The 71,119-nt window shown below is 40.5% G+C and overlaps 3 protein-coding genes across 5 annotated transcripts; 2 read left to right on the forward strand and 1 right to left on the reverse strand.

Annotated features, from left to right (window-relative positions):
* Positions 1-9,333: 9,333 nt before the first annotated feature.
* On the forward strand, positions 9,334-32,745 carry LOC147346986 (butyrophilin-like protein 2). Of its 2 annotated transcripts, XM_086370793.1 has the most exons (8): positions 9,334-9,913; positions 20,408-20,491; positions 22,479-22,826; positions 24,787-25,068; positions 26,516-26,536; positions 30,002-30,349; positions 31,436-31,717; positions 32,378-32,745. In XM_086370793.1, exons 2-8 carry the CDS (start codon positions 20,413-20,415, stop codon positions 32,578-32,580), a joined length of 1,563 nt encoding a protein of 520 aa, XP_086226919.1. In that variant the 5' UTR covers positions 9,334-9,913; positions 20,408-20,412; the 3' UTR covers positions 32,581-32,745. The 2 variants fall into 2 exon arrangements, with proteins under 2 accessions (XP_086226919.1, XP_086226920.1); XM_086370794.1 differs by lacking the exon at positions 32,378-32,745 and having other exon boundaries at positions 31,436-31,722.
* A 1,249-nt stretch (positions 32,746-33,994) lies between these two features.
* Positions 33,995-45,014, reverse strand: LOC147346987 (butyrophilin subfamily 3 member A2-like). The gene is made up of 10 exons (XM_086370792.1): positions 44,876-45,014; positions 44,270-44,397; positions 43,369-43,716; positions 41,128-41,409; positions 40,605-40,772; positions 40,216-40,236; positions 40,095-40,121; positions 39,036-39,062; positions 38,785-38,811; positions 33,995-37,350 (listed from the first exon to the last, which is right to left on the reverse strand). The coding sequence occupies exons 2-10, from the start codon at positions 44,346-44,348 to the stop codon at positions 36,698-36,700; spliced, it is 1,632 nt and encodes a 543-aa protein (XP_086226918.1). The 5' UTR covers positions 44,349-44,397; positions 44,876-45,014; the 3' UTR covers positions 33,995-36,697.
* A 5,692-nt stretch (positions 45,015-50,706) lies between these two features.
* LOC147346988 (butyrophilin-like protein 1) lies at positions 50,707-58,580 on the forward strand. Of its 2 annotated transcripts, none has more exons than XM_086370770.1 (10): positions 50,707-50,991; positions 51,591-51,696; positions 52,358-52,708; positions 53,555-53,836; positions 53,975-54,175; positions 54,734-54,754; positions 54,845-54,871; positions 55,054-55,080; positions 57,032-57,058; positions 57,771-58,580. In XM_086370770.1, exons 1-10 carry the CDS (start codon positions 50,881-50,883, stop codon positions 58,268-58,270), a joined length of 1,653 nt encoding a protein of 550 aa, XP_086226896.1. In that variant the 5' UTR covers positions 50,707-50,880; the 3' UTR covers positions 58,271-58,580. The 2 variants fall into 2 exon arrangements, with proteins under 2 accessions (XP_086226896.1, XP_086226897.1); XM_086370771.1 differs by having other exon boundaries at positions 50,858-50,991; positions 51,524-51,696.
* The last annotated feature ends 12,539 nt before the right edge of the window (positions 58,581-71,119 follow it).

A 71,119-nucleotide genomic window follows, 5' to 3' on the forward strand; every position in this document is an offset into this window, starting at 1 on the left:
GACAACATTCTGTTTTGCCATTCCTCTTCTCTGTTTAGATTTATTGCTCCTCCGTCCCTACCAGTCTTACTCTTCCCTAGGGAAAACTGCGCAAGGGACATGTGAGTCTATTTATTTAAAATTACATGCAATAGGAAAGACAGTCCAGGAAACAGGCCAGGTGTCCATTACAAGTGACAGGTGGAAAAAATAAAGTACAGCCTCACCACGCAGTGCAGTGAAGCTGTTAAAAGTAATCATGAGGCTGCAGGGGGTGGGGGGGTGGCGGGGGACAAGCAGAGAGGCCCTAGAATAAGGGACTTTTGGCCTGGGATTTGCAGGTACCAGTAACTGGAGCAACAGAAGCTATAACTGAAAGGCAGAAGCTGAAATTAGTTCCCAGAAGAAATAATGTCACTGGACCCTAGAGCCAAACACACAGCTTTCCATGGAGAGCTGTCTAATTGCACCAACCATTCTTGGATTTCCCCTCCCTCTTCTCCTCTGTTGAGGTAGCTGTTTCTTCATGATAAAAAGATAAGAATGGTTTCTCACACCTTATTTAGCAGGGTCAGAGGAAAAAAAAAAAACCTAACCATCTGAGCAGCTGTAGACAGTGTTCTCCCCACATGGACATGATCCTCCTTGGTGATGTTTCCTGCTTTTATATCTTCTGATTATATCAGCTACACACCAGTCATCATGCGCCAGAAATTAATTTCAAGCTGATTTTATTTAGGCAAGAAGTGAGGACTGTGGGACTGCTGAGTTCTTCCGAGAGCTGGTCACCTCCATCAGGGGATTATGGTTATCGTGCTGCTCACAGGGCCTGGTCAGCAGAGAACACTGTCAGAAAGTGACTGGTTACAACATGAGAGTGGCTCTAACGTCCTCCACAGTGGCCAGCAAGAGAAAGACAGCGCTGAATATGCCTCACTCCAAAAATCTAGGTGAGGGCCAAAAGGGCACGTACGTTTGTGAATTTAGCTATACTTTATATTAAGATATATAAAGGTATTTATCCATTCAATGGTTAGCAAATGTTTTGCTCTTATGAATAATGTTATTATGAACTTGCAGCAGTTTTGTTAGGTGTGTATTTAAGAGTAGAATGCAGAATTATAATGCATGTACATATTTTCAATGTTACAATGTAATTTTGACTCTGAAATGACTGTAACAACTTATACTCCTATCAGTTGTATATTGGCAGAAACATTGTTCCACACCCTTGCTTATGACTGCTATGTTTTAACATTTTTATTATTTTTTCAGGATGTTTTGGTTTGCATTCCTCTGATTAGTACTGAGGAAGTTGAATGACTTCTCATATTTATATATAATTTAGATGTGTCTGTAGAATGTTTCTTCTTGCCTTTGCCACTTTGTTTTTCTTGCACATTATAAATTTTACAATTGTCTATTTCTACAGAGCAAACCCGCTAGGAGCATTGATGAGGATTGTGTTGAAGAGAATTGGTGTTTCAACAACACCCCATTTATCCAAAACCAAGCATCTTCTATCTCTCCATGTATTTGAGATTTCACTAGTCTCTGGCATCAGATAGGCTTCAAAATCACTGCAGATGGTGATTGCAACCATGAAATTAAAAGACACTTACTCCTTGGAAGGAAAGTTATGACCAACCTAGACAGCATATTAAAAAGCAGAGACATTACTTTGTCAACAAAGGTCCGTCTAGTCAAGGTTATGGTTTTTCCAGTGGTCATGTATGGATGTGAGAGTTGGACTGTGAAGAAAGCTGAGCGTCAAAGAATTGATGCTTTTGAACTGTGGTGTTGGAGAAAACTCTTTTTTTTTTTAAAATATGTTTTTATTATTTTTCTTTTTTTTTTAAATTTTTTATTCCTTTATTTCTCATGTGTTCCCCATCCTGAACCCTCCTCCCTCCTCCCTCCCCATACCATCCCTCTGGGTCGTCCCAGTGCACCAGCCCCAAGCATCCAGCATCGTGCATTGAACCTGGACTGGCATCTCGTTTCATACATGACATTTCACATGTTTCAATGCCATTTTCCCAAATCTTCCCACCCTCTCCCTCTCCCACAGAGTCCATAAGCCTGTTCTATACATCAGTGTCTCTTTTGCTGTCTCGTATACAGGGTTATTGTTACCATCTTTCTAAATTCCATATATATGCGTTAGTATACTGTATTGGTGTTTTTCCTTCTGGCTTACTTCACTCTGTATAATAGGCTCCAGTTTCACCCACCTCATTAGAACTGATTCAAATGTATTCTTTTTAATGGCTGAGTAATGCTCCATTGTGTATATGTACCACAGCTTTCTTATCCATTCATCTGCTGATGGACATCTAGGTTGCTTCCATGTCCTGGCTATTATAAACAGTGCTGCGATGAACATTGGGGTACACGTGTCTCTTTCCCTTCTGGTTTCCTCAGTGTGTATGCCCAGCAGTGGGATTGCTGGATCATAAGGCAGTTCTATTTCCAGTTTTTTAAGGAATCTCCACACTGTTCTCCATAGTGGCTGTACTAGTTTGCATTCCCACCAACAGTGTAAGAGGGTTCCCTTTTCTCCACACCCTCTCCAGCATTTATTATTTGTAGACTTTTGGATCGCAGCCATTCTGACTGGTGTGAAATGGTATCTCATAGTGGTTTTGATTTGCATGGAGAAAACTCTTGAGAGTCCCTTGGACTGCAAGGAGATCCAACCAGTCCATCCTAAAGGAGATCAGTCCTGGGTGTTCATTGGAAGGACTGATGTTGAAGCTGAAACTCCCAATACTTTGGCCACCTGATGTGAAGAGTTGATTAATTGGAAAAGACCCTGCTGCTGGGAAAGACTGACGGCAAGAGGAGAAGGGGACGACAGAGGATGAGATGGTTGGATGACATCACCGACTCAGTGGACGTGGGTTCAGGTGGACTCTGGGAGTTGGTGATGGACAGGGAGGCCTGGCGTGCTGCGGTTCATGGGAACACAAAGAGTCAGACATGACTGAGCAAGTGAACTGAACTGAACTGGCATCAGAACTTTGTAGTTTTCCCTGTTGAGACATCATATATATTTTGGTTAAACTCATAACTATTTTATGCTTTTATTGCTATCGGAATTACTTTTAAATTTTATATGCAGTGTTCTTCTGCTAGCATAGCAGATCACAATTGTTTTTTCTTTTTATATTGCCATCACTAAACTCATTTTAGACATTTTAATAACTTTCTTAGGGTTTTCTATGAAGGTGTATAAAATGCTTCCCAGGTTGCAATGTTCATTATTTGTCAAAAAGAGTTTGAAATGAGGACTTCCTTAGCAGTCCAGTGGTTAAGACTCCATACTTATACTTCAGCATCAAACCAGGTTTGATCCCTGGTTGGGGAACTAAGATCCTGCATGCCATGTGGCATGGCCAAAAATAAATAAAAATAAAAACTGATGCAAAAAAATCCATGCTGAACATAAAATCAAAATAAAAAAGTCTGAAATTATGTGAAATCTGCTTGGCTCATATTAATTTGTAAAGTAATATTATTTTAAACATAAAGCCTGATTGATTTTTAAAATTGAAGAATATTTGAAAGATAGCTTTGGATACCCAACTTTATGTTAAATTACAGTCAGATATAGTCAATTAAATATCTTGGACATGATCGTGGAACTAGTCACCAACTGTGTCCCTGTTCCGGTTTAAATCATTTTCATGGCCTTCAGGGTGTAGGTTTCCTTTCTCTGCCAATATCTAGAATACTCTTCATTCTCACATGTGTCCACAAGTAGATATTTCCCTGGTATTGAAAGCTCCATGTGCCTATTAGACGCTCAGCCTCCACCAACTCCTGCACTGGTGGCTCACAGCACCCAGTGAAGTATGAATCGTTCCATCAGTTTTTATTTCATGAAGCATCTTCTCCATAAAAGATTTTCCTAACTCCCTCATACACTGGACTACCATAATTTAGTGCCTGTGTTCTCTTCTTTTAAAGCTGTAAATGGCCTTGAGAGCTGGATTTATAATTTTTTCAGTGTTGCTTCTTTAATAGTGCTTGATAATAAAACATAGTAACAATGAATGTAAGATAAAGGAAGCAGCCTCTCTCTCAAGGAACCTTCCCTTTTTTCTTTCGCTTCTCCTTCACTCTCTCTCTCCTCTTCTGTTCCCATCCCATCCATGTTTCCAGGGTGGTCCAGTTAAGAAATTCTAGAGCCCCAGAAGACGGGAGCAGGTTCAGCAGCAGCAATTTTCCTAGCTCTGCTCCCATTTCGTACAATTTATGAAAGGAAGAGATTGGAAGTTGAGATCTGGGCCATTTTAGGACCAGCTGTCTCAGCCTTTCCCACCTCACGCGGAAGACTTCACGCATGCTCAGTCCTTTCAGTCATCTCCGACTCGTGACGCTGTGGACTGTAGTTCACCAGGCTCCTGGGTCCATGGGATTCTTCAGGCAAAAATACTTGAGTAGGTTGCCATTTCTTCCCCGCCTCGATATCTTCCCGACCCAGGGTTGGAACCCACGTTTTGTCACCATTTCCTGCATTGCCGGCGATTTTTACCTACTGAGCCACCTGGGAAAGCCCCTGAAATCTGGTGCATATTCTTGGACAAACATGCCATCTACTGGTCGTACGCGGAACTGCAGTAGCCTGGGTGGACGCTAGGAGAAGAACCCAGTGTTTCAAGGACTGATGCTCAAGTTGAAGCTCCAATACTTTGGCCACCTGATGGGTAGATTCGACTCATTGGGAAAACCCCTGATGCTGGGAAATATTGAAGTCAAAATGAGAAGGGGGTGGCAGAGGATGAGATGGTTAGGTAGCGTCATCGACTCAATGAATACCAATTTCGGCAAACTCCGGGAGATAGTGAAGGACAGGGGAAACCTGGTGTGCTGCAGTCCATGGAGGTCATAAAAAGTCGGACACAACTTAATGACTGAACAACAGCAACATGTGAAAGAAAGAAGTATGGCAGGATACAAGGGTGCAGAGGCAGGAAGCTTGCTCAATTAGTATGCTTTTCTTTAAACGCCGCCCCCCCGCCCCCTCCCCAGCCCTCCAACATTCAGAAGATTCTCTTATTTCCAGTTTGAGATGTCTGGCTATCTCTGTGAGTGCATTCTCTGGGATCCTGGGAAGAGTCTACAAGTATTGACACGCATCCTGTGGTCCTTTTAATTCCTGGACTGCGTCATCCACGCTAGTTTGCTAGTCAGTTTGAATAAGCTTCACCAACTCTTCCCATGAGTTTTATCACTGCAAGATAAAACCTGCAGCAGAGTCAACTGCATATGATTTCATCGCTTTCAAAAAACCACGGATGGCAGTTTGTGATTCCTTTAACACTTCTGTAACTTTTTCACAAAAGTAAATTTTGAAGTAAAAATTTAAATATAAAAGTACATTTTAAAATGTAAACACTTCAGAGGAGTTGGTTTGTCAGACACTCTTTGGATTCTAAGACAGGGATGGCTCTAACAACACAAGAAGCTCTTCAGCTTGGACTGTAGGACCCTCAGAACTAGGATTTATCTCAGCTCCCATTCCTAAATGTTTGGTATTTTAAGCACCATGATGCAGAAGTTCCACTGCTTTTTAATTTTTATACTGACTTCTGGAGGAAAATCTGTAAGAAGGAGAGATTTTTGTTAAGAAAGCTGAATCTGAATGAGAGTCTTTGGGGCCAAGTGCAGTGTTACAGTTACTCTATTTTTGTGGCATGGACTTTAGAAATCACCATATTCTTCCTCCCCTTTAAATGATTCCTCTGTAGGATCTCACTTTGTCACTGATTCTTTTTCCTCCTGGGTTTTGGCCATGTGGTAATGCAATGCTTCCCTTTGATTTGAAGGAGCACAGTCATGGCCCTAAGCCCTGGAGGTCTTGGGAAGGGAAGTCCAACGCCATGTCCATTGTGTCTCCTGCTGAGGCCAAGGTGACATGGATCGGGTGGAGTAGGAGGAGGATTCATACATACCGAGGAGCTTTTAGAGCTGTTTCCCAAGCATTTATAACCACATCACCTCCATCTCTATGGACCTGAGATATCACAGAGGGGCCTCCAATGCAGTCACAGATACAGAATAACTTGCCTCTGTCCCCTCAGAATTTGGACTAATCTTCAGACTTTTTATCCCCTTTTGTGTTTCCAAAAAAGGAACACAAGACCCTTTTTTGGGGGCACAGCCTTCCAAGAGGTCAGGGTTGCTGACTTGCTTCTGTTTAGTCAACTTCCTCCTGCACACGAAGCCCCCTGGTGGGTTCACTTCCAGCCCCTACTGTCCCTGTAACAGGCAGATTGAACCCCTTATTTTAGGCTCAAATATTACCTTAACGGGAAGGAATCATTCCCCTCTCTCAAATCTAATGATCTTTTAAATTGTGTCAAAAAAAAAAAAAAAAAAAGAGGGCACATTTGCAAGTGGAACAAATCCAAGAAATACTATTTTAAACAGTATTTCAAAGCTTCAAGTTCCTTCCAAATAGCAGTGAGAGTCAGATGTTCTTGTCTGTAGTTTGTTCCAGAGCATCAAGGCTGATGGAGGAAGAAGGAATAGAAGGACTAAGTTAGCCTTCCTTAGGTGCCAACTGCACCGTGGTCATACTTATGAAGAAAGGTCATCATCCAGCTCTGAGCGTTTGGGGAACATTAGACCCATGATTCAGCATTTGGGTGGGCATCTCAGAACTCTATCAGTGCTTTAAGTCAGAAAACAAACCAAGCAGACAGTAGAATGACAGACAGACAGTTCAGCCACCAGGATATGAGAGTTGACTTTTTTTTTTTTTTCCTTTTGCTGGAGAGAACTCTACATTTTAAGACCCATTGCTAAGGGATTCCATGAAATAATTATTATCTTTCTGGCGAGTTCACCTGACAACTCTCGACATAGATTTCTTACCAGGTCCCCTGAATAGAAACTGGCACTGATCACCTGAATTTCTCTGAATTCATAGCAAGACTGATGTCCTCTCACAATAATCCTTTTCCTTTTTCCTGATTTTCATTTATCTCCTTTATTGCTTTAGTCGCCCTTCTTTCCAAGACTCCATACTCCCAGTAATGAAGCCTAAGACCTAAATAGGAATTTTTTTTCACAGTTATATTCTCATCCTACACTTTTAGGATTATTTTAATGTGAGTAGTGTATAACTAAAGAAGCTTGCCCTACTTTATAGCAAACCTAGAATTTAAATCTCAGGCATCCTAAGCTCAGGGTTCCTTTTGTTATCTACTAGCTGAGAAAGTCATGAATGTGTATCATACAAGACAGCAGCATCTGGGGGAGAAAGGGTCTGGAGTGAGTCAGATTTTGAACAGAAGCCCTTGGAGGCGGACAGTGAACAGGTTTCTGCTGCCCTCTCGTGGTCATATTCATGAATTACACCATTTCCTTGTATTCTTCCGCCTTCTCTGAATCCTCACTTTTCCTGCTTTCCTTAGTGTTATGAGCAGTTTGTCATGCCCTTCTCTTTCAAATACCAGCATGTCCCTACACAAAATGAACAACATAATCACAGCATAATTGACGGCACAGTTCTTATTTCAAAACTGGTTTCCCCTTGAGAAAGCATACGTAAGGGTTTTTTGTGAAGAGATGCATACAATTTTAAGCAGAGTTTATTTTAAGTGGTCAGTGGGTACTAATGTGTCTGATCTCTAACACAATGCAAAGACAAGTCCTAAAGTCCTGGGAAAGTCCCAGCACTTTACATACCATCAAGATGATACAGAATGTGTGTAACAAATAGCTTTTGATACCGCAAAATTGACTGTGAAAAAATAAAGTTCTGTTTTCCTATTACCGATCCGAATTTTTGTGTCAAGCCCTATCATGTCTTAGAGCAAAGGGGTCAATCTAGTAATTTCCAGAATACTCCATTACTTTCTTGACCATTAATAATTTAAAAGCAGCCCTCTCTGCCCAGGCTTATTTCTAAGTCCCCAGGCAGGAGGTGGTGCAGGACTGCTGGAGAAGGCAGTCCTCATATTTACATGATGACTCCAACTGTATGTCATGGTCACACTGCCCCTGGTTGTCCCTGTCCTTCCCGAATGGGTGACGATGACTGTTATATCCATACCATCACTCTCCTCTTCCTGTATCATCCATGCCAACATTCGAGGCAGTGATCTTTCGTTCTAAGAGTTGAATCTTCCAGGGTCCACCTCTTCTTGCTTCGAGTAGCTTTCCCTTTGCTGCTGCTCTTTGGGGCTGTTGTTGCAGAGACACGCCTATGGCATCACTGCCATTCTGGGAACCAGAGGTGAAGTGGGGCAGCGTCCCCTCCACCCTCATCGAGAGAGAGAAATGGGGTAAAGGAGTTTTCACCAAGGTTTAATTACTTTTTTTCTCCTCTTCAAACCCATCATTCACCACGAGAAAGGTCGTTATCTGCACTAAAGATTGCAGGGGAAAAATTCTTCATTAAGAATAGCAATCTCAAGTTAGCTAGCCCAAATGTGGGCAGACCTTATCAGGGGAGAGGGAGAAACTTCAGGAAAAAAATTCGTTTAAATGCTTTCACATAGTAATGTTGCATATGCTTACATTTTATATTGAAATGAATATTTACAGTTGAATTGTCTTGGAGAGCTTTTTAATTCTTGAGAAGCCATACCTCAGGGATACTGTGGGTGTGGTTCCAGACCACCACAATAAAGCGAATATGGCAACAAAGTGAGTCACACAAAGTTTTTGGCTTCCCAGAACTTATAAAAATTAACATTTATATTCTGCTGTAGTGTATTCAGTGTGCAATAGCATTATGTCTAAAAAGCTATATATCTTAATTAAAAATACTTTATTACTAAAAAATGCTAACTATCACCTGTGCCTTCTGTGAGTGGTAGGAGTACCATCAAGGCTCACTGACCACAGATCACCACCCAAATATAATAATAATTAAAAAGAAATACTGGAAGAATTGCCAAGCTGTGACATGGAGACATGAAGTGAGCAAACGCTGTTGGGAAAATGGCGCCATTAGACTTGTTTGGCTTATGGTTGCCACAAACCTTCAATTAGTTTAAAAAATGCAACACCTGGGAAGCACGATTAAAGCAAGTACGCAGATCCCAGCGATACTTGCCCTCTGATTCAAGGAATGGATTTAAGGGGAACTTAAAGGAAAATCTAAGTTAAACCAATGTGCGTGTACACGTGCGCGCACGCACACACACACACACACAATGAATGTGATATAGTTCCCTCATTATAATTTTTGTGCCTAAACATAGTATTGAAAAGGTTTTTAAATTTCTTTGGTTCAGTGTCTGTAATAATTAAGCTCTTTATTACCCATCAAAGGGAGATAAAGAACCAACGTTAAAAGAGCAATAAACTAGCAGGGAGAGACCTTGGCCTGGCGCTCTGTTCCTGGAGAAGGTAGCTCCTATCTCTGGGCCTCGGGCTTCTCATCATTAGAAGAGGGGAAGGATACTTGATACTCAGTCTTGCGTCCAACTTTAAGCCCCGTGGAGACCTGACAATACGCGGGAGTCCTTAACGTGTGGGGAGGTAGTGGGGCTGTTTAGACAGGCGGCCAGCCTGAGGTGCTGTGAGGATCTGCCAAGGCGCCCCAGGCCGGATGTGAGGTGGGGCCTGGCTTTCTGGGAAGAGATGAAAGTGTAAACGTTACCTTTTGGTCTGCAGGTCTGAAGAACTCATACTAAACCCAGTCAAAGTTCACTTGCCACCCGCGTTTCACTTTTCAAAGGATTACAGCTAGGAGGTGAAGATGTGATTCTGACTGCAGTTTCATCTTCAGGGATTTGGCTTTTCCTTCAGTTTGGGGGAGGCGGCTTGACACCTCCTTCACCCACAGCCCAGGGGACCTGGGGGGCCTCCCCCGCTTTGACTGTGCCTCCATTCTTGCTCCAGGCAGCACTTCAGGCTCTGACCTGTCGGTGGAACCTGCTCTGTGGACGAAGGGTACACCGGGGACCAGGTGAGGAGAAACCCCAGCAGCCCCCTGCCTTCACCCTGAGGGAAAGAGGGAGACGTGAGTGGACTGGAGAGTCCCTGGTGAGGGAGGATGAGGACGGGGGAGTTGACTAAGATGAGGAAGCGGGGCGCAGAGACACCTGGCAGGGAAGCTCTGCCGCTTGTTGTAACACCCCTACTGGTATTTCGTACTCACTCCACCCTGTGTTTTTCAAAGTGCTGCCGTAGCGTATTTGAGCCTCACAATATTGCAATGAAGCAGGCTGGATGAAGAAGGGGCTCTAGATTAAGCCTTAGAAAACCAGGATCATATTACTCATTTGTCTTGTCTGAAGCTGTGCTTGGGCCCTGAGCCTTGCTTCCTTGTCTGTCAAGTGGTGATGATACAGCCAGAAAAATCTTTTTTATTTTTATTTTTATTTTTTTTTAAATTTAATTTTATTTTTTAACTTTACAATATTGTATTGGTTTTGCTAAATATCGAAATGAATCTGCCACAGGTATACATGTGTTCCCCACCCTGAACCCTCCTCCCTCCCCATACCATCCCTCTGGGTCGTCCCAGTGCACCAGCCCCAAGCATCCAGTATCGTGCATTGAACCTGGACTGGCGACTCGTTCCATATATGATATTATACATGTTTCAATGCCATTCTCCCAAATCATCCCACCGTCTCCCTCTCCCACAGAGTCCAAAAGACTGTTCTATACATCAGCATCACTTTTGCCAGTACCATACTGTCTTGATAACTGTGGCTTTGTAGTAGAGCCTGAAGTCAGATAGGTTGATTCCTCCAGTTCCATTCTTCTTTCTCAAGATAGCTTTGGCTAGTCAAGGTTTTTTGTATTTCCATACAAATTGTGAAATTATTTGTTCTAGCTCTGTGAAGAATACCCTTGGTAGCTTGATAGGGATTGCATTGAATCTATACATTGTTTGGGTAATATACTCATTTTCACTATATTGATTCTTCCAATCCATGAACATGGTATATTTCTCCATCTTTTAGTGTCCTTTTTGATTTCTTTCACCAGTGTTTTATAGTTTTCTATATATAGGTCTTTAGTTTCTTTAGGTAGATATATTCCTATGTTATTCTTTCCATTGCAATGGTGAATGGAATTGTTTCCTTAATTTCTCTTTCTGTTTTCTCATTATTAGTGTATAGGAATGCAAAGGATTTCTGTGTGTTGATTTTATATCCTGCAACTTTACTATATTCATTGATTAGCTCTGGTAATTTTCTGGTGGAGTCTTTAGGGTTTTCTATGTAGAGGATCATGTGATCTGCAAACAGTGAGAGTTTTACTTCTTTTCCAATTTGGATTCCTTTTATTTCTTTTTCTGCTCTGATTGCTGTGGCCAAAACTTCCAAAACTATGTTGAATAGTAATGGTGAAAGTGGGCACCCTTGTCTTGTTCCTAACTTTAGGGGAAATGCTTTCAATTTTTCCCCATTGAGGATAATGTTTGCTGTGGGTTTGTCATATATAGCTTTTATTATGTTGAGGTATGTTCCCTCTATTCCTGCTCTGGAGAGTTTTTTTTTTTTTTTATCATAAATGGATGTTGAATTTTGTCAAAGGCTTTCTCTGCATCTATTGAGATAATCATATGGTTTTTACTTTTCAATTTGTTAATGTGGTGTATTACATTGATTGATTTGCGGATATTGAAGAATCCTTGCATCCCTGGGATAAAGCCCACTTGGTCATGGTGTATGATCTTTTTAATGTGTTGTTGGATTCTCATTGCTAGAATTTTGTTAAGGATTTTTACATCTATGTTCATCAGTGATACTGGCCTGTAGTTTTCTTTTTTTGTGGCATCTTTGTCAGGTTTTGGTATTAGGGTGATGGTGGCCTCATAGAATGAGTTTGGAAGTTTACCTTCCTCTGCAATTTTCTGGAAGAGTTTGAGTAGGATAGGTGTTAGCTCTTCTCTAAATTTTTGGTAGAATTCAGCTGTGAAGCCGTCTGGACCTGGGCTTTTGTTTGCTGGAAGATTTCTGATTACAGTTTCAATTTCTGTGCTTGTGATGGGTCTGTTAAGATTTTCTATTTCTTCCTGGTCCAGTTTTGGAAAGTTGTACTTTTCTAAGAATTTGTCCATTTCTTCCACGTTGTCCATTTTATTGGCATATAATTTTTGATAGTAGTCTCTTATGATCCTTTGTATTTCTGTGTTGTCTGTTGTGATCTCTCCATTTTCATTTCTAATTTTATGGATTTGATTTTTCTCCCTTTGTTCTTGATGAGTCTGGCTAATGGTTTGTCAATTTTATTTATCCTTTCAAAGAACCAGCTTTTGGCTTTGTTGATTTTTGCTATGGTCTCTTTTGTTCCTTTTGCATTTATTTCTGCCCTAATTTTTAAGATTTCTTTCCTTCTACTAACCCTGGGGTTCTTCATTTCTTCCTTTTCTAGTTACTTTAGGTGTAGAGTTAGGTTATTTATTTGACTTTTTTCTTGTTTCTTGAGGTATGCCTGTATTGCTATGAACTTTCCCCTGAGGACTGCTTTTACAGTGTCCCACAGGTTTTGGGTTGTTGTGTTTTCATTTTCATTCGTTTCTATGCAAATTTTGATTTCTTTTTTAATCTGTGATTTGTTGGTTATTCAGCAGCGTGTTGTTCAGCCTCCATATTTTGGAATTTATAATAGTTTTTCTCCTGTAATTGAGATCTAATCTTACTGCATTGTGGTCAGAAAAGATGCTTGGAATGATTTCATTTTTTTTGAATTTACCAAGGCTAGATTTATGGCCCAGGATGTGATCTGTCCTGGAGAAGGTTCCATGTGCACTTGAGAAAAAGGTGAAATTCATTCTTTTGGGATGAAATGTCCTATAGATATCAATTATGTCTAACTGGTCTATTGTATCATTTAAAGTTTGTGTTTCCTTGTTAATTTTCTGTTTAGTTGATCTATCCATAGGTGTGAGTGGGGTATTAAAGTCTCCCACTATTATTGTGTTATTGTTAATTTCTCCTTTGATACTTGTCGGCATTGTCTTACATATTGCGGTGCTCCCGTGTTGGGTGCATATATATTTATAATTGTTATATCTTCTTCTTGGATTGATCCTTTTATCATTATGTAGTGACCTTCTTTGTCTCTTTTCAGAGCCTTTGTTTTAAAGTCTATTTTATCTGATATGAGTATTGCTACTCCTGCTTTCTTTTGGTCCCTATTTGCATGGAAAATCTTTTTCTAGCCCTTCACTTTCAGTCTGTATGTGTCCCCTGTTTTGAGGTGGGTCTCTTGTAGGCAGCATATGTAGGGGTCTTGTTTTTGTATCCATTCAGCCAGTCTTTGTCTTTTGGTTGGGTCATTCAACTCATTTACATTTAAGGTAATTATTGATAAGTATGATCCCGTTGCCATTTACTTTATTGTTTTGGGTTTGAATTTATACACCGTTTTTGTGTTTCCTGTCTAGAGAATATCCTTTAGTATTTGTTGGAGAGCTGGTTTGTTGGTGCTGAATTCTCTCAGCTTTTGCTTGTCTGTAAAGCTTTTGATTTCTCCTTCATATTTGAATGAGGTCCTTGCTAGGTACAATAATCTGGGCTGTAGGTTATTTTCTTTCATTACTTTAAGTATGTCTTGCCATTCCCTCCTGGCTTGAAGAGTTTCTATTGAAAGATCACCTGTTATCCTTATGGGAATTTGCTTGTGCGTTATTTGTTGTTTTTCCCTTGCTGCTTTTAATATTTGTTCTTTGTGTTTGATCTTTGTTAATTTGATTAATATGTGTCTTGGGGTGTTTTGCCTTGGGTTTATCCTGTTTGGGACTCTCTGGGTTTCTTGGACTTGAGTGATTATTTCCTTCGCCATTTTAGGGAAGTTTTCAACTATTATCTCGTCAAGTATTTTCTCATGGTCTTTCTTTTTGTCTTCTTCTTCTGGAACTCCTATGATTCGAACGTTGTAGTGTTTAATATTGTTCTGGAAGTCTCTGAGATTGTCCTCATTTCTTTTAATTAGTTTTTCTTTTTTCCTCTCTGATTCATTTATTTCTACCATTCTATCTTCTAATTCACTAATCCTATCTTCTGCCTCTGTTATTCTACTATTTTTTGCCTCCGGAGTGTTTTTGATTTCATTTATTGCATTATTCATTATATATTGACTCTTTTTATTTCTTCTAGGTCCTTGTTAAACCTTTCTTGCATCTTCTCAATCCTTGTCTCCAGGCTATTTATCTGTGATTCCATTTTGATTTCAAGATTTTGGGTCAATTTCACTATCATTATTCGGAATTCTTTATCAGGTAGATTCCCTATCTCTTCCTCTTTTGTTTGGTTTGGTGGGCATTTATCCTGTTCTTTACCTGCTGGGTATTCCTCTGTCTCTTCAACTTGTTTAAATTGCTGAGTTTGGGGTGTCCTTTCTGTATTCTGGCAGTTTGTGGAGTTCTCTTTATTGTGGAGTTTGCTTGCTGTGTGTGGGTTTGTACAGGTGGCTTGTCAAGGTTTCTTGGTTAGGGAAGCTTGTGTCGGTGTTCTGGTGGGTGGAGCTGGATTTCTTCTCTTGGGAGTGGAATGAAGTGTCCAGTAATGAGTTATGAGATGTCTATGGTTTTGGGGTGACTTTGGGCAACCTGTATATTGGAGCTCAGGGCTGTGTTCCTGTGTTGCTGGAGAATTTGCTTGGTATGTCTTGCCCTGGAACTTGTTGGCCCTTGTGTGGTGCTTGGTTTCAGTGTAGGTATGGAGGCGTTTGATGAACTCGTGTCAATTAATGGTCCCTGGAGTCAGGAGTTCCCTGGAGTCAGGGTTTGGACTTAAGCCTCCTGCTTCCAGTTATTGGTCTTATTTTTACAGTAGTTTCAAAACTTCTCCTTCTATACAGCACCACTGATAAAACATCTATGTTAAAGATGAAAAGTTTCTCCACCGTGAGGGTCAACCAGAGAAGTTCACAGCGTTACATGGAGAAGAGAAGAGGGAGGAGGGAGTTAGAGGTGACCCAAATGAGATGAGGTGGAATCAATAGAGGAGAGAGTGGGCTAGCCAGTAATCACTTCCTTATGTGCACTCCACAACTGGACCACTCAGAGATGTTCACGGAGTTATACAGAGAAGAGAAGGAGGAGGAAGGAGACAGAGGTGGCCAGGAGGATAAAAGAGGGAAATGAAAAGGAGGGAGACAGATCCAGCCAGTAATCAGTTCCCTAAGTATTTTCCACCATCTGGAACACACAGAAATTCACAGAGTTGGGTAGAGTAGAGAGGGGTTAGGGAGGAGACACAGGCGACCTGGTGGAGAAAAAGGAGAGTCCAAAGGGAGAGAGAGCAGTCAAGCCAGTAATCTCGCTCCCTAGTGAAAAATGGGTACTGAAGATTGGGTTCTTAAAGGTACAAAATTGGTAACAAGTACCTAAAAGCAAAAATTAAAAATCTAGAGTAGAGTTTGGAATTTCAAAAATATAATGTTAAAGAAAAGAAGAAGGAAAAGAAAGAGAGAAAAAAAACAAACAAAAACAAAGTTGCAAAAATTATAAAGAAAATATAGGTACAAAATTGATAACAAATACCAAAAAGCAAAAGTTAAAAATCTAGAGTAGAGTTTGGAATTTCAAAAATACAATTTAAAAAAAAAGAAAGAGAGAAAAACAAACAAACAAAAACAAATAAAGTCGCAAAAATTATAAAGAAAATATAGGTACAAAATTGATAACAAATACCAAAAAGCATAAATTAAAAATCTAGAGTAGAGTTTGGAATTTCAGATATACAATGTTATATAAAAGAAGAAGAGAAAGAAAGAGAGAGGAAAAAAAAGTCACAAAAATTATAAGAAAAATATAGGTACAAAATTGATAACAAATACCAAAAAGCTAAAATTAAAAATCTAAGATTGGAATTTCAAAAATACAATGCTAAAGAAAAGAAGAAAAAATAAAAAACAAGGTCACAAAAATTATAAAAAATATATATATGAAGTTTGCTTTTAAAAAATAGGGTCTTTTTTTTTTTTGCAAAGTAATAGCAGGTTATAAAAGTGAAAATTAAAGGAATAATAGAGGACTTAAAATTTTTTAAAAAATTAAAAAAGAAAGAAAGAAAGAATGATCATAAAAATAGTAAAAATATATCTAGGACTTTCTCTGGTTTTGTTGTGGGTATTGTGGGGTCAGTTCATTTTCGGCTAGTTCCTTCGTCCGACTTATATTTCTCATGATCTATAGGCCCCTTCCTATGTAGTCAGTACTAACCACAGGGTTTTAATCTATTGCCTGTAGCTTCCAAGGCGGTTCCCTCTGTTATAGCTACTTCTGTTTGCTGGTCTCTTCAGTGTCTGTTTTCTGCCCTGACAAAAAGGGGACGGTGGAGGACACTTTTTTTTTTTTTTAAGGCTCACTTGTTCAGTTGCGCTGTGGGGAGGGAGGGACGCTGCAAACAAATAACACTGGCATGTGCTTGCAGTGCCTCAGCCACACTGGGCCTGCCCCCGCTCACAGTGCATGTAGCCTCCCTGCCCGCACTGCTCAGGCTCTAGGTTGCTCCACTGGGAACCATCTGTGGCTGGCCCTGGGCTGCTTGCATCTCCCGGGTCCAAGCTGCTCAGGTTCAGGCACTCGGGTAGTCCTCAGAGGCGCAGACTCTGTTGGACCTGCTTTTTGTGCCCTTCCCAGGTCCCAGCAGCTCAGGTGATGAGGTGTTTGGCGAGCGCAATTGCTGCGACTTATTGCCTCCCCACCGCTTGGTTATCTAGGTGTACAACCGGCGCACCTTCTCAGGTGGATGTTGACCGTCCAGACCCCCAAGAAGTTTTAGTTAGCAAAAAAGCCTGCTTACAGTTTTATAGATAATGTCTCTCTGGGGCTGCGATTGCCCCTTTCCGGTTCTGGGTGCCTGTCACCAGAGGGGGAAGGTCTGCAGCCCGCTATCTCTGTTCAGTCCTTTGTTCCATGTGCGGGCCTGGTGGTGTCTTAGGTTAGGGCTGGCTTTTCGCGTGGTAGATATCCCACAGTCTGCTTTGCTAGCCCAAATTATTTCGCTCAGATAGTGCTCGGGGTATTCAGGCCAGATCCTTACTCTAAGCAATGCAGCCCGCGCCGCGCCTCCCTGTCCAGCCCCCGCTTGCTAGTGGTGTGTGCAGGCGTCTGCGCTGCTTCTCCGCTGGGACAGTTACCGTAGGGCTCGCAATCTGCGGGTTTTAATTGTTTATTTATTTTTCCTCCCTGTTATGTTGCCCTCTGTGCTTCCAAGGCTTGGCACAGATTTGGCAGTGAGATGGTTTCCTGGTGTTTGGAAACTTCTCTCTTTTTAAGACTCCCTTCCTGGGATGGAACTCCATCCCTCCCTCTTTTGTCTCTTTTTTTGTCTTTTATATTTTTTCCTACTTCCTTTTCAAGACTTGGGTTGCTTTTCTGGGTGCCTGATGTCCTCTGCTAGCATTTAGAAGTTGTTTTGTGGAATTTGCTTGGCGTTTAAATGTTATTTTGATGAATTTGTGGGGGAGAAAGTATTCTCCCCGTCCTACTCCTCCACCATCTTAGCTCCTCCTTCACTCCTCTGCCATCTTAGCTCCTCCTTCTGGAAAAATCTTATGAATGATTGTCCCCTTCAGAGCAGAGAAAGGAGAGGTTCAAGGAGTAAAGTAAGATTCTCAAGGTCATGGAGGTAAACACAAAGTCACCTTGTTTCCGAGAAATCTCATGTTACTTTACTTTATAAAAAGTCACTGTATTTAAGTTTGTGTAGATAAATAGGCTTCAAACTTCATGAACTGATTTAATTCATTATTACCAGTTGATTACTATGGTTACATGGCATTTTGAGAATTTAACTTTTGAGGCTTTTTACTGAAAAAAGAAAATCTTCTAACAACCCCTACTGTGTGGCAATTTGTAATTTTGTTTGGCACGAATTTGAACAGTGCATATGTAGATCTTGAAATTTGGAATTGCTATTTACCCATCGCCTAAGTACAAACTACCACTTATCATCTCATCCTAATAGTTGCACTTTATCCAGAAAATGAAATGAAATATGGAATTTTAAGAATTTGATGAAACACATGCATACCCTATCATATCACTTGACAATATCCAAGTTTACCACATTTAATATCAATGGTGGTTTCAGAAGAATCTTGGCTTACATTCAAATGGTAATACAGAGATGTCAAAAGCTTACAATTAAAATGCTTTGATTTAAAGCTTACAATGTAAGTCCAGTTATTCATTTACAAAAAACAAAAAAAAAATGTGTCAAATATTTTCAGCATGCTGATAGCAGATGGTCTATGGCAGCTCTTTTCCTTGCCACTAGGATTTCCTGGTAGCTCAGCTGATGAAGAATCCACCTGCAATGAAGGAGACCCTGGTTGGATTGCTGGGTCAGGAAGATCCCCTGGAGAAGGGATAGGCTACCCACTCCAGTATCCTTAGGCTTCCCTGGTGGTTCAGCTGGTAAAAAATCTGCCTGCAATGTGGGAAACCTTGGTTTGATCTCTGGGTTGGGAAGATCCCTTGGAGAAGAGAAAGGCTACCCACTCCAGTATTCTTGCCTGGAGAATCCCATGGACTGTAAAGAGTTGGACATGACTGAGCAGCTTTCACTCTTTTTTCGTTGACATTTGGGACTGGGTGATTCTGTAGGGGTTTTCCTGTGCATGGTAGGATGTTTAGCAGCAGTGGTGGCTGGTACTCATTATATGTCCCCCTCCCCTTAGGTGTGACAACCAAAAATATCTGCAGACATTGTCGAATGTCTTCCAAGGGCAAACCCTCCTCCCTCCCCACCGAGAACCCTGGCTTAAGGCATTTATTCTCCCTGTTTATACTCTCTCACCAATCTCTTTCTGAGCCTCATTGAAGGTTAATATGCATTTTCACAGCTTTCTTTGAAAGCTTCCTGGTTTGGACAGCCTTTTCCTAGAGTACTTTTGCCAGTTTTCTCTCTGCTTTCCATAAAGAGTCTAAAGGAACATAAACTTACCAACTGATTTGTAGCAAGTGTGGGTCCTTCTTAGTCTGCCTCAGTGAGTGATGGTACTTTGGCATGGACTTTGCAGGTTTTCTTAGCTTTTACTTGCTGGAACAACATGTTTCTGAGAAGGAGTTAAGAAGTCAAGATAGTAATTTCCTTCCAGCTGAGGGGACGTGACTGATCCTTTTCAAGCAGCAAACTACTACTGTTCCATGCTGTCTTCTAACCCTCAGGCTCATTTTCCGAAAATATTTGACCACTCTTTCAGGTATTGTGGTTTTGTGGCTGGGCTTGAATCACATTTTCTGGAGATATTTTAGATGAAAGGGGATTCCCTGAAAGTTCAGGGATAAAGAATCCACCTGCAATGGAGGAGACGCAGAAGACACATGTTCAAATCCCTGGGTTGGGGAGATCCCCTGGAAAAACAAATGGTAACCCACTCCAGTACTTTTGTCTGGAAAATCCCATGGACAGAGGAGCCTGGCAGGCTACAGTCCATGGGGTCACAAAAGAGTTGGATACAACAACAAACAACAACAGTGTATCACTTTAGAACATAAACAGTCATAATACAGAAAACACAATCTCCTGGACCATTTGGTTCATCATCTCCATTTCAGATGAGTGTTGATTTTCCCTCCTGCCCTGTAAAATCGTATTGGTGTTAGTTTTGGCGGACGGGGTGGGGGTGGGGGGAAGCAATAACTTATTGCCCTTGTGCAAGTTCTTATATTTGGTGTGAAGTTTTTCTTTCCATAAGATTCTTAACACAGCTGATGGACTAAAATCTTAGATACCTTTCAGCCTGAGTGTTTCATTTTCCAAAACTAAATCTAGCATTTTAATCTTGGTAGTTTTAAAATATTTTAACTGTGTGGAAGTATTTTTATGTTGTTGGTTACAATGGGCATGTTGAGTTTGCCCATCTCTACCAATTAGGCTTTTTCTTTTATTCACTTCTATGTGTCTTCAGTATGATACAGAAAGATGATACTGAAAGGTTGTTGAAGGTCATTTCCTTGGTCATCTTCTTCTGTATCACCGTTTCCACTATTATTTTCTTTACTTTACAAGGCATCCCCTTGCCCCTGTGTTCTCCTGGTGAGAGTCCTGCTTATGATGCCTTCTTGCTCTTTCCTTTACACCCAGGAGACTGTAGAGATGAAGGACTTTGCAGGACAAACTGAAAGGGGAGGGGTGAGAAAAAGTAATTGAATGCTCTCTAATTCTGCATGCTCAGAATAGATGGACCTAAGGAGACTTTTTGTAATCAAAGCATCGTTGTCCCTTTAGCCCCAAAGATCTTTTCATTTCAATCAGAAGTCTACCTTAAGTGCCCCAAATAGCATAAAGTACAACAGTGTAAGTAAGAGGTTGGAAATGATGGATAAAAGCAGAGAAAGGGAGCCAAGCCCATTTCATCATTTGATTGTGGAAGATGTTGATGTTGCTTCCCTGTTACGTCTCCATAACCACTAGAAACCACAGAAGCGCTTGTGTATTACAGCCACACTTAGGTACAGTTGTATTTTCTCTTGTGTTTACCCCAGGGAGGATGGTGGAGCTTCCTGGATACAGCCTGTCTGGTGTGTTTGCCTCCTTCTTCTTTATGCTTCTTAGCATGAAGCAATCAGGTAGGATGCTCTTCTTCCCTTTACCATATATTCCAGCGTCTCAGAGGTCCAGTCTGGGTGATGACTTCCAAATTCAAAAGAGCTAGTATAATATTAAGAGTGGGGATCCAGGGGTCAAAGCCCTTGTGTTCCACAAAGACCTCTTTCTCCTCCAGCTGTGTTATGTTTGGAAAGTTACTTGAATACCTTCTGCCTTAGTTTTCTCATCCTTAAGATAAGAATAACAACCTAACTGTATCTCATAGGCTCACATGGGCTTTAAGATTAAATGAGGCTGTACATGAAAAACACTTGAATCAGCACCTGGAACATGGTGAGTCATTCATTCTCCTGCTTCTATTCAGGATAACTCTTGCAGGGCAAGAAAGGGGGCTGCTTCTTACCATAAATTAAACAGTGTGAAAATACATGGAAATAAACTTGAAGGAGAGTTTCATGAAATGGGCTTGGAAATCTCGGTAGCTGAATTTTCTTGGTTGAAATATTGTAACTTGAAAACAGATTGTGAAAAGTCAAAGTCAGTGGGTAGCATCAGAACCCCCAATAAAATGCAGGATGACAAGGTGGGAAAAAATCATGGCACAGGACATCAGAATCACTTTTCACTTTCATGATTGGAGAAGGAAATGGCAACCCACTCCAGTGTTCTTGCCTGGAGAATCCCAGGGACAGAGGAGCCTGTTGGGCTGCTGTCTATGGGGTCGCACAGAGTCGGACACGACTGATGCGACTTAGCAGCAGCAGCAGACAGAGGCTGCCAGGAGCTATATGATGTGGTGAGGCTGCCCTCCTCTCTAGTGATGCACTTTCCTAAGCTGTAAAATTCACCCAGATGGCACAACTTGCATTCTAGTGTTATGTTCAGATTTCATCAACACAGAATACCAGCAGATATCCACCTGTGTTCCATAGTGAGCACCATCAACTTGATGCTGAACAACAACTCAACAAGATGAAGTTCCTTCTTAGGAGTTTTGGATCTGCACAGAGAAAGTGCAACTGGCCCTGGAATATTTTAGGATGAGAAAAAAACATAATATACATGACATGAAATTAGGAAGTATAGGAACATGCAGAATTATGAAACATCTCTTCAATTTGTAGATAACAAAGAAGTCAAACATGACTTAAAATTTTATCAAAAGGCTCGAACTCTTTATACTAATCACTGCCTTAAATCTGCCAAAAATATCCTTGCAAAAGCTGCATTTTACATAGCCCTAGTAATTGGAATCTTGCCTATTTCAGAGAAAAACAAAACAAAACAAATCCAGTTCATTACTTAGGACAAGACAAGAACAATTCTGAAAAGCCTAAAAATCTATTGAATAAATCTATTACCTAAAATTTAGGAAAAGTGATTACAATGTCAGTCACTGAAGTGAAATTGTTATTGTTCAGTCACTAAGTCATGTCTGACTCTTTACATCCTCCTGAACTGCAACATGCCAGGCTTCCCTGTCCTCCACTATCTCCCTGAGTTTGCTCAAACTCATGTCCATTGAGTCAGTGATACCATCCAACTGTCTCATCCTCTGTGAAATTACTAACTATAAAATAAATCACTGTAAAATATAAAATAAGCCACTAACTAATAAAGTTTTCAACTAGAAAATCAGTTTACACTTTAACTTATTTGAGAATAAAAGCAGTGTAGAGGTGGTAATTGTTAATCTTAAAGATGAAGAAATTGAGATTGCAAATCAATTTCTCGAGAACAATGGGTTTCTCTCCAAATCACACATCTGGTAAGTGATTGATTCAGCACTCATACTCAGGTTTTTTAATTACATGCTATTTTCAGTACACAAGATTGTCTCTGTAACCACCAAACATACATATCATAATGGCTGGATTTCTTTAAAACATTGAAAATAAAACCTCCCCTCCTCCAGGTGCCTCTGTTTTGATACAGGAGACATCCCAAAGCAATCGTATTGCTCCTTCAGGTGACATCTCCCGATTCCTCTGTGTCACTCTTTTGTAGATGACTTCAGAGTGACGGGTTCTGCCCATCCTATCCTGGCCATGGTCGGGGAAGATGCCCTCCTCACTTGTCAACTCCTTCCCAAGAGGACTGCAATGCACATGGAGGTGAGGTGGTACCGCTCGGAGCCTAGCACTCCTGTGTTTTTGTATCGGGATGGAGATGAAGTAACGGAGATACAGATGGAGGAGTACAGAGGCCGGGTAGAGTGGATAGAAGACGGCATCACTGAGGGAAGCGTGTCTCTGAAGATTCACAGCCTCCAGCCATCTGATCATGGGCAGTACTGGTGTCGTGTCAAAGATGACAACTACCTTGCAGAAACAAGCCTGCTACTCCAAGTAGCCAGTGAGTATCTGGGGAAAGACACAGGCTCTCAGAAGGCGAGGTATATTAACTTGCATTAAGCTCATTTCCAGTTGAACAATTCTCTTTTAATCATGGAGGCAATTGCTGATGTCCAGTCTTCTGAGTCTTTTGGAGGCAAGTGGTTCTGTAGGCTTTAAAGTGAGCTCAGTTATAAACAATTTCCCCAAGTTTAACTTAGACAATTTTGGCTATTCTTGAGGATTATTTAAAATTGATGACACGTAGTCATTAGCAATTTTGCTGAGGCAAGAATTCATGCCATACGGGTTAGTGTGCAAAGGCAAGTCAGCTGCTGTGTGAGCGAGTCTAGTTGACAAGCCCTGCATCTCTGTTCTCTGCTACTGCTGCTAAGTCGCTTCAGTCGTGTCCGACTCTGTGCTCAGCCTCAAATACACAGTCACTGAGATGTGAACTCACTGTCTGAGTAACGCTGCCTTCAGTTAAAAAGCTAATGATGAGACAGCAGAGGTTAAGAACATTGTGCTTTTATGGAGATTATGGATACTAGTGTTCAGTGAAATTGGGGCTCACAGACGGTTTGGAGACATACCCATTGTGAGTGGCAAGGACCTGCATGATGCTTTTGTGTTAGCAAAGCAGGAAGGGGTTGGAAGAAATAAATCGCACTGAAGAAAGGATCACTCTGTGGAAAAACAAATATCTGAAAGTAATGGATCATTTGGCTCCCTGGCAGGAGTAACTACTTCATGTGCTAAAGAGAAAATTGCTGTTGTCGTTTAGTTACTAAGTCGTGTCTGACTCTTTTGTGACCCCGTGGACTGTAGCCTGCCGGGTTCCTCTATCCATGGGATTTCCCAGACAAGAATACTGGAGTGGGTTGCCATTTCCTTCTCCAGGGGATCTTCCCAGCCTAGGGATTGAACCCACATCTCCTGTATTGGCAGGCAGATTTACCTTTACCACTGAGCCGCCAGGGAAGCCCAGAAGAAAAAATTAGGCAAATCCATTTACCTTATCAGGAAAATTGTTCTAAGGAGAATTTAACCTCTCTAACTGATGCTGCTCTCTTCTTTGCTCCCCTACGAGGTTGATCTCCAACACCTTCTTTTTCTCAACACCTATGTGTGATTATTACTGTTATTAAGTTCAAGTTGACTCAAGATAGATGAAAAGAATCCACAAACTTCTGAGATATGGAGTGGGGAGGGCCCGTACCAAGGCATTTCACTTTCAGGTACATCTGAAAAGAAGCTATGCATTTTCTAAGGCTCTGGGTGAAGAAAATGGGTCTCTGTTCTGAATAAGTGGTAGAAACAAAATTGTCATCTATGGAAAATAGAATCCCCTTTGTTTGGGTTTGAGAGTTGTGTTGAATAGAGAAAGAACTTCATGATTATATAAAACTTGGATTCTCAAAAACATTTCCCATGGAACGGAATGCTTAGATACAGAAAGTCCTCATGAGACTTCCCATTTTGCATACCCCAGGTTATCTGTTTTCTCCCCCACCAACAAAAGGAATGGGAAGAATATTCTCTCTGGAGAAGAGTTCTCACTTTACAGTAAATATTCTATTTAAATTGGAGTCAAGATATCATCCAACATGTCCAAGTGCCTGACATAATAATATTAAGATGAAAAAGGCAAAGTCTGTCTCACAAGGGAGTTCATGAGTAAATTGTAACAAATCTTAGTTTGCAGTGCTAGAGACAGAAGCAAAATGTCATTATGTAACTCTTATTTTCCTGTCTGAGTCTGAATGAAAATACTGCTCATATGCTAGAATTTAAAGATCCAGACTAAGGTATAAAGTGTATGTGAGTTCCAGTTTGAATGGGAGGAGGACTTTGGGCCACCTTTTGCTCAGCAGAGCCTTGAAGTTCTGCTCTCTCCCTATGAGCAAGGTCACTGGACTCCCAGCTCTGTGATTTGTGCCTCCATGGGCTCAGGGACTCAGGGCTGTGTCTTTCTACCGCAGGTCTGGGGTCTGACCCTTACATCCACATGGACGGATCTGTGGAAAGTGGACTCCAGCTTGTGTGCACTGCAAAGGGCTGGTTCCCGGAACCTCAGGTTTCCTGGCAAGACATCAAGGGAGAAAAGTTGCTGACTTTCTCTAATTATAACTTCCAAGATGAAGATGGCTTGTTTTATGTAGAAAGCACTCTTGTGGTCAGGGATGCCTCTACAGAAGCTGTGTCCTGCTTCATCCACAACCCCTCACTCACCGAGGAGAAGGGCTCAGACGTCTCCATCCCAGGTCAGTGCTCTGCATCTAGGATCAAGATGCTCCCATTAGTAGGAAAGGTTGAAGGGACTGTTCTGTAGCACCTAATATTTTTTAGTCAAGAAGAATATCTAATATTTAGTAATATGCATTGTGTGTGTGTTAGTTGCTCAGTCATGTCTGACTCTTTGCAACCCCATGGACTGTAGCCCTCCAAGCTCCTCTGTCCATGGAATTCTCCAGACAAGAATACTGGAGTGGGTTGCCATTTTCCTTCTTCAGGAGATCTTCCTGACCCCGAGTCTCCTGCATTGCAGGTGGATTCTTTACCATCTGAGCCACCAGGGAAGCACCAATATGCATTAAAAACTATAAAACATTTATGGCTGGAGATATACATACGCTATATAGCTATATTGTTAATGGCATTCCATTTATTTTTGGATTCTGCCTTTTCTTCTTTATTAATTTTCTTTTCTCACAAGTATGTGTTACACTGTGAAGGAAATACAACTATTCATTCAACTGAAATGTTTTCTTGTGCTGTATTTTTGCCAGTTACATCTAGGAACTTATCATCTAAAGATAATCAGAGATGGAGACAACTATTTACACAGTAATGCATCTTTATTATAGCCTCATTTATAAATAGCAGCAAAAATAGCAGCCAGAAACCCAATACAACAGTGGAGTGTTAAGTGTCTTATGTTACTATACATTATAGCATTGATGAAAAACAGTATTTAAAAGATTATTGGCTTTAAATAACTTAAAATTGCACTAAGACTTTTGGGACACCCTCTACATTTAGATATAAAGATGTAAGTACATAGCTATTTACATAAATGGTTATAGGGAAAAAGTTAAATGTTATATGTTGCTGTTAAAAGGAGTCAAATATATATACATATGTATATATAATTACAAAGCATATATTAATATACCTCTCAGTTTGTAATTATGGGTGATAATTGTCTTTGTCCACATATGATAAAGGTATAAAAATACACTTTTCATATATATGAAATGGAGAGGGAGTATCTAGGGGAAGGCACAGGACAGCTAGTGTGAGTTTCTAGTGTGAGTAAGCAGTGCCATCGTGATAACTGGCCTCACCCACCAGCTGCACCCTCTCACCCTGCTATGATTTCTGCACCTGCTCTTTGTCCCAAGGGGCCTGCATTTATTAAAAATAATATTATTGTTTCAATACAATAGTTAAACATGTTAAAGATAAGCAGAAACAAGCAGAACCATGGGGTGGTAGAATTGAGAACATTCTTGTGCAGAGAAAGGGAAAAATAGCTGGACCACCAGGCGAAAAAAAAATGTCATTATTTTTCTACATTTTATTTCTTTCTTATGAATCAACTGTTTTGAGAAAATGTAGACCTTGCGTTTTTTGGGAGGGGGAGGAAATATTTTCTCTCCTTTCTCTTAGAACAAATTCCTTGATATGTTATTCTCATTCTTTTTCCAGAAAAACTCCAAACAGAGATGGGTAAGCAGAGATGGTTGGTGTGCATGAGTGTACACGAGCCTCTGCCCTCCCTCCACCCCTGAGGAAGGCGATGCTCCCTGGACAAAGCACACACAGCGAAGGCGACACCTCGTGACCCAGATGAGAACCTGGGGCATGGTCTTCCCAAGTCTCACCTTAGTACTGGGGGGACCAGCAAAGAGCAGTCTCACGCAGGCACCTTTACACTGCGTAACCTGCCACCTTCCATGTCCGTGGGGACCCCCGTGAGCCCCAGACGGATGCCTAAAATGGGTGCAGACGGAAGCTCTGCCCCACTGGGCGGGAGGAGGGGGAGTGTGTAGGGGACGGCACGGGACCGCTGGTGTGAGTTTCTGGCGTGAGTAAGCAGTGCTGTCGTGATACTGGAGGTCCTCACCCCCCCACGCCTGCACCCTCTCGCCCTGCTATGGTTTCTGCACCTGCTCTTCACCCCTGGGGGCCTGACCTCATCACTGTTGGGAGGAAGCTGTGACTTTCCTGGATGCAGCCTGGGACCCTGTGCTCCAGGTGGTCATTTTCCTCTTTTTCTTTACTTACTAGGTGGACTGCAGGTATTTTATGGTACCTAAGATAAGTGGTTTAAACAATAACCAATGGATTTTTAAGCCTCTTTCAGTTTCTCCTTTGATGTCTTGTATCTTCCCCCCTCTCCTCCTTTCTGTGACTTCTTCTCTGAGCCCATAAAAACCAGTCTGCTACCCACCTGCTCATTTTCTCCTTCCGTTGATACCCTGCTCTCCTTTAAGTCACCTGGTACAGGAATATGTGTGAAGGTGTGTGTGGGTGCCTGTGTGCACGTTAGGTTTCAGCCCATATAGGAGTTTTCAAGGAAAATTAAGGTGGAGAGCACACTCCAGTCTCTGCCAGAGTCTAGTGTGATACTTTGGACCCCTTTGGGCCATAAAGATAAAGAGGAGGACCTTGGAACAGTCAATGGTAACTCTGTAGACTGAGGAGATAAGATAACTCTGTAGACTGTGCCCTGATAAGCCTTACCCTCCAACTGAAATCCCTTCCCTCCTGGGGCGGACAGAAAGCTTGACTGGCAAAGCTTGTCAGTTACAGCTCAGAAAACCGAGCCAGTGTTGGGCAGGCTGGCCTACATGTCTGTCCCTTAGGAAGATCCTCTTATTTCTCTGAGTTATTTGAATCAAAATGACATGCTCCTTGGAGACCCAGCACACAAAGTACAGTCTGATGTCCTGTTGTTTCTAAGTGGTGCATGCCTTCTGGGACCAAAGGTAAATAAGATGAAAGGACCAGAACTTCCCTTGGCTCTGCCCTCAGGAGCCTTGAGGATGAGCTGGTAATAGAGAGGAGATCAGGGAGTTCAAAGCTGCCACTGTGTTGTTAGAGCTTGTGACTTAGAGCTCAGAGGCTGCTGGCAAACCAAGATTTCTATAGAAGTCCTGAAACTGAAATCCTAGTTCCTGCTCTGGAAAATGTTATTGGTTATAAAAATAATAACTAATTTTTTGAAATGATAATCACATGCCCAGCATGATGCTAAATGATTTTGGGGAGTTATTTTCTTTTTTTCCAATAATTTAAAAGGTGAATAGATTTATCATCATTTTACAGTTGGGGAATAATCAATTTTAGCTCTTAATTATCAATCTCTGGTAGGGCAATCTAGTTTGAGATTTAATATGTACCACAGCCTGGATTTCTATTATAAATTATCTTTTTGTTGTTTAGTTGCTAAGTAGTGTCCAACTATTTGGAGAAGGAAATGGCAACCCACTCCAGTATTCTTGCCTGGAGAATCCCATAGACAGATGAGCCTGGCAGGCTACAGTCCATGGGGTCGCAAGAGTCGGACACGACTTAGTGCACTGTCTCTCACTGTCTCTCACAGCCCATGGATAGGAGAAAAGAAAAAAAACCTCATATAGATAACAGAGATGAGGAAATAGTCTGCTTTATTACCCTAAGACACATGGATGGAGAAATAGCAGCAAACTCCTAGCTCTTTTTTATCCTGACTCCTACATTTGTGTTTAGATTTTAACAGGTACATATAAAGTAGAAATAATATGTTTTAAGTAAAATTGCAAAACAAAGCAAACAGCATGCTGGAAATAACTGGGAGACAAATTTTATCAAGAATAGAACAGAATAATCTGAAAATTAGAATTATGTTTCTAGAGAAGTACCTAGAAGATTACCTATGAAATACATAATGAGGACATTTTGCCTTTGATCTCCGATTCCTCACACAAACAAGTGACACATTTATGCCTGGATTTCTATTATAAATTATCTTTTTGTTGTTTAGTCGCTAAGTAGTGTCCAACTCTTTGCAGCCCCATGGACTGTGGCCCACCAGACTCCTCTGTCCATGGGATTTTCCAGGCAAGAATACTGGGCAAGATTCTAGGCAAAAATAGCATTATAAGATCATTATAACATTTTTCAAGATCACCTGAGAACACTGACTAGTGTGTGTTTAGAGGTTCACATATGTGGGACCTTGAGGCACTGAAATATGATGACTGGATCTGACTTATAAGGTATTATAAAACAAGCTAGAGGCATTTCTTCATACTTCATTACTAAAAAGCCACCTCATTTTCATTTCGTTGCCATTATCAAGGTCTATAATGGGATTGGCTCCAATAACCTCAGGTCGTGAATCTCTTGCCTCACTCACACTGCATTGCTATCATTGTAATCCTTTATATATGGATTATTTTTTTTGAAAGTGAAAGTTGCTCAGTCACGTCCGACTCTTTGTAACCTCATGGACTATACAGTCCATGGAATTCTCTACGCCAGAATACTGGAGTGGGTAGCCATTCTCTTCTTCAGTGGATCTTCCCAACCCAGGGATCAAACCCAGGTCTTGCAAATTGCAGGTGAATTGTTTACCAGCTGAGCCACAAGGGATGTCCAAGAATACTGGAGTGGGTAGCCTATTCCTTCTCCAGGGGATCTTCCTAACCCAGGAATTGAACTGGGGTCTCCTCCACTGCAGGAGGATTCTTTACCAACTGAGCTATCAGGGAAGGTTTAACTCCAGGCAAACCTTTTTATTTTGATAGTGACATATATGTCTTGTAGTATAAGAAACTGAAGCACACACAGATTAAGAAGTAGTTTAAGGTCATGCAAATTTGAAATGATAAAATGTTAATTTGATTTTAATTGCAATATTATTTTCTTATGGGTCTATAAACTAAATGAGATTATAGGAAAGGGCTGCAGGTGTGGGTTTAATAAGTGATAATCTTCAGATGCAACCAGGGGTGGTTCTGCCTTGCACAGGGGCAACTTCTATCCTGATTCCACCAAATCTCCACCTCTGTAAAGAATACCTTTGAACCTCAGGCCCCCCTCCGCTGGATGTCCCGAGTCCTAAACACTATTTGAGATGTTCTTGCAGATGACACTATTTGCTCCAGTTTGAATCTTCCATTGTGCTTTGTCTGCTGTATTTAACAGCTTCCTTAAAAGTGATTGGACCTTCCCAGCCCATCCTTGTTAGAGTGGGAGAAGACATACAGTTAACCTGCTCCCTGGCCCCAAAGACTGATGCACAGAGCATGGAGGTGCGGTGGGTCCGATCCCACCGTCATCCTGCTGTTTACGTCTATACGGATGGGGCCCGTGTGGCTGGAGAGCAGATGGCAGAGTATCGGGGGAGGACTGCGCTGCTGAGTGATGCTATCAGTGAGGGGAGGCTGACCCTGCAGATAAATGACGCCAGGACTTCAGATGATGGGAAGTATCAGTGCCTTTTTGAAAAAGACGGGGTCTACCAAGAGGCCGATTTGGATCTGAAGATCATAGGTAAGGATTTTAGACAGATGTTCTGAATTCAATGTCTGTTCCTACTGCTTTTAACTTGCTGGGTCCTGGAAAATTTCTCTGGCACCTGAAATTTTCTTAATGTCCATTCACTCACCAAATGTACAGTAAATTCTCCCACATGCTGGAGCTATCTTAGATATATAACGTCCACAAACTCAAATGGACCAGACCTAATTCTTTGTGTGTAGAATTTGTATCCTTCCCAGGATCTCCATAAAGTGGCCATACCTCTAGTGAAATGTGAGATTCTTATTCCATAATGACACAGGACTCATTATTTCAGTGTGTTACTAAAATATTGGGAAAGATGTAGTTATTAGGAAATATGGTAATTTGAAGGTTAAACTGTTGGGTTGGCCAAAAGCTTGCTCAAGTTTTTCCATCATGTCTTAAAAATAAACTTTTTGGCCAACCCAACAGATCTACCATATAGGAAAAAAATAAAAATGTCGACAGTATTGGCAGGGACCGAGGAGGGACAAGATCACCCCCTGCATCATGATTTCCCTCTGTCTATGTTTGTGGGTGAAAACTGATTTTTCTAAGGTTGGCAACTGCTATGAGGACATTGCCTAACTCACAGATAATCTGTTTCTCCCACAGGTGGTGTATCCAAATTAATAAATATGTTTAGAAAACTTCCATGGGAGCACAAGTTAACAAGTTTAATGAACTTCATAATTTTCTACCATTGGAAACATGTATTTATAAGATTTTGTTCTTTGAGAATATTCTCTTATCTGTTTTTCTGGCCATGTTGATTCATGACCTTATCAGAGTTAATTTTTGGGGTATAGAAGAATAAAAATTGGATTTGAAATTTATTGCATCCTTTAATCTGTCCCAGAATGATTTTAGGAATACAAAACATAAAAATATGCAAACAAAAGGAAACAAAGGCTCCAGCTAGTCTCATTCCTAAGTGGCGTATAAACTTCGCTTACCCCTGTAAGCTTCGCTTTCTGCTCCAAGCCTCTGAACCCCTCTCTCCCCTTGCAGTGAAATCACTGACTATGTAACCACTTGCAGAGGCTCTCAGTTGCCTTCCTTGATCTTTATTCCCAGGTCTGGGTTCTTCCCCTCAAATCTCCATGGAGGGACCAAAGGATGGAGAAGTAAAGCTAAAGTGCACTTCAGAAGGCTGGTTCCCACAGCCCCAAGTGCAATGGAGGGACATGGAAGGAAACACAATACCATCATCTTCCCAGGACCTAACTCAAGGCAGCCAGGGGCTATTTCAAGTGGAGGCATTTCTACTGGTCACAAACAGCTCTATTGTGAATGTGACCTGCTCCATCAGCAGCCCCCTTCTCGGCGAGGAGAAAAAGACAACTTTTTATGCTTCAGGTTAGTGATTCCATGTGCTCCTCTCAGCTTTGTGAATTAAATACGAAGACCAACCAAGACTTACTCATTTTACTGCTTTTCTATTTTTTTTGCTTTTCTGATGAAGTCTATTGCTATCTCTTGCAAAGCTGGTCTTCAAGACATCTATAGATTCTACTCTTTTAAGTTTCTCCCTGAAATCCCCCTCTAAAGCCATAAGGTTATATGGTTATATCATCAGCTACTAAATTCCAAGAATTGACTGTATCATCACTGTATCTTTTTCAACGCAAAAACATTGACATCACTTCCCCCTGCCCCTCATGACAGGTTTTCTTCCAGATTAGAAATTAATTTTCCATAGCACCATTTTCATGGCTGCAGATTCGGTAAATTTATCTTTTTGCCACCTTTGCTGTTCCAGTGTTTGTGGTGATGATAGAGTTGGAAAAGAGAAAGGGGAGAAATGTGTGTGTTTCTGAGAGGGGCTAATGGGAAAGCTAGCATGAACCTCTAGTCTCTCCTCGGCTTGTGCAGAGCAGGGAGCAACAGACCAACTTTCTTCTGGACAGGACCAATTCTCATCCTCCTGTGCAGCCTAGGAGCCGCTCAGATGAGAAGAAAAATCCTGAAATTCTCCCAGTTTCAGGATTTAATGTGATTCTGGGGTTTCCTTTTCAGAGTCAAGGATGATTTATTCATGGAACATACTGCTGATTTGGGGATTGCTTCTTCTTCTTCTTGTTGGAGTTGTAGGCTTGATCTGGAGGGAAAACTGCAGAAAAGGTGAGTTAGGAGAACAGAAACAGTGTGGAACAGGCTTTGCAGTGGGAACCTTTTCAGCAGACACTGAAGCAGAAAGGCATCCAGTGGATATTCAGTAATTAATGAAACATGAGAGTCCATGGCTTACATGCATGTAATTGAGGATCAGTGTTGAATGAGATCAATTTACAGTAATAACAGAAGCAAAAGGAATAAAAGATAATAATTTAATCTCCCAGTGCACATTCCCAGGTGATCTAGTGGAGGGAGAGGAAGAAAAAAAATGGCATAGACATCCTTGCTCTGAAGCTGAGACTTAACTGGATTCTGTCAGCATGAACTGATTTCACTGAGATCATTAAAATACGATGATTTACTTATCAGTTTTCCTTGCTCTGAAGGAAGGGCTTCTCATATACTGGTGATTTTGTGAGCCCTAGAAAGTTCTTCCACTTTAACTTTCTTAAGTCATAGTATCTTTTTTCCCTGTTTGGATGTTAATATCATGAAATTAATATTTTAAAGTATTCCTATGTTGCTTATTATCAGAATGGATTTTCTTTCTCTGTAGTGAATAAGACATTGGATTCAAAAACAGCTCACCCAGAACGAATCCTTTCTGAGGGAAACAAGCTTGTGACCTACAGAGAGTCACGCAGCCAGATGTCCTGCAACAATTTGATGGCCTCCTTCGCAAGCTGGGACGGGAGGGGCTTGTCTCAGGAGGGTGGTACTGAGAGGCGGAGGTTAGGGATAGGACAGGATAGGCCTTGAGTGTTGCCAAGGACAGCATTCTGAAGAAGTTGTCTCTGTATTATCTGAGAATGAGTTGGGATAAGGGGTTGCTATGGAAATGAGTACTGGGCCATTTCCTCTCCTCTAGGCCTCCACTGCCTGAAGATGTCTCTAGGGCGTTAGAATCTCCCTTGACTACACCTCTGGAGGCCTCTCCTTTGATAACTTGAACAAGTGCCCTATTTATGGTGCGTGAGTGCTCAGTTGTAAATTTTAGCACTGTGCCACCTAGGAAGCCTTATCTATACTTTCCCCCAATATTCTTATCTGAAATTCTGCACCCCCTTCTTTCTTTGGTCTCCTAGTGTAGGTTCTTCTGAATCTTTCCTGCACCCAAAGGAGTCTCAGCAGCATCTCCAAGGAGAACATAAAGATTTGGAAAAAGTCTTAAAGTCTTCTGAAGTGAGACTGAGGGACACCTCCGAATGACAGACTGCACTTTCTAAGAAGGCAGACATTACGGTTTTCACTGTCCTTTGAAGATTATTCATCTGTGACATTCTGGAATTTTCTCTTTTGGATCATGGTTTTTTTTTTCCCATACTTAAATTTATATTTGAAGTTATGTACTGTAATATTCTAGTATGTAATATTATTCTTTCACAAGTGTATTCACGCTTATTTTATTTAGCTTAAAATTTTTCCAATTGTGGTAAAATACACACAAAATTCATCATTTTAGTCATTTTAGAGTGTCTAATTCTTGTTGTTTTTACTAAAAGGGAACCAAAAACCATAAACAGTTTTTAGGGCTTTATTCAGACTCTGATTTTACAGTTTCTTGAAGAGAGACATCTCAATGGCAGAATGCAAAACGGGAAAGATGCTATTACTAAGATGAGAAAGATATGTAATTGCTGAAATGATGTCTCAAATCTGAATTCAATTAAGATTAGGAAGGAATATAATCAAAGTGTATTTAATTTTCCTATCCATTAAAGTTTTAAGGAAAAGAATAAAGTGTCCAAGACATCGGTATTTTTCCCATTCACAATACGTGCAACCATCATTAGTATTCAGTTCCAGAATATTTTCATCCAAAAGGAAACTCCATCACCATTAAGCAGTCATACCCATTTGCCCCTCCCTCCAGCCTGTAGTCCATCTTGTTTCTATAAATTTGCCTGTACTGGATATTTCATATAATTGGAGTCATAAAATACTTTGCATAGACTTTTGGTGTGTCTGTAATTTTTTTTTTTTTTTTTACTTAGTATGGTGTTTTTAAAGTTCATCCACGTTGTCAAATATTCCAGTACTTCATTCCCACCTTTTTTTCATTAAAAGATTTTATTTTTTAAGAGTTTTTTTTCCAGGTTTACAGCAAAATTGAGTGGAAAATCCAGAGTATTCCCATATCCCTCCCCTCTCACCCTTTAGTTTCCTCTATTATCAACAATTTGCATTGGTGTGGTGCATATGTTACAACATACTTTCAACATACAACAGTACTTTCAACTAAAGTCTAGGGTTTGCTTATGTGTCATACACACACACACACGCACACACACACTCACACACACACACATAGGCTTTCCCGGTAGCTCAGAGGTAAAAGAATCTGCCTACAATGTAGGAGCCGCAGAGGATGAGGGTTCAGTCCCTGGGTGGGGAAGATCCCCTGGAGGAGGGCATGGCAACCTACTCTAGTATTCTTGCCTGGAGAATCCCATGGACACAGGAGCCTGGTGGGCTACAGTCCATAGGGTCTCAGAGTCAGATACAACTGAAGTGACTTAGCGCACAGACACACACACAAATATGTGTGTGTGTGTGTGTGTGTGACAACAGTAAAATATCCCAAACTGAACCCATTGTCCTTCCTGTTCCATGCCACACTTTCAATATCATTGTACTCGTTCTGTTGCTACCCCCACGTATCTTCATCCAGCACAACCATTTGACTATGCCTATTAATATATTCCCCACCTTTCCTTTGCCTCTGTCTTGCTTGTTATTCAAGCCCTTCGTTTTTTGTAAGTAAAGTTAATATTCTGGGCTCTGAGTTTATTCTTCTTAGATTCAAATACTGACTGCCACTTAGTGGCTGTGTGTTAGGGAAATTTTGCTGTGGAGATGTACCTTCCAAGAGAGACTGTTAAAGGGACTTGCCACTTAAAGATCTACTGTAAGGGCAGAAAAATTTAAGGGGTCTAAGTTGATCTCTTCTACTGTCAGAAAGAGAAGGTTCATTTGATAGGAGAAGCTTGTATTTTGTATTCTTAAAGAAGTAGACTTTGTAATAAATAGCTGGAGAAGGCTTAGGTTCATTAAAGGTAAAGGGAAAACCCTCAAAAGTAGGAAGAACTGTGTCAGAAAGAAACAAAAAAGCCAGTATTAACAATAACTTTTTCTTCATGAAGGCTGAAGATGTTTCTTCATTCCTTTGACAATTTTTTTTCTCTGAAAATAATAAATTGCAACATTCATTTCTTTTTTATTCACATACAATTCTGAACTTGCTGATCAGTAAGAACTTGTTTAAAGGAGGGGAGAGGGACTTTTCTTCATTCCTTTGACAATTTTTTTTTCTCTGAAAATAATAAATTGCAACATTCATTTCTTTTTTATTCACATACAATTCTGAACTTGCCGATCAGTAAGAATTTGTTTAAAGGAGGGGAGAGGGACTCTTCCTTCCCAGAAGGCTTGGTCTCCTGTTGAAATTGTTTTACAGCTGTTTATCAATCTTCTCCACACCTTGGCAAAGTCCAACTTTAGGAGCTGATGGACACTAAAGCCTAAAGAAAGGACAAGCTGAGCCAATACCTATAAAAGATTTGAGTAGATTTCTGTATCTCCAACAGTAATATTCAACTGGTACCCTCCCCTTTAAACATCACTTCCAACTCCTTGGCTTCCCAGATGGCTCAGTGGTCAAGAATCTGCCTGCCAATGCAGAAGATGCAGGAGATGTCAGTTTGATACCTGGGTCAGAAAGATCCCCTAGAGAAGGGAATGGCAACCCACTCCAGTATTCTTGCCTGTGAAATTCCATGGCAAAGAAGTCTGGTTGCCTGCAGTCCCTGTGGTCACAAAAGAGCTGGACATGACTTAACAACTAAAGAGCAACAACAACCCTCCTCCATATTTGATAACAAAAATAGTGACAACAGAGATTTTCACTTTAAATGTAGCTTTAAACATCTTTACTTCAAAACACAATAAGTACTAGAACTTAAGAAAGGCCCATATGTTTGCTTGGAGTTTCCTTGTAACAAATCATTGCTGCCCACATCAAGTACTTCCCCAAAGATAACACTAGAGGAAATTCCCCCAGACATTTTAGCTGTCCATTTCTCTTTCTCCCTCTATCTCTCTTTGAAAGGGGGTAGTTTATACCTAATGAGAATGACCTACTCTTCAAGAAGGACAGCTTTCTTGGACAACATACCTGTAAGAAGCCTGAGCAGAGGCAGTGGAGGTGCTGACATTCACTTCTTATAACAGAGAGTTAGCTTCTTGGGGGACACTACTACTTAAATGAGTTAGAGAGGTCTTTGGAGAAGAGTCAGGACAATTCTCAGGGTGATCTGAAGTTGAACAGATGGTTAAAGATGCACCAGTACCCCGAAGGCTAAAATAAGGAAAAAGCGTCCCACAGAAGGTGACGCCAGTAAAAGAATAGATGTGGGACCCATCGGCCATGTTATAAAAGGACAGGTTCCCAACTTCCCAGTCCAGGAAAACTCCTATCCTGCGGGGCTGCTGCCTAAGTGATGGAGAGTTTTTCTGGGAGTTGGGAAATATGACTTTTCCTTCCTCGTGTACCAAAACCCAAAAATTCTTATCTGGACTTTCTACAAACCAGCCCTCTCTCTTCGCTGTCTCTGAGCAAATGCCCAGAGCACATCGAGTTGTGGATCCAGCTTCTGTCCTCGTATTTACTTCTACCTCCCAGTATTGTCTCTCCATGTCCCCCTGGGTGAAGGACTTATCTCCTAGAACACTGAAGATGGCTTCAGAAACCGCTTGATCTTCATGTGTTGAGGCATCACCATTCTGGGAAACATTATTTTTTAAAGAAATGTGTTGCTTGTTCTCAGATAAGACGAGGTTGGGGTGAGCTGTTTTCGGATCCAGAGTGAAAGCCACTGCAGGTATGGAGGGGAAAATAAAGGTCATTCCACAGTGGAGACTGGTTGGCTTTAGGAAAGATGCAAATTACGGGAAAGGGAGGATGGATAAAAACGAGAAAAATGGAAGATTAGGTAAAACAACATATGTTCTCTCCTATGTTCATTCACAGGAGACATGTGATGTGTAGCTCATAGAAGGCCAGGAATGAATGGGACCTTGGGTAACCATGTGTTCCAGACAGGCTGAGAATGCTTAACCAAGAAGTCTGTCTCATCTGAAAATCCCCAGGGTCATGTATTTCAAGCTGGGGCTTCTCTAACCTCCTGCTAATGCCAGTTGCTTTACTGCTTGCTCTTAATAATTAAGACATGTCTTATTTCCAATCACAATGTACTCACCTTCATTTAAGTTTCTTTGGGGTCAATTTTCTGTGAGATTAGGTAATAACTGAGCCATCTATAGTACTTATCTTACACTCTTATTATACTTTAAATGGTTGAAATCCCAGGCTCTGTGGTCAGAAAGATCTGAATTTTATAATTACTCTGCTTTTAGTATTGGCGATCTTGAAGTTACTTTGCTTCTCTCGGCCCCACTTTAATCTCATGAAGGTGTACACAATTACGATGCCTCAGCACAGAACTACTGTGAGAAGACAATGAGATAATATGCAGAGAACTTAGTACTATATTTTGTCCACTTGGTAAATTTTAGCTTCTGATGGTTATAGTAACACTATAGTAATAGTATTAATAGTGTAATACTAGTAGTAAGGAGTCTGCTTCTGGTCAAACCAAACATCTTCAATAATTAAAATTTTTCTCATAAGAATGTATATGGGAATGATTAGAATATATTTTAATTTTTGGAGGATTAAATTAACTAGGCAATGTTTGTGGATCCAGGGATATCCAGAGTGAATAGCAAGCAGTAGAAGTAGAGAGTTGTGATTTTGGGAAGATTCTAAGATGGTCAGGGCCCATTTTCCAATTGCACTGAGATGCAACAAGCCCTTCTCTGTCTCAGATGGAGTACACAGCAGGCTTCCTTCTGATTGAACTACTCTCTTTGACATGAATAGATCAATAGCAGCACTTAAGTCTCAGAATAAATATAAATTCCTCAAGGGAATTCCTTGAATCCACCATTTTTTCTCACGGCAATCTCTTATTCCTTCATAATGCATCACAGTTTGTACGTGCACTTTCCCATAAAGTCAGAGACCAAATCCACTTTATTTACTAGGCACTAAATGAATAGTTGTATAATTTAATGCTGAATGAGTGAATGATGTCAGAATGGTAAGAAATCTGGTAACATTTCTGTGTTAGATTGAAGTGAGAGCCATGAAATGAATAACCAGTTAAGTATTGTTGGGAGTTTATACAAAAAGTTTCTCAATTATATAGAAGAGGTTAAGTGAGACAAATAATAGTAAAGTAACTCACCTGCTTTGAACTGTTCCTTCCTCCAGTCTAAAAAGGAAAAACAAAATTCAGATGGAAGAATATGCCAAGTTCATGTCCTCTGAACTAGTGAGAAGCTTCTCCCTTTATCCCCTTGTGTCTTTTTGGACTCCTAGATTCAAAATAAAATCTCCCGAGGATAGCTCCTATCTGAAAAATGGTCTGAAAATGCCTCATGAAGTACCTGAAGTACCCGAAGTACCTGAAGCCCCAAGACAATATCAGTTACTCACCAGCATATAACTCAGCTTTTCTCCAGTCTGAAATAAAACAAAGGCATTAGAGTCTCCCATTTACAGCAACGTCACTTCAGAAAGTGAAAATCTGAGGGTTTACCATAGTACAGGATATTGTGTTCATGATCTCAATGACAATTCTGATGTACTTATCTTCTTTTACATCTCCAGTTTTATTTCTCACATTTTTCACATTCTACATCTATGATAAAATATGCAGGTTCATGTTTTTTTTTTAGTTGGGGAGAAAGAAAAGGTAGGCTTAAGTTTTGAGAATATATTGGAAAGCCTAAAATTTTGTGTGCTGCCTTGATACTCTTGAGCTTTACAGGGTTCCAAATGCCTAACTGTGAGTTCTCCTGCTCTAGCTCAGATGGTAAAGAATCTGCCTACAGTGCAGGAAACCCAGGTTCGATTCCTGGATCAGAAAGATCTTCTGGAGAAGGAAATGGCAACCAACTCTAGCATTCTTGCCTGGGAAATCCCTTGGACAGAGGAGCCTGGCTGGCTACAGTCCATGGGATCACAGAGTCAGGCACAACTTAGCGACTAAACAAGAAATGACAACCTGCTCTCAGTAGACAGGTCCTCTAGCCATCAGGAAAGTCTCCCCTCTCAGCTAATTTCCATGTTGGCCAAAACAGCTGAACCCCACCTGATCTTCAACCTAATGAATTTTACCTCGCTGTTAGCCTGCACAATTAATCAAACAAGCCAATTACATACTTCCACAGAAACAGGATCACCTCATCCTCTTGTTACTACAAAACCTGCCTCCCGCAGACCTTGCTCTACTCGCTCCGCTCTCAACTGCGACTTCCAGGTGCTCCGGCATGGCACATGGTGTGTTTCTCTCCCAGGATGCGAATATATATGTGAGGATATACGTGCTTAAAAACCTGCTGTTATTTGTCCAGTGTTGGATATCATGTGGTTGACCATTTTATACTGTTTAGGGAAGCAGGTCCTTCTCTCACTAACAAGGTAAATAGAAGGCAACCAGAAGAAAAGGGTCGACGAGAGGGTTTCCCCAACTGTAACAACAGTATAACTCACCTTGCTGATATAACTCTTTCCTTCTGGCTGAAAAGGAATAATAGTCTGTGAGATGCCAGACATACAGCATACAGTAAGGACTCTATCTCCTACTTTAGAGCAATGAAGATGGAAAACTTACCAAGCTCTCTCTTAAGTGATTCTAAAAAGGAAAAAAAAAAATGGGTTTAACAGAAAACATTTTTTAGACTATGTTATTAAGCCCAGATTCTAAATGCTACTTCCATGTATCTAGAACAAAAAAAATCCTTTGAGAATTATCATTATGACCATTAAAAAAATAAGCTCTATCTATGCCTATACCAGTGATCTTTCCTTCTCCAATGGACTCAATTATAATATTTTTTTCCTCAGGAAGTTCTTGAGCTCCATGTTTTGTTGGAGGTCTTGGGGCTCTGACTCATTCTTACACATATCTCTGCATTCCCCAAAGATGCCATCCACGTGCACAGCCATGCTAACAAATATATAAAGTCACACATCCCCACCAAGTCTGATGCCCAGTTTTACCTTTAGATTTACTTTCTTCCTCCTTTTCTTCCTCGACTTTTGATAGCTTCTTATTTCCCCGTCGTTCTTTCCAGGCCAAATATACAATAGCACCAGCTGAAATCCCAAGTATCACCAAAGTCACAGCAAATGCTGCCTTCCAGGGAGAGGGCCTAGGGAAGAAGGATTCTGACACAGGATCCCCAAAACCTGGTTAAAAACATACACCAAGCAAGCCTATCCCATCCCATTTTCTAAATATCGCTTCCTTGTGTGTGTGAGTGTGTTTAGACACTCAGTCATGTCTGACTCTTTGCAACCCTATGGTCTGGAGCCCCGAGGCTCCTCTGTCCATGGGATTTCTCAGGCAAGAATACTAGAGTGGGTTGCCATTTCCTCCCTCCAGGGAATCTTCCCAATCCAGGGATCAAACACACATCTCCCGTGTCTCCGATTTGCAGGTGATTTTTTACCCACTGAACCATCAGGGAAGCCCATATCCCTTCCTTACTCCTCTTCTATCTCCCAAATGAGCAGCACGGACCTGGGATAAAAATGGATTCCACTTGCTCTTGTCCAAAGAAGGGGTTCTTCATGGAACAGGACATTTGTGTCGTTGAGCTGTCTCTCACAATGAGGGATGCCTCAATCTGAAACAAGCCATCATCATCTTGTGTCTCGTCCTCAGAGACAGATGGGATCTTCTTTCCCTTCACATCTTCCCATTGTACTTCAGGCTGGGGAAACCATCCCTTGCCTGTGCACTTCAACCTTATTCCTCCATCTTCTGGACCCACCAAGAAAACACGAGGACCAGAACCTATACCTGGAGAGGAGAGTCATTCATCTGAGACTTGGAGAGTTTTTGTCCAGATGTCCCTCATATTTCACAGCTACATGAGTGGAGAAAGATGGACAAAGCAGTATAGTTCTCAGTGGATGGAAGGGGGTTCTTTTCTTTTCCCATGAGATCAATGGTTATCTGAAGCTTAAAAGGTAAAAGAGCATTGAAGCTGATTCTGGGACTTATACCAATGTCTGTCATATCTCCTCTGTACAAGCATATCTGCAATTGGCCATAGAAGGACAATAGGGAAGGAGCAGAGTAAAATCCGTTGATGTTAAATTCTTTCAGAAAAAGATTACTGTATCTATATCACATGTCTATTTCATCTGCTGCTTAAATTGAGACTTCTCATAGTCACCTCCTTAAATAATTTCCTTTCCTTTCTTTCTTCCTCTGAGTAAGGCTTACCTAAAAGATGAAGTTAACAAGGTAAAGTGAGTCCATGAAAGAGTCAAGATGTTTTAACTTTTCCATTCTCAGTCCTTTCTTTTCTTTCCACTCCTCCTCTTCTTCTTCAATTCTGCATGGGCAGGGTCTACTAGTAGGTTCACATAACCAACACCCGTGTTAAAATATAACACTACTAGAATACTAGATGAATCCACCATGTCTTTGATAATGATGACTGTCCTGACTTCTAAGACTATGTATTATTTTTCTTTATAAAACTTGATATCATAAAATATGGCTCCACCATGGCTGGCTCAGTCCTATTCAACAAACTGCTTCTAAAAGATTGGACCTGTCTTCATACCCAGAAGTCAATAAACTAACAGGAAAGGTACTGAAAAATGCTGTCTTTGCATGAGGTTACTTCTGTAACTATGAAAGCTTTGACCTCTTACTGGGCGGATATTAAAGTGAGATCCCAGTAACACGGCTCAGGAGAGTTTGTCACCCTTTCCTTCAAGACCTAATGGATTAGACTTTTCCACTAAAGTTATACACAAAGAAGAGGATAAAATGCGTGTATAGATAGTTTGACAAGTAGTATTAAATGAGAGTATTAATTTAAGGTAAACCTAACATATTCAAAGAATGAGAAAAACTTTACAACCAGAAAAACACTATGTTTGTCTTGGCAGAGAGTATAAAGCTTTAGAGATGGAAATACCAAAGAAATAGACAGATAAATCATTATAACCAGATAGAAAATTTAGACTTACACTAGTTACCCATAAGAAGTTTATGGGAAGCAATGTACTGTACATCTGGATGGAGATTTCCTACACTGTTCACTATTGGTATGGAGATAAGTGAATAGATACATTACAAAAAATTATTTTGAACTTATCATGAAATTTTATATCAAAAATATCTTTCTACAGATGCGAGATCTAAATGTAAAAGCAAAAAAAAAACAGAAAAGAGAGAAATGAACTACTACAACTACATTCAATGAGCTAGATAGGAAGATCTCAAACATAATGGTGAACAAAAAACAAAACAACCACAACAAAGCAGACATAAAAGAGTCCATGTATATGAAATTAAAAAACAAGCACGACGAAGCAGCCTCTCAATCTACTCTGTCAAACCCTCATTTCCTCCAAACAGTGCTAGCGGGACTGGACCACTAACATTTCCAGTTAAGCCTCTGTCCCTCACAGTAGCCAGCTGGGATTCTCATCTCTGGGAGTAATGGTACATTTTGCTAATCACGGTGCTTTACCTCAAAATATGTGAGGAGAGACATAGAGGGAAGTAAATGATATATTTTTATGATAGATATTTATGGAAATCATTTATTTTTAAAGTACATCTTAATAAATGCATAAATAGATTAAGATGACTTGAGGTTTAAATTCAGTGCCTAGGATGTTGACACCTCCAAGGATACCTACTTGTTGCCTTTTGTTCACCATCCTCCTCCACTAATCACATACAGAACACTTACATTTCCCTTACAGTGATCTGTATTTTCTGATAATTACTCACCTATCACCTTTAGCTCCAAAACGGCTTCTTCGAAATCAGTTCCTTTTTTAAAAAAGCACTTGTACATTCCATTGTCTGAGACCCGGAGGCTGTGGATTCTCACAGCTACTCTTCCCTCGGTGATGTAGTCTTTCACCAACTCGGCTCTCCCTTTGAAATCTACTAGTTGTTCTCCCACCTGCTCCATTCCATTCTGATACACAAAGACAGCCTCTGAGAACTGATTGCGAAACCACCGGATCTCCATATTCTCCACATTCATGGCTGGGTACACACGACAGGGCAGCACTGTGTCTGCACCCAGCATGGCCACGATGGGTTCTGAGGGGCCAGTCACTGAAAAGGAATCTGTGGAATGGAGTCACAAGTGAAAAGAATATTGCAATACCCTGCCTGTGCCTTTTAGAGCACAGCATCATCGCAGGTCCCAGAGACCCATGGGCATTCTCTCTCTCATTAACACAGCAATAATTTGTCACACATATTCAGGCTGAAGATGGCAGTGAACAAGACAAGGAAGATTTCCACTCTTGTGGAGCTCACAGTCAACAGAGCGATTGTGTATTAAACAGATTATTTTTAAATTGCAATGGTAGTAATGGAGGAAGGTGAAGGAGTGCTGGAAAATCATGAAGCTAGAGTTTTGGCAGATCTTGGGCATCAGAAATGCATTCCTCCAGAAACTGAGATCCAAATGAATTAGAAGGCAACAGAAAAGAAATTCTACCTGGTCCTAATCTCTAAAATAATAGTGATTTATCTGCCCTTATGTATGGGCAAATGCATTATTGTATCAAAGTAAAAGATTTGGAATTAACCTAGGTCTATAGAAGACACAGCAGAGTGGTTTAATGATTCTACTCAGAGGGTAAGAGAATCCAGGTATATAAAATATTCTCACCTGAGCCCCTCATGGACATCTGGAAAAGCAGGATCAGAAAGAGGTCTCTTAGCAGAGAGAAGACCGGGGAGCACACCATCTTCTCCAGAGTAGAGAACAGTATAACATTGAGGGGGTCCTGAAAATAGCTGGAGTAAAGATAAAAATGGGACCCACGAGGTAAAAAAGATTACAGCTAAGTGGTTCACAGGACTTCTAAGAAATGGCCTCCTGAAACCCTAGTGTCTCTCTCAGGGACCATCAGGGAAGCCTTTGACGTTCACAAAAGAGGGCCTTTTGTTTCCCCTTTTCCCAGAAAACAGTCTTTACTTCAACTGCCATGCTCTGATGTGATAAATCTGACCACAGTCTCTCTAAACCCCTCTGAAGAAGAATCAGAGGGGTTTAGAGAGATGGAAAGACAGAGAAAAAGCAGTGAGCAACCACTGAGAGAGATGGCTTGAGCATAAACATTGCTCTGGCCTCGACAGATTTTCTCACCATACATTCCTATATGATGAAAGAGCAGATACAACTTGGCTTGTCCCCTGTCTACCCCCAGGGTCTTTGACCAGATTTTCTCACTTCCCTCCCTCTCGGCCATCACCAAGAAAATGTACTACTCACACAGACTGTTCACGTCTTCTAAGTTCTTCTTAGGGGGATGAAGGCATCCTGGAAGTTCTCACTGACGCTGCCACAGGCACCAGGAATCCATGCTCTTTGTCGTCCCTCCAGGTGCCCCTCTGTGGGCTGCCTGCAGGTGTGTCCTGTGATACTTGCTCCAAGATGCCAGGGGAAGACCAGACGTTAGAAACCTTGGGGTCCTGAAGGAAGCCTTAGGTTTTTTTTTTAAAAGGTTTCAGAGAACTAGAAGAAAGATGGCCCCTGCTCGGGAAATTCTCAGCAGTGCGATTCTCCTCTATCTTGCCAACATATTCAAAACTGAAAGCCAAATAAGATAAGAAAAGAGAACTTTGACCTTGCATGAAATAAATCCATCTAATAATTGCACACTTCCAAGGAAAGGGTCAAAATCCAGAGATTTCTTTTTCTCTAAGAGTGTATTTATCCAGGCTGCTGCTGCTGCAAGTCACTTCAGTCGTGTCCGACTCTGTATGACCCCATAGACGGCAGCCCATCAGGCTCTCCCGTCTTTGGGATTCTCCAGGCAAGAACACTGGAGTGGGTTGCCATTTCCTTCTCCGATGCATGAAAGTGAAAAGTGAAAGTGAAGTCATTCAGTCGTGTCCGACTCTTAGCGACCCCAGGGACTGCAGCCTATCAGGCTCCTCCATCCATGGGATTTTCCAGGCAAGAGTACTGGAGTGGGGTGCCATTGCCTTCAAAACATAAATATTAGAACTTGACTGGCTGAGTTAAAATCTTGGTAAGGTCACATACAAGCTCATGGTTTTGATCAAGTTACATAAGCTTTCTGTGTGCCTCAGTTTTCTCATCTGAAAATGGGTTTAATAATAGTACCTACCCTAAGCTGTCATGAGGATTACATGAATTAATATATGTAAACCACTTAGAAGAGGATCAGTAACTTTTACGTTCTGCTGTGTTGCTACATAATTGATTTGTGTTTTGAAGATCCTTCAAATCCTACAAGTTTTAGAATAATTGCCTTTCTTGCCTAGAATGACAGACATTCTGAGTTAGAGTCTGAAAAAAATTTAAAAACTCTAAATTACATTTTTGATATTCTGGATATAAGATTGAACATCTCTGTATGGATTGTAAGAGATATAGTAACATGAAATAAACAAGTATAAACCAGACATGGGGCTTCCCTGATAGCTCAGCTGGTAAAGAATCTGCCTGCAATGCAGGGGACCTGGGTTCGACCCCTGGGTTGGGAAGAGCCCCTGGAGAAGAGAAAGGCTACCCACTCCATTATTCTGGTTTGAAGAATTTCATGGACTCTCTAGTCCATATGTTCACAAAGAGTCAGACACCACTGAGCGAATTTCACTTTCCCTTTCACAAACCAGACATAGCCTAACAAAGTTTTAAATATGGCAATATTAATTTTAAAATAAAAATAAAGTTCAGAGAGAAATCATTCTGAGAAATGAGATGACCCCTTCAAATAGTGACATTCATCATGAGCACATAACTTCCAAGGACTGCATGGTGCTAACAGCCTACAGCAGAATTAAAAAATGCAAAATCAGTTTGGAACTCAAAATAGTTTATAACCATAATTAATCAGAAATGAACAGAACCATTCCAGAACATATAAATGAAGTTAGAGAGGTTTTACATACTATAACAACTATGCCACATAAAATCTTTTACTTTTTGACTTGGTGAGATTTAATAATTTCTTTCAGTTTTTAATGAATAGAAATCCATTAGTAGAACGACCCAGTATGACACTCACCTAACTCCGTCTTCCACTGTGCTTAGAGTGCCAAGCCGCCCCCAGATCTATCTATAAAATTAATACCAAACTATCTGCTTCTCCCAAGTATTCTCTTTGAAACTTGCTTAAGTATCTAATCTCACTAGAGATTTGGATTTGCATTTCCTAAATAGGCAGGGGTTTGACATGAGTATGAATAATGCTATCATACTTTTGGAACACGATTAAAATGTATAAAGGCACTGCTGCAGGAAAACCATGCAGTCATCATGGAGGCAAATACTCTATTGGAAGAAAGTATCAGAAAAAGGAGATTAAGTCACCCCATGATTCCTCCATTTCTACGTGACTAATGTCAGGACATGCATGCGTGCTCAGTCTTGAAGTCGTGTCCAACTTTTGTGACCCTGTGGACTGTAGCCCCCAGGCTCTTCTGTCCATGGGATTTTCCAGGCAAGAACATTGGAGTGGGTTGCCATTCCTCCTCCAGGGGACTTTCCCCACCCAGGGATCAAATCCAAGTCTCCTGAGTCTCTTGCATCGGCAGGAGGATACTTTACCACTGAGCCACCTAGGAAGCCCATACTGCCAGAACACATTTGCTAAATCTCCTATCTTTCACTTTACTCCAAGTCAGATAACAAAGAGTGGGAGTAAACAACTACGGGATGTCGCCCAGCAGTATTTGTACCTTTTCCCCGCTCCAAGCCTTTGTGTTCAACCTGCAACCTTCACTTCTCTTATATAAGAGAAGTTTTATGAGAAAAAAGAAGCAACTTCTGATTCCTTGCTTGTCCAGAATTTTCTTTTACACTTAATGCTAGTTTTGTTGTTTATAAAATTCTAGTTTCTACTCAGGAAAGTGATGAAATAAAATTTATATTTTAAAGCAGGACAAGGAAATTTAAGCACAAAATTCTCTATTTGTCTGTTTGGGTCTCTTTCCTCCCCCTGTAATATGTACTGTGCTTCTGCATTGTACATTAACAAGACCTCCTCAAAGGTGAGAATGCTGGCTTGACTATATGATAATTTTTTTCCTTTCTTCTAATACTAGCAATGTAACTTCTTAAAAGAACAGCATTCTTTCCTGACTCTGTAAGGAATCGTGGAGACTTGCTACTTGCTTTGTACATGCTTACCTGGACTAGCTCTGGTGAACTTTCATGTAAGATGTCAGTATGTCATTTTGATGACAATCTTTTGTCTTAAAAATGTGTACGGTGGTGCCTCCAATTAAAATAAATAAATTTATATTAAAAAAAAAAGCACATGGGGGAAAAAAAAAATGTGTACGGTGTACTTTCAACTTCTAACAGGTGGGAGAGTTCTCAGAGCTTCTGAATCTGTCTCTGAATTATAATCCTCAGTTGACTTGAATGAAATTCTCCCTTTGTTTTTTTCACTTGATTGTTAATTGAATTTCTTTTTTTTTTTTTTATTCTTCCAATTTTATTTTATTTTTAAACTTTACATAATTGTATTAGTTTTGCCAAATATCAAAATGAATCCGCCACAGGTATACATGTGTTCCCCATCCCGAACCCTCCTCCCTCCTCCCTCCGCATACCATCCCTCTGGGCCGTCCCAGTGCACCAGCCCCAAGCATCCAGCATCATGCATCGAACCTGGACTGGCAACTTGTTTCCTACATGATATTTTACATGTTTCATTGCCATTCTCCCAAATCTTCCCACCCTCTCCCTCTCCCACAGAGTCCTTAAGACTGTTCTATACATCAGTGTCTCTTTTGCTGTTAATTGAATTTCTGTTGACAAAAATGAAGACTCCATTCAACTGTTTTCTAGTAATTACTATTGAATGACATGTATGATGGAATCTGATTTTTTTTTCTTTTGTACATAACAAATTTTTCTGCACCCTGGAACTTTGAGGTTTTGTGTTTTGTTTAGTTGTTTGTTTGTAACTCTAAAACATTACAAGAATTCGTGTATAAATGACTCTTCTTCTCTAGTAGTCAGCTTTTTGTGAAGTAACCTTCCTTCTGATTCTTGCCCCTTATCTTTTCATCTTGGGAAACATTCTGGGTGAATGCTGAAGTTCTGGGTGGATTTGCTCAACCTAAATTTCCTAATTTTTAAATCTTTTTGATTTAAAGTACCACGTAATAACTCCCTTTTTCTAACCCAATATTTTGATCTTCAGCAGTGTCTACGGGGTCACACAGAGTCAGACAAGACTGAAGCGACTTAGCAGCAGCAGCAGCAGCAGTGTCTACTCAGAGCTGACACCTCCATTTGTTTTCTATTTAAAGACAATTTTTCATTCCCAAGAATGCTGATTGTTTCTCTAATACTTTATCTCCTATGAATGAATCTTCCTAATATGCTTCATATTTGCATTAAAGATTTTTATATACACACATTATTCTTTAGCTTTTTAAGTTAGAGAAACCTGAAAATTAGAAAGAACCAAAATTATAGACAGAAACACCTTTATTTGCTCCACTCAGAAATACATATATCTGAGTAGAAATATTATTATTTTGCTATGATTTTTCTATTTTTTGCAAACAAGCAAGATCATACTGTTCACACTGTTTTAAAAACTTCTCTTTAAAATTAATAATGCCTTGTAGCTCTTTCCCTCTCTCTCCCTTTTCACCTTTCTCTCTTAAACACACAAATGCTGGTATGTATTCAATGTAATTCCCTCTAAATATTCTTCACAGATTAATTGGATCAAACAATTCTCTATAATTGCGAAAAATGCCTAAATATGTATGTGAATTTTTAAAATTTACTTTTTTCTAACTGTTGGAAATGTATATTAGTCTATCTACATTTTGAGATAGAATATATACACAAAGACGTATCATACATTTCAGAGTAAACAAAAGAGGCAAATAATATTTTCAGATAGTTCCTTTTCTCCTTTAGTTTTCCCTTCCCGTTCTTTAGTGTTTCAGACCTAAACCATAAGGTAGGTGTCAGACCCCAAATAAGACAGGATAGTTTTATGGAGGAGTGCTGCTTAGAGTGGCGTGAAAGAATTTGAGTGGAAGGAGATGGGCCTGTATGAGGAAGGGAGACAGTCCCGAAGGAAATCCAGAATATATGGTCCTATATTCAAACAGTGTAATATTATGTGGCAAGAAAAAATTTTAAATGCACTGATACACAAAAACATTTTGTTTAGCCAAAAAACCAAGCACAAAAGGGTGTATACTGTATGACTCCATTTTGGTGAAGTTTCTAAGAGTAGGCAAGATTAAGCTATCACAATTTATATCAGAATACTGTTTTTTTTTTCCCCCTTTGGAAAGGATTGATGGACAGTGAACATGAGGAAAATTTCAAGAGACAAAAATGTTCCATTGTTCAATGAGGTGGTAGTTACATGAGTAAGCATTTGTGAAACCTCATTGAAATGCATGTTCTAAAGCCATGCATTCCATTGTAGGCAAATTATATCTCAGTACATTTGATTTCTTAAAAAAGGCAAATGTACCTATCTCCAGAGAATATTTATTTAGGATTTTGGTATTCATTTGTCCAGAATTACATATTAATATTTATTCAATTGCCTCTTTTGTCCCTGATTATCTGTAAATCTTGTGTGACATGAAAAGAACATGAATTACACTTGGAAAGACTGTGAAGTGGGAAGAAAACTCTGTGTGAGCATTTTGTATCTGGCACTCTATTACTGTGTTTTTACATCTATTCTATGTTGGGGAACCCTAAGGTTTTTTTGGAAACAGAGCCCTAATATTTTCAGAGCACAGAGTCCTCCATTCCTGATGTCTTATTGTCCCCCATGCAGTTCTGCACATGGCTTCCAATGTCAGCTATGGTGTGGTAGGAGGAAGCGTGCTGCTATTGGGTTTATCCTCTCAATAATCTAAATTTGTGAATCAAGCATTTGGATGACCAACTGACTTGGATATTATACAGGAAGATGATTCTTTCTCCCCAGCTAATGCAATTTCTGTCCTTTGCAGGTGGGAGCAGGGAGCCATAATGAACACTGTCGATCAAAGCAACTTTAGAGTTTCTATCATTCTATGGCTCAGCCCAGTCCAAAGTCCTCTGGGATGAACTATTACTTCCACTTTCAAAGTTAGTAGCAGTGCTGGAGGCAGGCTGAGACTTTCTCATTAAACCCATTCCAGAAGAGGCATTCAAATACCCATTCTTCTTGGCAGCATTATTTGTCCTCCTTACTAAGAATGTTCTCCTAATTGAGGAATGGGTTAGAAACCTGCCGTTTTTATCGCCTGCAGCCACACCCTTGGATGCTGACCACGAGAACAACCAGGTGCACGTTGTGTCTGGAGCCAGATCTTGTAGGTGCACTAAGGAGACCCGGAGCTTGGTCCAGAAACCCCCTTGGTTCAACCTGGATGGTGAGAAAAACATGTGGGGATGTGCAGGTGTGTCTGTGGGACATGTGGGTCCTGAGAAAAGAAGGGCTTGAGCTCTGGGCTCATGTGGTGAGAAAACTCCCTTCCCTTTCAGGAATTAAGCTACAAGAGTATTTGTGGTCAAAATAAATTAATATATGAATGAATGAATGAACAAGTGAATGGAGGGGAGAAATAGTTTGACTGAGGAAAGTGGATGAATTTTGAGTCTGACTTCATTTCTCAACGTTGAACTCAAGGTTTTCAATTTCAAGAGAGCCCTGGTGAGGTGGTGAATCCATAGATAAGCAGGCAAGCCCACAGGACACAAGAGAACGGTTTACCGTTTCCTACACCTGCTGGGGAAACGGTTTTCAGAAAAACAAAAGAGGGAAGGAAAAAAAAAAAAACAAAACCCCATGGGAACGGTTGGGAGTTGGTGGTGTTTGTCTCAAGGTCTGTAAGGGAAAACAGCCAAAATCCTGTGTATAAAAGTAAGTCTTTGCACATGGAATTTGTTTTCTTTCCTTCTGAGAACTTTCACTCGGATGGCTTCTCACCACCTTCTCAGCATCCTCAGAATGAATGTTTTGTGCTTCCAGCATGCTCCATGTTCTGCTCTGAAGAAGATGGCAGGTTTTCCTGGCCTCTTTCCTGCTGGTGTTCTCCCCGCTCTCCTTCTCTGGGTGTCCATGTGGGGCTCCCCAGGTCAGTGTTTTCCCTCATACCTTTCATTTGTTGGTTTGTTTTCAGTGGCTCTTCTTATACAGTAGGTCCACCAGTCCCAACTCTGCTCCCTCTCAAAGGCAGTTATATCTGGGAAAATTATGGCTCTGTCTGCTGCCAACAGAAGGCTTGACGAGTCAGGTGAAGGGTGGGAGCGATCTCCTTCACATCAACATCCTTTGAGCAGACCTCATAAAAATCACAGCTATAATATTTATCTAAATCTTTACTGAATGTGAGTGATCTTAGTGATCTGTTTAAATTTGATGTAACTGTTTGTTAAAATATACTTTGTAATGTTTACACTGCCACAAAAACCCAAATTTGAAAACAAAGAATTTGGACTCAGGATCCCTGAGCTGGTTATGATCTTGGACAAACCGTTTATTCTTTCTGGGACATGAATCTGTCTTTCATAAAGTAAAAGGGGCCCCTCAAGTTGAAATTTTCAGACTTCAGGTTTGAAGATAACCAGCCATGAGGTCTCAATAATGACATTTTCTGATACTGTCTCTTTAACTGGATATCAAAAAACACAAATAAGAAAAATACATTTGGGTCTCACATTAAGAAATGCAGGTGGGTCTACCATCTCATCTCCTCCCCTACTGCTTCCCCTAATCTGTCTCTGATTTTCATGCAGTGTCTGGGTTTTCTGTGATGGGACCAGCTCAGCCCATCAAGGTCTCACTAGGAGCAGATGCCACTCTGCCCTGCCAGTTGTCCTCCGAGCAGAGTGCAGCCCACATGCAGATCCGGTGGTACCGAACCCAGCTCTCCCCAGCGGTGCTCGTGTACCAGGATGGGCAGGAACAAGACGGGGAGCAAATGCTGGAGTACCGTGGTAGGACAGAGTTGGTGGAGGACTCCATCGGAAGAGGGGCTGTGGCCCTGCTGATCCAACACGTTCGTGCCTCTGATGATGGCCAGTATTGGTGTCATTTTAATGATGGTCACATCTCCCGGGAAGCTGTTGTGGAGCTGCATGTGATAGGTATGTTAACTTAGCATACCTATGTTGAGAACATTTGGATCCCTAGACTGGTATTTCTCAGGATCTTCCATATGTTGCCTTGCAGAATGTCAGCTTCCTAAACTGTACAATGAGGACAGAATCACATGCTCTGCTTTTAAACACCAAAGGAGGCAATCTTCCTGTAGATATTTTGGTATCCAAAAAGATCTCAAAAGTTTATTAATTTGTATTAATTCAGATAGGTACTGGCACCTTCAAATATTTTTTTACCCAGTCAGAAGACAGCTTGTAGAATTAAACTCACTTTTTCTTTGATTGTCCCCATGCTTTTTTCTTCTTGGAATGACCCCAAAGCTCTCTCAGTCCTAGTACAGTGCAAAAGCATTAAGTTGATTTCAGAATCAACTTAATATTGATTTCAGAATCAGAGGTAAGCCTAATGCTGACTGTGAGCAGTTTTGAACTCTGAACTTCAGTTTACTTAGCCTGCTGCTGCTGCTGCTGCTAAGTCGCTTCAGTCCTGTCTGACTCTGTGCGACCCCATAGATGGCAGCCCACCAGGCTCCCCTGTCCCTGGGATTCTCCAGGCAAGAACACTGGAGTGGGTTGCCATTTCCTTCTCCAATGCATGAAAGTGAAAAGTGAAAGTGAAGTCGCTCAGTCATGTCCAACTCTTGGCGACCCCATGAACTGCAGCCGATTAGACTCCTCAATCCATGGGATTTTCCAGGCAAGAGTACTGGAGTGGGATGCCATTGCCTTCTTCAACTTATCAGCCTAGTGATGGGCAATTAGACCTTCAGCCTGAGGGACTCCTGAGCCCCAAGGGACCACAGGCCTCAGGGACATGTTTTCTTTCCTCAGGCTTGGGCTCTGCCCCTCACGTTCGCATGATGGGGCCTGAGGATCACGGGATCCAAGTTCTGTGCTCCTCAGGTGGCTGGTTCCCCAAACCCAGGGTGCAGTGGAGTGACACGGCGGGAGAGAAGCTACTATCCCTCTCTGAATCTCAGACTCAAGATGGAGATGGGCTCTTCCATGTAGAGGCATCTCTTGTGGTCACAGACAGCTCTCTTGGCAATGTGACCTGCTCTATCCAGAACCCTGTCTCTGGCCAGGAGAAAGCGTCAGCCATCTTCCTTCCAGGTCAGTCAGGCACAAACCCCGAGGCAGAGCTGGGTGTCTTCCAGGCAGGGAGGAGTGAAGGGCTGAAGGGAGCCTTGGAGAGAGGGCGGGGCTTCCTCCAGGTTGGTCTCTCACTGTGTCTCCACTTGCCTGTGTCAGAGCCCTTCTTCCCCAGAACGTCTCCATGGAAGATAGCCCTGGCTGGGACACTCCCTGTGCTGGTACTTCTCCTCATCGGGATCAGCTACATTGGCTGGAAAGAACATAAAGCCAAAAATGGAGAAGTAGAGAAAAAGAAGAAAGCATCTCATGAAAGAGACAAGGTGGCGAGAGAAAAGGAAGAGGCACATTCATTAAAAAGTAAATCGGGCAGCAAGTAAAATCAGAGGTTCCTGGAAAAGCTGCAGATGCTGTGTGTGCAGGGTAGATGGGGAAATAAAAAATTGTTGAAGAATCCTGAGGAAAACACAGGGTGCCAAGAATTCCACAGAACTGGGAGTTCTATGCAAAGGAGAAAACCACATGGGAAGTTAGGAGATCTGTGGGCAGTGGTCATAAGCCTCCAATCCACACCATGCCCTTTCAAGCCTCTGTACCCCAACCTGTTTCTCTTTGCAGAAATGTCTTCCTTTATCGTCTCTTCCTTTTTATCCTTCAAGAATAAGCTCCAGAAACACCTAAGAAATCGAACTCCCGGGAAGCATGGACTTGCCTTCCTGTGTGACCCCAGTATTCTTCCCACATAACTTTTCTTAGAGCTTGCCGTTTTATATTTGACAAAGATATTCGTTAATCTTTCTCACCTGCTTAATGATGGGCTCCTTAAGAGAAGGTCAAATTGAGTTCACTTAGCTACTCACTGGGCTCAGGAGCAACTAAAACTCAATTTGATGGATTTTCTATCTCTTTCTCTTTCAGAGAAGCTTGAGGAAGATCTCGGTGAGTCTTACCTCTTCTCATGCCCTGTATAGAATTTTTACCCCTTTTCACACCTGTTCTGGGTCTCTCACTGAATGTTGTTTCTTTCAGAACAACGAAAGGCATTATACAATAAAGGTAAGCAACTCAGTCATGTCAATTGATGCCCTGACGTCCAACAAGTTCTCAGTTCCCTATTCTCAGAGAAAAGACTAAAGGATTCATGATGATTAGTGGAAGAGAAATTATGGAAAGGAAGACAAATTTGAGGTTGCAGATTAATGTCTCATCTTGTCTTTCCTGTATTTGTTCTGTTTTAGACTGGAAGAAGGCCCTGATATATCCTGGTATGTAAACCTCTGGTCCTGGTCTTGCCAAATGCCTCTGGTATTCTGAGCATAATAAGCAGAGTGATAAATATAAACACACATACACACACTTGAAAGTTGTGAAATTTTTATTTGGTATCACTCTGTAGTATTTTGTATTTGGAGACTCAAATAACCAATTGTTTTCCAGAGCTGATAATGAAGGAGAAATAACTGCTGACTAGTCAATTCCACTACATGACTGGGGTAGGACACAGCATGAATGTGAATTGTTAGCCCTTCCCCTATGGAGAAGAGAAAGATGGAACTCAGGGTGACTTTGAGGAGATCTGGGAAGAATAAAGAATATATTATGTCAGCATTTTTACTCTGCAAAAAAAGTTTAAAAGATCAGAAAATATATTTTATATTCAGAAAAGTATATTAACTATGATTTTACTTATTTTACCTATTTGAAATAAAGTAAAATTCAATATATAGGGAGAAGGTTTATGTATGAAAAAGTTGAAAAACAGTTTTTCAAAATATTTTAATATCTTCTGCATAAATATGTTTATCTGGAGGTAGGGGGAATTGGCTATTTTTATACCTTCCACTCCAGTGTTCTTGCCTGGAGAATCCCAGGGATGGCAGAGCCTGGTGGGCTACCGTCTATGGGGTCGCACAGAGTCGGACACGACTGAAGCGACTTAGCAGCAGCAGCAGCATACCTTCTGAAATCTGAGTCTACATATTCTGTAGGCTTATAACTCATTTGTTTCTGTTTGTGTGTGTGTGGAATATGGTATTGGATCTCAAAAACACACTAGGGCATTCCTTGAATATATATCTATGCAAGTTTTATATGCCAGGCATGCTAGATATTGGTGGCACAAGTTATTATCTCTGACCTTGTGGAACTTAAAGTCCACTGGGGGAAGGAAATCAGGAACAGGCAACTACACACAGCCTGATGAGTGCTCTGATAAGAGAAGGTCAGAGGAACTCCTCCCAAGGATTAAAGCTGATTAAGCAGTTTTGTTAAGAGTTTTCTTTTATGAGATACTGAGAAATGTTTCTGTGTTTCTAAAGGAGTGAACAAAGTACTAAGGGCAACTTTTGACACTTTTAATTCCAAATCTGTCAATTACAACTGGGAAGTTGGGTTATTTTATATTTCTTGACCTCAGTGTCTTTATCTCTTTAAATGAAGAGACTGGAATACATGATCTCTGATGTCCTCCTTGACTCATACATTTATAGATTCCATGTATCTGAGTGCTACACTTCTGATGGGAGGGCAGTTTAGTGAGAAACCACAGAGCTGCTCCAGCCAAGAATTATGGATGGGTCCTTATCTACCTATTGTCTCAAGATTCAGTGAGAAAACCCAATCTTCAAATAAAATCACAAGGCCTGTTATAAGAGAATTGGCCACAGGCATAAGCAGATGCAATTCTTTTTCCCACTAGGAATCTGTCTCTGGAGAAAAATACAAGCTATCTGATTACAATCTGGGTCAAAGTAATAAGGGCTCATTTAAATGCTTTGGTCATAAACTTAAACTCTAAGGAGATCATAGGCCAGAAAAACTGTAAATAGATGGAGGGGTTTAGAGGAGGAATAGAATAGAATTAAATTAAAAATATGTTTTATAGTTATCATCATCAATGAGGAGGCCCACAGAGGTCTGGAGAGCACAGTAGAGTGGCATGTAGAGGATCAGACCCTACTCCTGGGGTCTCCAAATGTGGCTTCAGTTGGAGAACAGCCCCAGCTACCGGCTGAATTATGTGATGGTTTCTAATCTGAGAGCACAGAAAGAATACTACTTGTCCTGTAGTTTCTGGACACTACCAGAGTTTGAGGAGTTTTGAGGAGGAAGGGAATGTCACCACGAGAAGGTGATGAGTCAGGAAAGTCATCTTATCTCCTTTTCATCCCCTGGGTATACTTTGGTCTGGTTTCAGTTCATGTTGCTCTTTTTCAGACTGGAGGAAGGAACAGTTTGAACGTGGTAAGTGGTTCTTTATTTATCTTTTTGACCCCCTTCTAACCTGCCCTCTGAGATCTCCTCTGAGACCCTGCTTATCCTTCCTAACATCCTCTCCTAGTTGAAGAGACAGGCACTACTGTTCTGGTAAAGAGAAGGAGGACATGAAAAGCATTCAATGTTAGCCTGAACTGACAACTGCTGCTAGGATTAGCTACTCTGGTCGTGCCTCCCCTTTCAAATGCTGACAAAGCTTCCCTGTCTGTGGGGTCCACTTGGTTCTGAAACAGAAATTAACATAGCCCCTCAGCTGAGGAGACCCCACACTAAGTAAAAAGGGCTCAAAATAGCAATTTGGCTGTTCTTTGTAGAGAGGTCAGCTCACAGGGAGCCTGTGACTGAGGAAAATAGGACTAATTTGCAGAGAACATGGCAGGAACACCGTTCTTCAGTAAACATTTCAAGATCCTGCACACACTGGCACTTTGTCAAAACACTGACCATGGCAAAGATAAGACAAGTAGCATAGAATGGGTAGCAAGAATAAGTAGCAAGAGAACACATCAAACCCTCCTCCCGCCCAGCTCCACCTCCCCCAACACACACACCTTCAGAGGAGAGGTGTTCTTTTCACCACTCCTTACACATTTGCTCTGTTTTGTTAAAGTTTCCCCTGTACAACAGTTTTCTGAAATATACAGTCTTGGCTTTATCCTTTCCTTTTTATTTCTTCCAGTTCTTGTGATTGAAAATCATGAAAATGTTCATCAGAACAATTCTGACTTCAGAAAGGAACCTCAGGCAGTATTATGTAAAGAGCAAGGAGGTGGCAACCTTCTCAAACTTGATCAGAAAGGATTCACTAAGGGGAGACATTACTGGGAGGTGGACATTGAGGACACTGATGAATGGACTCTAGGCATTTATGAGGAGCCCACAGAGAAGAGTGAGCTACTCAGTGATCCACAGAAGATGAAGTTCAACGTCTTAGAGAAGAAGGGATGTGAATACAGGGCTCTCACTTGTTCTCGCCAAGGCATTTTCCACAAAGAGTCTCTCCCGATTGAAAAGTGTCCACTAAAGATTGTGATTTTCTTGGATTATGAGGATAGTGACATTTCTTTCTATAACATGACTGATGAAACCCACATCTTCTCCTTCACCCACGCCAACTTCTCTGGGTCAGTCTATCCTTACTTCAGACTGAAATCCATGGAGTTCTCCCCATCTGCATGATACTGAGTGACTTAGAATAAGAACCTATAAGTTGTGAAGATAGTAGCCCATTTTTTGTAAACCCAAGGATTCCAGTCTTGACGGGTGTCCTCAGGACCACGGATTATGAGGCCTCTTGATTTAAGTCTCCATGAATCTGCATTACCAAAGTTTCCAGCCACATCAAGCAGTGTTTCTCAAATAATTTGCAGAGAAGAATCTTTTCCACATCTTGTGGTTGTTGTAAATATTTTTTGCATTGTATATTATATATCACAGACATACTTTTCTGAATAAACTACTGGAAATGATGAAGTGAGTACAAAGACATGTGATTGGAAATTTTATTATTAAATATCATATACCTAACATTTTCTATCAATTCACTCCAAATGTTGTAATACTTTATTTCTATATTTGTTTCATGAAGAATTAGTAAGAAACAGTTTACAAATATGCACTGATCTATGGATCACACTTTTGGGGCTTCCCAGGTGGCACTAGTGGTAAAGAATCCATCTGTAATGCAGGATTTTCAGGAGATGTGGGTTTGACCCCTAAGTCAGGAAGACCCCTGGAGGAGGGCATGGCAACCCTCTCCAGTATCCTTACCCAGAGAATCCCATGGACAGAGGAGTCTGGCAGGCTACCATCCATGGGGGTCACAAAAAGCTGGCCATGACTGAAGTGACTTATCATACATGCACACATGGATCACACTTTAGTAGCACTGCTTAAACAAAAATTAGATGCACAACAGCACTGAATAAAAATGGCAGAAGAGTTTTATTTTCAATTGTTGAAGGAGAAAAGTTAAACTATAATTTGATGAGCAGCTAAACTGTATCTTAAATGCAAGGATAATTTGATAAAGAAAAAATAAATATCAATCACAATCCAGTTCTAACAAATGTGATGATGGCAATATGATGAGGTCTGGGGAAACCAGAGTCAAATGAGAGCACATCGAGGTATAAACAGTGAAGGGAAAGTAAACATCTACAGGCAAAAGAATGAAGCTGCCCTCTATCTCACATCATATGTGGAGCATTAACTCAAGATGGATTATAGATCTAAATGTAAGCATAGGTATAAATCTTGGGTTAGGCGCTTGGTTTAGGTTTCTTAGTTATGATACCAAAAGTGCAACCAAACAAAGAAAAACATAAATTTGACTTTGTTAAAAGTTTTGTGCACCAAAAGACACTATCAAAAAAGTGAAGAGGCAACTCATAGAAAGAGAGAAAATATTTACAAATTATTCATCAGAGTTTAGTATGAACAATATATAAAGAATTTGTAATACTAAATAATAAAAAGAAAAGCAATTCAAGTTTTTAAATGAACAAATGATTTGAACAGATATTTCTCTGAAGAAGACGTGCAAATGGTCAACAAACACCTGAAAAAATGTGCAGCACAATTAGTTACTTGGGAAATGTAAACCACAATATGGGCTTCTCAGGTGGCTCAGCCGGTAAAGAATTTGCCTGCAATGCAGGAGACCTGCGCTGGATCCCTGGGTTGGGAAGATCCCCTGGAGAAGGGAAGAGCTCCCCACTCCAGCATTCTGGCCTGGAGAACTCCATGGACTATAGAATCCATGGGGTTGCAAAGAGTCAGACACATCATGCCCTCTAAGACGGATATTCTATGTCCTCCCTACATTCCCCCCTCACCAAGTGGAAAATAACAAGTGTTGGAAAGAATGTGGAGAAATGTAAAACAACACAGTCACTGTGGAAAACAGTTTAGAAGTTTCTCAATAAGTTAAATGTAGAATTACCATTGTTGTTGTTCAGTCGCCCAGTTTTTTTTTGGACTCTGTAACCCCATGGACTGCAGCACACCAGCCCTTCTGGTCCTTCACCATCTCCTGGACTTTGCCCAAGTTCATGTTCATTGCATCAGTGATGCTGTCCAGCCATCTCATCTTTTGACACCCTCTTCTCCTTCTGCCCTCAATTTTTCCCAGCACCAGGGACTTTTCCAATGAGTCATCATTTCCCATCAGATGACCAAAATACTAGCGCTTCAGCTTCAGCATCAGTCCTTCCAGTGAATATTCAGGGTTGATCTCCCTTAAGATTGACTGGTTTGATCTCCTTGCTGTCCAAGGGACTTTCAGGAGTCTTCTCCAGCCCACAGTTCAAAGGTATCAAGTCTTTGGCATTCTGCCTTCTTTACAGCCCAGCTCTCACAATCGTACATGACCACTGGGAAGACCATAGCCTTAACTATACACACCTTTGTCAGCAGAGTAGTATCTCTGCTTTTCAATGCACCATCTAGGTTCATCATCGCTTTCCTGACAAGAAGCAATTGTCTTCTGATTTCACGACTGCAGTCACCATTCACAGTGATTTTGGAGCTTCCAAGAAGAGGAAATCTGTTACTACTTTTGCTTTTCCCCCTACCATTTGCCGTGCAGTAATAGGGATAGATGCCATGATCTTAGTTTTTTTAATATTTAATTCTTAAGCCAGCTCTTTCACTCTCCTTCTTCACCCTCATCAAGAGGCTCTTTAGTTCCTCTTCACTTTTTGCCATTAGAGTGATGTCATCTGCGTATCTGAGGTTGTTGATGTTTCTCCCATCTGTCTTGATTCCAGCTTGTAACTCATCCAATCCAGCATTTCTCATGATGTCCTCAGCGAATTGGTTTAACAAGCAAGGTAACAGCTGAAGGCCCTATTGTACTCCTTTCTCCACCTTGAACCAATCAATTGTTCCATACAGGTTTCTAACTATTGCTTCTTGACCTGCATACAGGTTTCTCAGGAGACAAGTAAGATGGTCTGGTATTCCTATCTCTTTAAGAGCTTTCCAAAAAAAAAAAAAGAGCTTTCCACAGTTTGTAATGATCCACATAGTTAAAGGTTTAGCATAGTTGATGAAACAGAGATAGATGTTTTTCTGAAATTTCCTTTCTTTCTCTAGAATACAGTGAATGTTGGCAATTTGATCTGTAGTTCCCCTTCCTTTTCTGAACCAACCTTGGACATCTGGAAGTTCTTGGTTCCCATAATGCTGAAGCCTAGCATGCAAGATTTTAAGCATGACCTTACTAGTATGGGAGATGAGTGCAATTGTCTGGTGGTTAGTATATTCTTTGATACTACCCTTCTTGGCAATTGGGATGAGGATTGATCTTTTTCAGTCCTGTGACCACTCCTGGATCTTCCAGATTTGCTGACATAATGAATGCAAAACCTTGATGGCATCCTCCTTTAGGGATGTGGATAGTTCTGCTGGAATTTCATTGCATCCACTAGGTTTATTAGCAGGAGTGCTGCTTAAAACCTACTGGACTTCACATTCTAGAATGTCTGGCTACTACACTATCATAGTAATTCAGTTCATTTTTTATACAGTTCTTCCTTGTAATCTTTCCATCTCTTCTTGATCTCTTCAGCATCTAGTAGGCCTTCACCATTTTTATGCTTTATTGTGCCCATCTTTGGGTGGAATGCTCCCTTAATGTTTCCAATTTTCCTGAAGAGATCTCTAGTCTTTCCCTTTTTGTTGTTTTCTTCTCTTATTAAGCACTGTTCATTGAAGAAGGACTCGTTATCTCTTCTAGCTATTCTTTGAAACTCTGCGTTTAATTGGATGTACCTTTCCCACTCTCCCTTGCTTTTCCTTTCTTTTCATTCTTCTGCTTTTTGTAAAGCTTCCTCAGATAATCACTTTGGCTTCTTGCTTTTCTTTTCTTGGGAGGGTGCTTTTGTTCACTGCCTCCTGTACAGTGTTACAGACCTCTGTCCATAGTTCTTCTGGCACACTGTTAACTAGATCTAGTTCCTTGAGTCTGTTCATTACCTCTACTGTGAATTCATATGGGATTTAAGTCATACCTGGCTGGCCTAGTGTTTTTCCCAGTTTTCTTTAGATGAACCCCGAATTTTGCTATGAGAAGCTGATGATCTGAGCCATAGTAAGCTCCAGGTCTTGTTTTTGCTGACTGTGTACAGCTTCTCCATCTTTGGCTACAAAGAATGTAATCAATTTGATTTCAGTATTGACCATTTCATGCAAAGATGGGCTCGATAAAGGACAGAAATGGTATGGACCTAATAGAAGCAGAAGATATTAAGAAGAGGTGGCAAGAATACACAGAAGAACTGTACAAAAAAGATCTTAATGACCCAGATAATCCCGATGGTGTTGTCACTCACCTAGAGCCAGACATCCTGGAATGTGAAGTCAAGTGGGCCTTAGAAACCATCACTACGAACAAAGCTAGTGGAGGTGATGGAATTCCAGTTGCGCTATTTCAAATTCTGAAAGATGATGCTGTGAAAGTGCTGCACTCAATATGCCAGCAAATTTGGAAAGCTCAGCAGTGGCCACAGGACTGGAAAATGTTAGTTTTTGTTTCAATCCCAAAGAAAGGCAATACCAAAGAATGCTCAGACTACCACACAATTGCACTCATCTCACATGCTAGTTTTTTTTGGAGAAGGAAATGGCAAACCACTCCAGTGTTCTTGTCTGGAGAATCCCAGGGATGGGGGAGCCTTGGTGGGCTGCTGTCTATGGGGTCACACAGAGTCGGACACCAGTGAAGTGACTTAGCAGTAGCAGCACATGCTAGTAAAGTAATGCTCAAAATTCTCCAAGCCAGGCTTCAGCAATACGTCAACCGCGAACTTGCAGATGTTTAAGCTGGTTTTAGAAAAGGCAGAGGAACCAGAAATCAAATTGCCAACATTTGCTAGATCATCGAAAAAGCAAGGGAGTTCCAGAAAAACATCTATTTCTGCTTTATTGACTACAGTGAAGCCTTTGACTGTGTGGATCACAATAAACTGGGGAAAATTCTTAAACAGATGGGAATACCAGGCCATCTGACCTGCCTCTTGAGAACCCTGTATGCAGGTCAGGAAGCAACAGTTATGGAACAACAGACTGGTTCTAAATACGAAAAGGAATACGTCAAGGCTGTATATTGTCACCCTACTTATTTAACTTATATGCAGAGTACATCATGAGAAACACTGGGCTGGAAGAAGCACAAGCTGGAATCAAGATTGCCGGGAAAAATATCAATAACCTCAGATATGCAGATGACACCATCCTTATGGCAGAAAGTGAAGAGGAACTAAAAAGCCTCTTGATGAAAGTGAAAGAGGAGAATGAAAAAGTTGGCTTAAAGCTCAACATTCAGAAAACTAAGATCACGGCATCTGGTTCCATCATTTCATGGGAAATAGATGGGGAAACAGTGGAAACAGTATCAGACTTTATTTTGGGGGGCTCCAAAATCACTGCAGATGGTAATTGCAGTTATAAAATTAAAAGACGCTTACTCCTTGGAAGGAAAGTTATGACCAACCTACACAGCATGTTAAAAAGCAGAGACATTACTTTGCCAACAAAGGTCCGTCTAGTCAAGGCTATGGTTTTTCCAGTGGTCATGTATGGATGTGAGAGTTGAACTGTGAAGAAAGCTGAGGGCTGAAGAATTGATGGTTTTGAACTGTGGTGTTGGAGAAGATTCTTGAGAGTCCCTTGGACTGCAAGGAGATCCAAACAGTACATCTTAAAGGAGATCAGTCCTGGGTGTTCATTGGAAGGACTGATGCTGAAGCTGAAACTCTGATACTTTGGCCACCTCATGTGAAGAGTTGACTCATTGGAAAAGACCCTGATGCTGGGAGGGATTAGGGGCAGGAGGAGAAGGGGACGACAGAGGATGAGATGGCTGGATGGCATCACCCACTCAATGCACATGAGTTTGAGTGAACTCCGGGAGTTGGTGACAGACAGGGAGGCCTGGCATGCTGCACTTCATGGGGTTGCAAAGAGTTGGACATGACTGAGTGACTGAACTGACTGACTGATTGACCGTTTGGTAATGTCCACGAGTAACGTTGTGTCTTGTGTTGTTGCAAAGGGTATTTGCTATGACTAGTGCATTCTCTTGGCAGAATTCAGTTAGTCTTTGCCCTGCTTCATTTTGTTCTCCAACGCCAAATTTGTCTGTTACTCAGTATATCTGACTTCCTACTTTTGCATTCTAATCCCTGATGATGAATAGAATATCTTTTCTAGATGTTAGTTCAAGGAGGTCTTCTAGGTCTTCATGGAACTGATCAGCTTCTTTGGTATTAGTGGTAGGGGCATAGACTTTGATGACTGTGATGTTGAATTGCTTGCCTTGGAAACAAACTGAGATCATTCTGTCATTTTTGAGGCTGCACCCAGGTACTGCATTTCGGACTCTTCTGTTGATTATGAGGGCTACTCCATTTCTTCTATGGGCTTCTTGCCACATTAGTAGATATAATGATCATCTGAATTAAACTCGCCCATTCTCATCCATTTTAGTTTGCTGATTTCTAGGATGTTGATGTTTATTCTTACTATCTCCTACTTGAACATGTCTAATTTTCTTTGATTCGTGGACCTAACATTCCAGGTCCTTATAACTGTATAGTTCCACCCCAAGAGAAATTGAAGTATATATTCACTCACACACACAAATGTGTACACAAGTGTTTGCAGCAGCATTTTTGATAATGGCCAAAAAAGTGAACCCAAAGTGGTACAGCCACACAGTGGCATATTTTTTCACCATAAAAGGAATGTGGACCCATGTAAGGATTAGAAAGATACAAAGAAGACTCCATAGCAGAATCTAGGTTTACACGAGTAGGCAGAGTTCAGAAGTTCACTGAATTTGAGAAGAATAAAGGCTAATACTAAATTTGGACTGCAGAAGGGAAAATGGAAAGGTACATGGAATCATTGCCCTCTCTGTAACAACCCTGGCTTAAATTTAATTGGTTTTCACAAATTGTTAAGTGAACATAAAATAACTTCCTTTTCCAGTACTAGGCAGTCTCATTGTGCTTTATTTGCACAAAGGAAATAAGAAAGCCACTTAATAATCGAACTTTGTGTATATATGTGATCATTTGTGTGTGCATTCAAGTGAGGAAATGGACACCTGCAACTAGAATATTGCTTTATCATCCTACAAAGACAAAAGTCCAGAGTCTCCTTCTTGCTTCTGAGACAACTCCATTCTCTACCCAGCTAGAGCACTTGGGAGCAAAAGACCTGGTTCACATGACTGACGTGCTCCATCACAAGGATATAGCCCTGAGTAGTACAGTCCCTTTCTTCTGTACTGTTATAGGGAGCACAGAGCACACATTTCAAGCTCTGGCAATCCAGATCAGAAAAAATCTGGGAAATTACTGTGGACCAACAGATGTGAATCAAACTCCCTTCTGAGTTGGTGACTCAGACAATGAGTTGGTTTGTAAAACTCTTTGAATGTAAAACTATTTGAATGGACATTTTCTTCCATAATTTCAATTTCAACCTGTGTGTATTTGTGTCTAAAATTAGTCACTTTTAGACAGAGTATGATTGTATATTTTTTAAGTCTATGCATCCAATCTATGTACTTTGATTGAATTTAGTCTATTTACATTTGAAATAATTAATGATTGAGAAAGACTTTTACCTTCTTGCTCCTTGATTTCTGTCTTTAGGATTTTTGTCTTTCATCACTACCTTTCTCTGAATTAATTATCCTTTTATTGTGACATATTGAGATTACTTAATCACTTCCTTTTGTGTATATTCCATGGATATTTTGTTTGTTCAGAGCATGGAGTAGTATCTAATATCCAAAAGTTTGAACAATGTATTTTGAATTGACAGCACCTTAACTTCAATTGGGTCAAAAGTACTCTACTTATATGCAGCTTTATCTCCTCTCTCTTGTAATTGATGTCAAAAATGATATCTTTCTATATTGTGCACTAATTGACATGGATTTATAATTATTTTGAGCATTTGCCTTGTGTAACTATTATAAAATGAAGTTACAAACAAAAATTACAAATAATACTAGATGGTATATTTTCCCTTATGCTAATTTTTACTGAATATGTGTATATATTCATATGGCTATGAAATACTTCTAGTATCTTTTCATTGTTAAATATATTAATAATTTTCCCTACCTTAGAGAAAATAACCAATCATAACACCTATAATTTATTCTTTTGTATTTTATTGACACAGTTATCAAATTGGCAAATTTTATTCCTTTTAAATATTTGTAGATGGACTAAGTCTTAATGGAAGTTCAGATATAATATGGCTCTGCTACTGCTGCTAAGTCACTTCAGTCGTGTCCAACTCTGTGTGACCCCAGAGACGGCCTCCTACCAGGCTCCCCCGTCCCTGGGATTCTCCAGGCAAGAACACTGGAGTGGCTTGCCATTTCCTTCTCCAATGCATGAAAGTGAAAGTGAAAGTGAAGTCGCTCAGTCATGTCTGACTCTTAGCGACCTCATGGACTGCAGCCTACCAGGCTCCTCCGTCCATGGGATTTTCCAGGCAAGAGTACTGGAGTGGGGTGCCATTGCCTTCTCCAAATATGGCTCTAGATTTCTTGAAAATTTTATATGATGAACACATGTAACTATTGTCCTGAGATATTTCCAAAAGAAAACCGAATATCATCATAAATTTTAGCATTCTGTTTTTCTAAAGACATTTTAAAATTATATTCTTGTTTTCATAGAGAATATAATTTAATAATATATCTTTGCAATGTACATTAGAGGTTTTATATAACTACTGCTACATGTACAGTTTTAGACAGATGGGTACCTTTACTGTGCACCTCCTTATCACTTTTTGTGTCATACCTGTGTCATGTGTGTGTGCATGTTAGTCTGAAAAAACTCAATGAAAGATGAATGATGGACATCATTTAATGCAGTGGAAGTCCTGTCGTTCCTCTTCTTATTTTTCATTGCTTATCTTAACTCTTCTTGCACCAACCAACATGTGGGGTAATGCAAAAAGCAAACAAAACATAAAACAGTGTGGAGTGTTGAAATGTCCTTTAGAACTTTAATGAACCAGTTCTCACAAATATGAGTCAAATGTTGTTGTTCTTTAGTCAATAAGTTGTGTTTGGCTCTTTTGGGACCCCATGGACTGTAGACCAACAGGCTTCTCTGTCCTTGAGATTTCCCAGGCAAGATCTGGAGTTGGTTGCTATTTTCATCTCCAGGGAATCTGCCCGACCAAGGGATCAAACCTGGATCTCCTGCTTGGCAGGCAGATTCTTTCTCTTCCTCATGAGGGAAGCCCTAAGTCAATATACTTCAAAGACTAAATTATAAAAGGGCTTTGAATTTTGTCCTTCTCTGTTCCTGACAAAACGCATTTATTTGGAATGAACTGTTTCTTCCTTCCTTCTACTTTTTAGAGAACGGGCAATATGAAAAAGGTAAGTACCAAAAATGCATTTCACTGGGGACCTTGCCATTATTTCATCTGTTTCTTGTACCCTTGCCTCAACAAGCAAGGATCAACTTCCTCAACTCACATAAACACATATTTTTATCTGATGTTTGTCTTGTTAGCTTATCTTTCCAACTGAGTTTACTCATTTCATTTGCCATTTAGTTTTCCCAATCATTACTTCTTTGGTCTTCTTGTTGCAATCAAGAGAACAGGTAGTTTTTTTCATAAATTTTATCAAGATGTCTTTGAAATGTCAACATATTCAAGGTTTATAACATTTAAGATTACTCCAAGAAAAAATTTGTTCATTTGATTTAAACATCCTTTACCGTCACTTAGTGCTTTCCCTCCCTTTGCTCCACATGATGTAGTGAAAATCAGCTTTTTTCAGGCTGGGTAAAAATAGAAACTCAAATTCAATAAAATTCCATAGTAACTGGTGGACAGAATCTTTGAGCATAGACACACCCATAAACCTGATTCTATACTAGGCATTTATAGAGCAGTGATTCTGTTTTCTCTAATATGAAGTTTGAGATGACTTTACATAATGTAGCTATGACAATATGAGAAATGACTGTGTTTAACAGCAGTCTAGGACCAAATAAAAGAAAACAAACCAAATAATAAGTGAGTTCTGCTTCCCTGTGTGCTTCTTTGTGTGTGTGAATGTGAGTAGTTTTCTGCATCCTAATAGTGTAAATTTTAAATAAAAATATTTCATTAAGTTTGAATTTCATATCTTGGGCCTATCTTATGAAATTGACATTGATCTTTGCATTTATATTTTTCAGAAGATCTTCAGAAAAAAGTTGGTAAGTTCTCTGATATCCTTTACTCCTGAAGCTCTTTAATACAACTGGCTTCTGTATGTCTCTATGATTCCCTGTCTTTTAAAATATCTATAAGCCATTTATTGGCCCCCTCTGCTCCTGGATATCTGTTTTTCACATCAAAAATTCTGATGTTGTACTTCTCCATATTTAAATTCTTCTCATTTCTGTCTCCCTACCTTCCATACATTCCCATTCATCTATTTTCATTTTATGTCATTTGTTCTATATAGACATTGGCTCCTTCTATCTTGTGGTGGCCCTATTCTGGTAAAACAAGCCTCTATATTTGTTTGTTTTAAAAAATAGTTTATACCTCCTTAATTTTGAAGGGTATATCACTAACTTTAGAATTCTAGTTTTTCTTTTCTTTTTTCCTTTTTCCTTTTCAGACTTTCAAGTTGTGATTTGATAGTCTTCTGGTTTGCATATTTAATGACAAAGAACTATAAGAAATTCATTCTTATTTATTTTATGGTAAAATGTCTTTTTTCTCAGACTGTTTTCCAGATTTTAAGAAATGTTCCTTGGTGAGTAGCTCTTTTTGTTTACCCAGCTTGGGGCCAGCTGTGACTTTCTAGTTTTATAAAATTTGGGGACATTTAGACAATTACTTCTTCTTCGCTCTCCCTGCTCATTACAATGCTTCTAGGATCTAAAACACATGTGCATCAATTCAGTTGATGCCATTTACCTCTGTGCTTTAGTTTGGTTATATTTTATTTCTGTCTTAATTTTTAGTTATTTACTTCTGCAGTGTCTGATATATGCAGTATTGAGTAAAATTTCTAACATTGTATTTTTTATTCTAAAGCATTCTACTTGTTTCCTTTTTGTACTTTTTGCTTTCTTTCATAATGTTTCCTGTTTTTTAAATTAGTGAACATATTAATAATACAGACAAAAATACGGCATTTAAACCATTATTTAATTCCCTCATCTATTATTCCAGGTCTTTTTCTTTTGTGTTCTTCTGTCCTAATTGTAGATTGTATTTTTCTCCTCCATCTAGCTAGTAAATTTTCTGTAGGATGTTGGCTACTTAAACTTAATTCATTGACTTCTGGAGCCTGTGTTTTGTTTTGTGAGTACTGAATTTCTCTGGCACAGAGTTAAGTTACTCAAGAATGGGCTTGAATCTTCAAAGGTTTGTTTTCAGTTCAGTTCAGTCACTCACTCATGTCTGACTCTTTGCAACCCCATGGACTGTAGCCCTCCAGGCTCCTCTGTCCATGGAATTATCCCCACATGATACTGGAGTGGGCATGTCCTTCTCCAGGGTATCTTCCCACTCAGTGATCGGACCAACATCTCCTGCATTGGCAGGCAGATTCTTCACTACTGAGCTGCCTGGAAAGCTGATCTGTCCCCAACATGTGTATATATCTGAATTTCATTGTAAAAAAAGGGTGGCCCAACCAAAGTAAAACGATTAATATTGTGCATCCCCGAAGAATTCCTGCCCTATCTTATCTTAGGGTTTTATTTCCCAATTTGGCTTCCCTGGTGGCTCAGCTGGCAAAGAATCCGCCCACAATGCAGGAGACCTGCGTTGGGAAGATCCCCTGAAAAAGAGAATGGCTGCCCACTCCAGTATTCTGGCCTGGAGAATTCCATGGACTGTTCCATAGGGTCACAAAGAGTAGGATGCAACTGAGCGACTTTGACTTTCTTTCATTTTTAGTTCCTTTAGCAGAAAGGGGTGGAGGGATGTAAGACAACCCAGCCTTTGATTGGTGAGATGTCCTTTGGAAATTTATGGCTCCAGTTTTCACAAATGTACATCAGGTTGCACCACGCAGTACCCTATGAAAGGAGTCCTAATTTTGGTTCTCCTTCTTTTTTAACATTAGGTTTTTATATGGAATCAATTGCTCATTTCTTCCTTTTACTTCTCAAAGGAAGGTAACCAAGAAAAAGACAAGTACCAATAATGTATTCCACTGTGTACATTGTCATTCTCTCATCTATTTCTTATGCTCTTGCCTTCAACTCTTAAAGATCATCTCCCTTAGATGCAGAGACATATTTTTACATGATTTTATATAGTACCATATTCTTCCAACTCAAGCTATCCATCTTCATCTGCTATTAAATTTACAGCATTATTACCTCTCTTGTATTTCTAGTCATTGCCATCAAGGAGAGAAAGCCTTTCCACTAACAGAATTTCATCACTAAGATACATGCCAAGTTTGGATATTCTAAACTTCTGACTTACCGGTTTTCTCCAAGAAAGTCTCATTTGATGTAGATCCCTCTTCACTGACATGTAACATCATCTTTTTATTCCTTTGTTGCTGTTTAGTTGCTAAGCCATATTATAATCTTTGCAACCATTTGGACTGTAGCCCACTAGACTTTTCTGTACATGGGATTTCCCAGGCACGAATATTGCAATGGGTTGCCATTTCATTCTCCAGAGCATCTTTCCAACCCAGGGATTAAACCTGGGTCTCCTACAGTATGGGCTTCCCTGGTGGCTCAGCTGGTAAAGAATTTGCCTGCAATGCGGGAGACCTGGGTTCAATCCCTGGGCTGGGAAGAACCCTGGAGAAGGGAAAGGCTACCCACTCCAGTATTCTGGCCTGGAGAATTCCATTGTCTGTATAGTTCATGGGGTCACAAAGGATCGGACACAACTGAGCGATTTTCACTCACTCACTCCTACAGTATAGCAGGTGAATACTTTACCAGTGAGCTACCAGGGAAGCCCCAACTCATTATGAATCAGAAAATAAGTTATAAAAGT

This window comes from Bos grunniens, chromosome 23 (genome assembly GCF_055505025.1).
Source record: "Bos grunniens cultivar Pamir isolate PY7600 chromosome 23, Bosgru_T2T1.0, whole genome shotgun sequence".
Lineage (NCBI taxonomy): Eukaryota > Metazoa > Chordata > Mammalia > Artiodactyla > Bovidae > Bos > Bos grunniens.

Bases quoted from the DNA above. Each gene is read 5' to 3' on its own strand.
- LOC147346986 (XM_086370793.1), top strand. From the start codon at position 20,413: ATGGTGGAGCTTCCTGGATACAGCCTGTCTGGTGTGTTTGCCTCCTTC. The intron at 20,492-22,478 runs GTAGGATGCTCT...ACTCTTTTGTAG, and splicing joins TCTTAGCATGAAGCAATCAG to ATGACTTCAGAGTGACGGGT. The intron at 22,827-24,786 runs GTGAGTATCTGG...TTTCTACCGCAG, and splicing joins CCTGCTACTCCAAGTAGCCA to GTCTGGGGTCTGACCCTTAC.
- LOC147346987 (XM_086370792.1), bottom strand. From the start codon at position 44,348: ATGGTGTGCTCCCCGGTCTTCTCTCTGCTAAGAGACCTCTTTCTGATC. The intron at 39,063-40,094 runs GTGAGTTATACT...GTTTTATTTCAG, and splicing joins GAAAGAGTTATATCAGCAAG to ACTGGAGAAAAGCTGAGTTA. The intron at 38,812-39,035 runs GTGAGTAACTGA...TTTCCTTTTTAG, and splicing joins AAAAGCTGAGTTATATGCTG to ACTGGAGGAAGGAACAGTTC.
- LOC147346988 (XM_086370770.1), top strand. From the start codon at position 50,881: ATGCTGACCACGAGAACAACCAGGTGCACGTTGTGTCTGGAGCCAGAT. The intron at 51,697-52,357 runs GTCAGTGTTTTC...ATTTTCATGCAG, and splicing joins GTCCATGTGGGGCTCCCCAG to TGTCTGGGTTTTCTGTGATG. The intron at 54,176-54,733 runs GTAAATCGGGCA...TTTCTCTTTCAG, and splicing joins AGAGGCACATTCATTAAAAA to AGAAGCTTGAGGAAGATCTC.